Source organism: Papio anubis, unplaced genomic scaffold, assembly GCF_008728515.1.
Source record: "Papio anubis isolate 15944 unplaced genomic scaffold, Panubis1.0 scaffold430, whole genome shotgun sequence".
Taxonomy (NCBI): Eukaryota; Metazoa; Chordata; class Mammalia; order Primates; family Cercopithecidae; genus Papio; species Papio anubis.
Genome location: NW_022164476.1, coordinates 2,785 through 73,485, shown reverse-complemented (window position 1 = coordinate 73,485; position 70,701 = coordinate 2,785). Strand labels below are relative to the sequence as shown.

The following is a 70,701-nucleotide window of genomic DNA, read 5'->3' as shown; positions in this document are numbered from 1 at the left end:
GAAGACCAGAAACAGGTTATTGGCAGGGCAGAGAGCAAAGGGAATGCTTAGGATGACAGCAAAGACAAGTCCCAGGGCAACTGTGGGGGAGCAGGTGGAGAGAACAAGCAATCCAGAGTAGATGAGGAGGTCGGAAAACTCCAGTACATTTATCTTCAAGGAAAACAAAACAAAAAGCCACATAAATTATCTAATAGGTTTGACCATATAGAAATTATATATTGACTTTGTTTTACAGAGCTGTTGGAGGGTGTGGAAGGACTTAGTCAAGTATTCATAAGAAAATTAGAAGCAATTGTGAACTGGAAAAATAAAAAAATTTGTGCAAAAAAGGAAATATAATTAAAATAGACTACTTGGCTTAATGTTGATTAATATTTACAGAGTCATATAATAAAAAAACTCCCTGCATATCATGAATGAAGTAATTACATACCTTTGTCAAAATTTATTGCACCGTTCCCTTAATATGAGTGCATTTTATTAATTGTAAACTATACCTCAATACCTCTAGCCAAAGGCTGCCTGCTCTGTTGGACAAGACTTTTTTTTTTCTTTCTTCTTTCTTTCTTTTTTTTTTTTTTAAAGAAATGGAGTCTCGCTCTGTTGTGCCCAGGCTGGAGGGCAGTGGCGCGACCTCAGCTCACCGCAAACTCTGTCTCCTGGGTTCAAGCGATTCTCCTGCCTCAGCCTCCAAGTAGCTGGGATTACAGGTGCCCACCACCACGCTCGGCTAATTTATTGTATTTTTAGTAGAGATGGGGTTTCACCATATTGGCCAGGCTGGTCTCCAACTCCCGACCTCAGGTGATCCGCCCGCTTCGACCTCCCAATGTGCTGGGATTACAGGCATGAGCCACTACACCTGGCCCTTTTTTTTTTTTTTTTTTTAAGGCTGCTTGCAAATTGGTATCAAAAAGTTTAAAAATAATTATATCTTTAGACCTAGCAATTCCACGTCTAGGATTCTGTCCTAAGAAAACAAGCCATATGGGCAAATTCAGCTTGTAGGTACAGCAAAACTCCACCTCTGCTCTCTTAAGACTCCTGATTGGGCTAGAGAATTAAAATGACATAAAACAGATTAACAGGAGAAAGCATCCAAATTTTGTGTGTGTGTGTGTGTGTGTGTGTGTGTGTGTGTGTGTGTGTGTGTGCTGTTTCTTTTCTTTTTTCTTTTTCCTTTTTTTTTTTTTTTTTGTACAGAGTCTTACTCTGTCACCCAGGCTGGAGTGCAGTGGCTCGATTTTGGCTCACTGCAACCTCTGCCTCCTGGGTTCAAGCGATTCTCCTGCCTTAGCCTCCCAAGTAGCTGGGATCACAGGTGCACGCTGCCATGCCTGGCTAATTTTTGTATTTTCAGTAAAGACAGGATTTCACCATGTTTACCAGGCTGGTCTTGAACTCCCGATCTGAGGTGATCTGCCTGCCTGGGCCTCCCAAAGTTCTGGGATTACAGGTACGAGCCACCGTGCCTGGCACAAATATATTTAATGCAAGTTTTAGGTGGCACACAAGAAAAGAAACAGTTCGAGTCAGTTCCTTATATACTAAATTGGACAAAGAGTGGTAAGTTATGATGAAGCAACTAAATTATGTGGGAGGACTTAAAAGGTAAGAGTTATTTTAACAAGTTCTGTACAGAATTCTCTTGGTCTTGACTTCTTGTCCCTAAAAATAAGGATGCTGCTTCTTTCACATGGGAATTTCATTTTTTGCGTTTAAGAAACAGCACAAGGCCGGGCTTATGCCTGTAATCTCAGCACTATGGGAGGCCGATGTGGGCAGATGACTTGAGCCCAGGTGTTCAAGACCAGCCTAGGCAACATGGCAAGATCCTGTCTCTACAAAAAACACAAATATTAGCTGGGTGTGGTGGCACATGCCTGTAGTCCCAGCTACTTGGGAGGCTGAGGTGGGAGGATCGCTTGAGTCCAGAAGGTTGAGGCTGCAGTGAGCTGTGATAGTGCCACTGCACTCCAGCCTGGGCAAAAGAGTAAGACCCTATCTCAAAAAAAAAAAAAAAAAAAAAAAGAAAGAAAAGAAAAGAAAGGAAAAGAAACAGCACAAAGGTTAGAGTGATCTTTTTGCACCTGCTGTTTTTCTTTTTTTCTTTTTTTGAGTCAGGGTCTCACTCTGTTGCTCAGGCTGGAGTGAAGTGGCACCATCATGGCTCACTGTAGCCTCAACCTCCTGAGCTCAAGTGATACTCTCACTTCAGCATCCCTGTTATTTTTCAAATGCCTTTAACTTAAATGGTATGCCAGAATGGCTTGGGTTTTTGTTTGTGTGGTTTTTTTTTTTTTTGAGCCAGTGTCTTGTTCTGTCATCCAAGCTGGAGTGCAGTGGTGTGATCATGACTCACTACCGCCTCGACCTCCCAGGCTCAAGCTATCCTCCCACCTCAGCCTCCCAAGTAGCTGGGACCACAGTTACGCACCACCACACCTGGGTACTTTTTTATTGTTTACTTCGTGTAGATACAGTGTTTTGTTATTTGCCCAGGCTGGTTTCGAACTCCTAGCCTCAAGTGATCCTCCCACCTTGGCTTCCCAAAGTATTGGGATTACAGGTGTAAGCCACTGGACCTGGCCTCTTTGAGTTTTTAAAGTTTTGAGTTTTTTTAGAATTGGGGTCTCACTGTGTTGCCCAGGCTGGTCTCAAATTCCTAGGCTCAAGCAATCCTTCCCCCTTAGATCCTCTCACCTCAGCCTCCTGAGTAGCTGGGACTATAGGTGTGTGCCCAGAAAAAACACTGACACAACCACTGATATACGTATCAGTATATACAGGCGATGGCTCACACCTGTAATCTCAACACTTTGGGAGGCTGAAGCAGGAGGATTGCTTAAGCTCAGAAGTTCGAGACCAGCCTGGGCAAGATGGTGAGACCCTGTCTTTAAAAAAAGTAAAATAAGAAAACTTAGGCATCCTGGTACATACCTGTCTTCCCAACTACTCAGGAGGCTGAAGTGGGAGGATTGATTGATCCCAGGAGCTTGAGGCTGCAGTTAGCAGTGATCACACCACTGCACTCCAGCCTGGATGACAGAGTGAGACCCTTTCCTAGAACACAAAAATCATATCCTTTTTGTTAAAAAAAAACCTTCTGAATCTCTCATTTTTATATCTTATACATTTGGAAGAGTTGGAATAATTTCTATATAATGCTACTGTCTCAGATAACAGACAGATTCTAAGTTTTTCTGTAAGGTCAGTACCCTTTAGTCTCTAGCTAATTATCAACTCCAAGAACAAATTCCAAAGTCAATGACCCTGAATTTCATTTGAGAAAAACAGGAAGGCACTACAAACTATGAACGTTGTTATTATAATAGCAACTGTATAGTGCTTTCTAATTTTTAGACCACTTTCACATACTCTGTTTCGTATTACCTCAGGTTTATAAATTAAACCTATTTTTGAAAATATGAGTATTATAGCCTAAAAAGTTGTTAACAATCAAAAAGACTAGATTATCCAAGCAGAGGTGCCTAACTAGCATTAGGGGACATCCTCATCAGCATGGCAATTTCAAAGTCCTGGTTTGTAACACCTGACTCATGTGTTCATTCAACAAATATTCATTAAGGACCTAATCCTAGTGTCAGGCTGCCTAGATTAGGAAACCTGTTAGGTCTTCAGTGAAAAATTATATTCTATATGAAGGAGAAATGTAGAGGACATAAGGCTTCAAATAAAATACAATCTATAAATTATTGTTAAGTGAAAGGCCCTGTTAAAACCCAGGCAGGAACAGGATTCTGAATAATTTTTCCTTTCTTTTTTGTGTGGATGGTTTTCTGGCTCCCCACTGAAGGAGTTACAAGATTAGTAAACATACTATTGTTCAGGAAAGAAAAATATATGTGGGGTGTGTGTGTGTGTTTGATGTATTAATAGTTCTAGAGGACAGACTAAGAGCTGGTACTCCCTAAAGATCTTTTCTCTTTCTTGCCCTTCCTTCCTTCCTTCCTTCCTTCCTTCCTTCCTTCCTTCCTTCCTTCCTTCCTTCCTTCCTTCCCTCCCTCCCTCCCTCCTTCCCTTCCTTCCTTCCCTATTTCCTTCTCTCTCTCACTCTCTCTTTCTTTCTTTCTTCTTTTTTTTTTTTTTTTTTTTGTTTTGGAGATGGAGTCTTGCTCTGTGGCCCGGGCTGGAGTGCAATGTTGTAATCTCGGCTCACTGCAGCCTCTGCCCCTGGGTTCAAGCGATCCTCATGCTTCAACCCCCCAGTAGCTGGGACTAGAGGTGTGCGCCACCACACTTAGCTTTTTTTTATAGTTTTTTGTAGTTTTAGTAGAGACCGGGGTCTCACCATGTTGCCCAGGGTGGTCTGGAACTCCTGTGTTCAGGCAATCCACTCACCTCCGCCTCCCAAAGTGATGGGATTACAGCTGTGAGCCATCATGTCCGGCATTTTCTTTTACTCTGGAGGTTGTGTCCAAGAAGAGTACTGCTAATGGTGAAACTAAGCCAAAGCAACAAATTGGCAACTGGATGACCTGAGGGAGAGGCCAGTGAAGGACCCTGGATCACATAGTATGGGTTCCCAAGGACTTCTTCCTTTGGGAGACCTGGAGACGGGCGAAGGGGATCCAGATGCTTTTCTTTTCCTCCACTGGTTGTCTGGGGAAGGAAATGTGGAAATGGAGGGGGCTTTAGGGGTACCCAAGTTTGGCTTTAAGCAAGTTGTGAGGTAGGCAGTTTCCTCCTTGGATCTTCTACCCCTTTAGCAATGATTCCACTCCTTTTCTATTTCTTTCTACCCCCAAATCTGCCCTCCAACACAGAAGGGTGCTTCTCTTTTGGCATTCCTTCTGCTCCTTGTGGCATCTTTGTGCCTTTGAATTTCACCCTGAACTTGTAAACGGGCCAGCATCCTCTGTGGTTTCTGGGCTGCTTACTGGGTAGTGCTGACAAACATCCTAAGAAATTTACATGTCCTTTAAATCTTCTCCCTAGGACCAGATTTCTGGGTTTCTGATAAATATTCATCAACATAAGAGTGAATTTTGATAGCAACCTTCGTGGGGTCAACATCTCAACCTGGTGTAGTAAGAAGAAATTTACTTTGGACTTGCACAGAGCTGGACTCCAGCCTTAACTCCTCTATGGGGAAGCTCTACGACCTTTCTATTAGTTTCCTCATCTATACAATGTGGATGATAAAACCTATCTTGCATGATTGTCACTGAGATATCTGACAAAGTGCCACATACTACCTCCTAGCTCAATCTGTGTTAGTTTCCTTTTCTTTTGTAGGGTTATTATGAGCATCGTGTGACAAATTAAATGTGAAAGAGCTCTGTAACCTACAAATCTCTTTCTACATGTTGGATTTTGCTAATGAAAAATAATACATTAATAATCTAATAATAAGGGTGGAAGGAGGCAGAGGATCAGAAAAAATATGGGTACTAGGCTTAATACCTGGGTGATGAAATAATCTATACAACAAACCCCCATGACACAAATTTACCTACATAACAAATCTTCACATGTACCCCTGAACCTAAAAGTTAAAAACAAAAGCACAAATAGGTAAGAGGAACAGCTAGATATTTTGGAGGAGATCTGTTTTCTTTGGGGAAGAGTCTTACTCTGTTGTCCAGACTGGAGCCGTAGTACCATGATAACTCACTGCGATCTTGAACTCCTGGCCTCAAGCAATCCACCTCATTCTCTTGAATAGTCAGGACTACATGCTTCTGCCACCATGCAGCTAATTTTTAAAATATTTTCTAGAGACAGGGTCTCACTATGTTGCCCAGGCTGGTCTTGAACTCCTGGCCTCAAGCAATCCTCCTGCCTCAGTGTCCCAAAGTATTGAGATTATAGGTGTGAGTCCTGTGCCTGGATAGAGGTTTGCCATTCTTACAATCTAGGAATTAATTCAATAGACATCACGACCACATTTCCAAAGCAAACATCAGGAATTACGATGTCACAAGTCAAAATGCATTGGTTGGGGACAGAATCTTTTAAATAGAAATTGTCCCATAAAATTTGAGACGTATAGTTTCTGTACCTAAATGAACATTTATTGATCTTGGAAATCTATAGTGCTGCTCATCACCAACTCCTGATACGTTTCAATTCTGTTTGCAATGGACAATAATAAAATAATATGTGAGTGTGGCCTCAGGTATTCTGAATTTGGACACTGCTGTTTCCATCCGAGGACCAAGACCTACACATCTCAGTGGCATTGAAAAAGTTAACAAACTGGTATAGAATGCCAGAAAATTTGATCAGAATACTTTATATATACTCTAAACCTGAAAACCACACTCCCTAATATTCTGCTGGTGTGCTGGTCGGTAAAGGAAAAAACATTGAGAAAGACAGCAGCCCCTAGAAGAGAAACAATCCTAAAAGAAATGTCCAAATTGCCAATTACTTTCTGTTTGTCAAAGTCTCTACTGGAGGTGCTTGGAAGTTTGGTGAGAAGAATGAACCTTTGTGCAAGATCCCTCAGCTGACAGACCTGTGAGAGCCTCCGGGTGGCTGCTTTGTCTTACAGAAGTCATTCTGTTTCCTGACACCTTTTCCTGTGGCCTTTGCTCTTCGTATTCTGTATGTTAGGCTTCTGTTTCTATCAATATTTGTCATTAATAGCATTTTACATTGCTCCTTCAGAATTTGAGACAGGATCTCACTCTGTTGCCCAGGCCTGGGTGCAGTGGCACTGGACCATCACAGACGCTTTGGGTAACTCTTAACAGTGGAGGGTAAGTCTGTCCCCTTCTTAATCAATATGGAGGCTACCCACTCCACATTACCTTCTTTTCAAGGGCCTGTTTCCCTTGTCTCCATAACTGTTGTAAGTATTGACTGCCAGGCTTCTAAACCTCTTAAAACTCCCCCACTCTGGTGCCAACTTGGACAACATTCTTTTATGCACTCCTTTTTAGTTATCCCCACCTGTCCAGCTCCCTTATTAGGTCAAGACATTTTAACTAAATTATCTGCTTCCCTGACTATTCATAGGCTACAGCCACACCTCATTGCCGCCTTTTCCCCCAGTTCAAAGCCTCCTTCACATCCTCCCCTCGTGTCCCCCCACCTTAACCCACAAGTATAGGATACCTCGACTCCCTCCTTAGTGACTGATCATGCGCCCCTTACCATCTCATTAAAACCTAATCACCCTTACCCGACTCCACACCAATATCCCATCCCACAGCACGCTTTAAAAGGATTAAAGCCTGTTATCACTCGCCTGCTACAGCATGGCCTTTTAAAGCCTGTAAATGCCCCTTACAATTCCCCCATTTTACCTGTCATAAAACCAGACAAGGCTTACAGGTTAGTTCAAGATCTGCGCCTTATCAACGAAATTGTTTTGCCTGTCCACCCTGTAGTGCCCAACCCATATCCTCTCCTATCTTCAATACCTCCCTCCACAACCCATTATTCTGTTCTGGAACTCATACATAACATTCTTTACTATACCTTTACACCCTTCATCCCAGCCTCTCTTTGCTTTCACTTGGACTGACCCTGACACCCATCAGGCTCAGCAAATTACCTGGGCTGTACTGCTGCAAGGCTTCACGGACAGCCCCCATTACTTCAGTCAAGCCCAAATTTCTTCCTCATCTGTTACCTATCCTGGCATAATTCTCATAAATACACACTTACTCTCTCTGCTGATCATGTTCGGTTAATCTCCCAAACCCAAAACCCTTTTATAAAACAACTCCTTCTTTCCTTCCTAGGCATGGTTAGTGCGGACAAAATTCTTACACAAGAGCCAGGACCGCGTCCTGTAGACTTTCTGTCCAAACAACTTGACCTTACTGTTTTAGCCTAGCCCTCATGTCTGCGTGCAGTGCCTGCCACTGCTTTAATACTTTTAGAGGCCCTAAAAATCACAAACTATGCTCAACTCACTCTCTTCAGTTCTCTTAACTTCCAAAATCTATTTTCTTCCCCCCACCATCGCTCTAGGCAACGCTTACTCCGATAAGGTGGCTAGAAAAGCAGCCAGTGTTCCAACTTCTATCCCTCATGGCAGTTTTCCTCCTTCACATCAGTCACTCTCACCTACTCCCCCACTGAAACTTCCACCTATCAATCTCTTCCCACACAAGGCAAATGGTTCTTAGACCAAGGAAAAGATCTCCTTCCAGCCTCACAGGCCCATTCTATTCTGTCATCATTTCATAACCTCTTCCATCTAAGTTACAAGCCGCTAGCCTGTCTCTTAGAACCTCTCATTTCCTTTCCATCCTAGAAATCTGTTCTCAAGAAAATCACTTCTCAGTGTTCCATCTGCTATTCTACTACCCCTCAGGGATTGTTCGGGCCCCCTCCCTTTCCTACACATCAAGCTCGGGGATTTGTCCCTGTCCAGGACTGGCAAATTGACTTTACTCACATGCCCTGAGTCAGAAAACTAAAATATCTCTTAGTCTAGGTAGACACTTTCACTTTTGTAGAGGCCTTTCCCACAGGGCCTGAGAAGGCCACCGCAGTCATTTCTTCCCTTCTGTCAGACATAATTCCTCAGTTTGGCCTTCACACCTCTCTATACAGTCTGATAACGGACCAGCCTTTAATAGTCAAATCACCCAAGCAGTTTCTCAGGCTCTTAGTATTCAGTGAAACTTTATATCCTTTACCATCCTCAATCTTCAGGAAAGGCAGAATGGACTAATGGTCTTTTAAAAACACACCTCACCAAGCTCAGTCACCAACATAAAAAGGACTAGACAATACTTTTACCACTTTCCCTTCTCAGAATTCAGGCCTGTCCTCAGAATGCTACAGGTTCCAGCCCATTTGAGTTCCTAGGTGGACACTCCTTTTCATTAGGTCCCATCTCATTCCAGACACCAGACCAAGTTGGACTGCACCCCAAAACACTTGTCATCCCTACTATCTTCTGGCTAGTCATACTCCTATTCACCGTTCTCAACTACTCATAAATGCCCTGCTCTTGTTTACACTGCTAGTTTACACTGTTTCTCCAAGCCATCACAGCTGATATCTCCTGGTGCTATCCCAAACCGCCACTCTCAATTCCCTCTTAAAGTAAATAATCTTTGCTGGCAAGGCTATTCTGAGCCTCCTTAGGCACTCTCTAATTAAATGTCCTAGGTCCTCCCAATTCTTAGTCCTTTAATACCTGTTTTCTCTCTTTCTCTTATTCAGACTTTGTGTCTTCTGTTTAGTTTTTCAATTCATACAAAACCATATCCAGGCCATCACCAATCATTCTATACGACAAGTGCTGCTTCTAACAACCCCACAATATTGTCTCTTACCACAAGCTCTCCCTTCAGCTTAATCTCTCCCACTCTAGGTTCCCATGCCACCCCTAATCCCGCTTGAAGCAGCCCTAAGAAACATCACCCATTCCCTCTCCATATGACCCCCCGAAAATTTTCGCCACCCCAACACTTCACTATTTTGTTTTATTTTTCTTATTAATATAAGAAGGCAGGAACGTCAGGCCTCTGAGTCCAAGCCAAGCCATCACATCCCCTGTGACTTGCACATATACGCGCAGATAGCCTGAAGTAACTGAAGAATCACAAAACAGGTGAAAATGCCCTGCTTCGCCTTAACTGATGACATTCCACCACAGAAAAAGTGAAAATGGCCGGTCCTTGCCTTAAGTGATGACATTACCTTGTGAAAGTCCTTTTCCTGGCTCATCCTGGCTCAAAAAGCTCCCCCACTGAGCACCTTGTGATTCCCACTCCTGCCCGCCACAGAACAACCCCCCTTTGACTGTAATTTTCCTTTACCTACCAAAATCCTATAAAACGGCCCCACCCTTATCTCCCTTCACTGACTCTCTTTTGGGACTCAGCCCGCCTGCACCCCGGTGATTAAAAAGCTTTATTGCTCACACAAAGCCTGTTTAACGGTCTCTTCACACAGACACACACGCATGACACTCCTGACCTCAGGTGATCCGCCCGCCTCGGCCTCCCTAAGTGCTGGGATTACAGGCGTGAGCCACCGCGCCTGGCCCAATTTGTATTATTTTTATTTTTATTTTTGTAGACACAGGGTCTCTCTTATGTTGCCCTCAAACTCCTGGGCTCAAGCGACCCTCCAGCCTTGGTGAGAGCCACAGCGCCCAGTCTCTCTAAGAATTTAAAAAGCAGTTTCAGATCACAATATCATCTATCTCGTTCACAGTCCCCTTGCTTTTTACTGTAACCCTTTAAAAAGCATTATACAGATAAAGAAACGGTGGTTTAACAGTGAAGTAACCACCAAAAACTCTCGGCCTGCCAATCCTCTGCCTTCTTCAGGCGATAGGATTAAGAATGGGATCCTAGGATGCTTACATGCAATGATGAACCCGAAAACGCTTGCAAAGTGCTTCACAAATATTGATCACGAAGAAGGAAGTCCTCTTCCCGCCTGGAGACTGTGTGGGGTAAGGCGAGGTGGTGGGTGGGAATCTGGTGTCCTGCTCCACCCTCCTGACGAGGGGAGGGCCTAACCTGGACCGCGGAGGAATCGAGTGACTGCCTCAAAAATCTAGAACCGATCCCCGTGACCCCGCCCCTCCCGCTGCTTCTCAGTCTCTGCGCCGGAGACGCGCCCGCCCCTCATGTTTCTCCGAGCAGGCCTGGCCGCGCTTTCTCCGCTTGTTCGCAGTCTTCAGCCCTCTCCTGTCGCCGCCATGAGTACTGGCACGTTCGTCGTGTCGCAGCCGCTCAATTACCGCGGCGGGGCCCGCGTGGAGCCGGCTGACGCCTCCGGCACGGAGAAAGCTTTCGAGCCGGCAACCGGTAACTGCACCGAGCCGGGGAGGCTGGGGCGCCGCGGGGCCGGGTGCGCGGATTTCCCGGCCAGCCCCCGTTTCCTGTGTTCTGCAGGGTCGACTTGAGCACAGACAGTGACAGTGGAGAGTCTAAGTTTGTGTGTGTAGGCAGCTAGCGATTCTGGGGCAACGCGAGTGCCTCTGGGCGGGGATGGGAAGGGAGGAAAAGGAAAAGCTGATGGGAGGATCGTGAGGAGTTTTACCGGGGCCAGAACAGAGTTCGCAAAGTCCTGGTGTGGGAAGTCGTACGTCTGTTAACTTCCTTTTTTTTTTTTTTTTTTTTTTGAGACAGAGTTTCACTCTGTTGCCCAAGCTGAAGTGCAGAGGCACGATCTCAGCTCACTGCGCCCTCGACCTTCCGGACTCAAGTGCTTCTCCCGCCTCAGCCTCCCTGGTAGCTGGGATTATAGGCTCCCAACCATGTCCGACTAATTTTTGTATTCTTAGTAGAGACGGGGTTTCAGCATGTTACTCAGGCTGGTCTCCAACTCCTGAGCGTAAGTGATCCTCCCGCTTCGGCCTCCCAAAGTGCTGGGATTGCAGGCGTGAGCCACCGTGCCCAGCCAGCTGTTCCCCTTTTAAAACTAGGACTGATGTATTATTATCTTCAAATGTGTGCATAGGAGAGGAATTCTAAAAGAACGGGGTTGTGGGGAAGATAATTATTTGTGCTGGGAATGAAGGAGCGCTCACAGATAGTTTCTAATGACTACGAATGAGGACTTTGTCACCACATTCTAATATTAAAATATTTCTGCACATTAATCAGAATTGGGAAAGGAAAAAACCCCACCTTTATTCAGTACTTTCTTCCCCAGCTTTATGGGAGTGTAATTAACAAATAAAAATAGTATATATTTAAGTGTAAAACATGATGTAATGTATGTATACCTTACAAAATGATTACCACAGTCAATCTAATTACCCATTGCTTCTACATAGTTACAGATTTTTTTGGATAGTGAAATATTTAAGATCTATTCTTTTAGCAAATTTCAAGTATACGATGCAGTATTGGTAACCATAGTCACCATGGTCTACATGAACTCTCCACAATTTATTCATCTTGCTGAAATAAAACTTTTTAATCCAGTGGATACTGTGTGCTAAGCACTGTGCTAGGCACTGGATTTACTCTGGGAACTCTGAAGGTCACAGAGATAAGGAAGAAGAGGCTTTTTGTTTTGGTTTTGTGTTGTGTTTATTTTGCTGGGTTTTAGGGAATATATGTGGGGAGAAAAATGTAAATATTTTGTGTAAAATGTAGCCAGAGCAATAAAACTGATTTGCAGGGCACTGGAGAATTTAGTATTTGACCATCCACACTAAACCACAGAGCAGTGACTTGGCAGACCCAGAAGGTGTTACCGCATCTCTTCTTTATGTAGGAGGAAACAGCTTCTCTACCCCGACCTCATCTTGATACAGAAGAAAGAAAAATTGCTCTTTGTTGTTTTAATTGCCTACAGTGTGTGTGACCCTCAGCCACTGCCTTTACCAGCTGGCTGTTCAAGTTTGTAACAGAAATTGCAGATTTGTGAAGTCTCCCTGGAAAGAGTCCCAGGAGTTCTTGTGAAGAGGATTTGCTGAGTTGAAAAGCTTAAAGAATGCTTGTTGGTAGAGGCAGTACAGTCCTTGGGACATCGGTCTAGAAAAACTGATTGTTTCATAATTTGCACCAGAATAGGGAGAGGGAATAAAGGTGGAATAAGAAAAGGAAATACTGGATTTTTTGAGAAAAAATATGTTCTTTAGGAATGCCTTATCCTGATATTACTGCTTATTAACTATATTTATCAAGTATCAGTAGTATGATATAACCTACATAGAATATAGACGAGGGATTTACAGTCAGAGTTTATAACCCAGTAGACCGATTACTTTTGACTTTCATTTTACGAGACCTCTGAGGTTCTGAGATAATGTTTAGGAGTGTTGCAAAACTTAATAGAAGTTAATGTTAGTAAACTCAACTGTAAAATAGTAGAGAGCAGGGGTTCTTAAACCTAAATCCATGATGAGTTTAGGGCAGGGGACATGACATTCCTGTAATTCTGTTATATGTTTAAGTACATTTTTTCTGGAGAGAAGTCTGCAACTTTTATCAGACTCCTAAAACATGTCAGTGACTGCAAAGTATCATTAAGAACTGCTAGGCTGGGTGTGGTGGCTTACGCCTGTAATCCCAGCACTTTGGGAGGCAGAGGTAGGTGAATCACTTGAGGTCAGGAGTACAAGACCAGCCTGACCAACATGATGAAACCCCGTCTCTACTAAAAATACAGAAATTAGCTGAATGTGGTGGTACATGCCTGTAATCCCATGTAATCCCAGCTACTGGGAAAGCTGAGGCAGGAGAATTGCTGGAACCTGGGAGGGGAAAGTTGCAGTGAGCCAAGATCGCGCCATTGCATTCCAGCCTGGGCGACAAGAGCGAGTCTCTGTCTTAGAAACAAACAAACAAAAAAACCAAAAAAACCCCTGCTAGTATAGAGATGGTCACTAAATCAAACCATACTTAAGAAGGGACGGTAGCTCACGCCTGTAATTCCGGCACTTTGGGAGGCCCAGGCGGGCGGATCATGAAGTCAGGAAATCGAGACCATCCTGGTCAACATGATGAAACCCGATCTCTACTAAAACATACAAAAAATTAGCCGGGCATAGTGGCGTGCACTGGTAGTCCCAGCTATTCAGGAGGCTGAGGCAGGGGCATCGCTTGAGTTAAGGAGGTGGAGATTGCAGTGAACCGAGACTGCGCGCCACTGCACTCTGGCCTGGGCGACAGAGCAAGACTTCATCTCAAACAAACAAAAAACAAGAAGGGAATACTACTAAGAGAATATTGATAGATAATTTTTTTTTTTAAATTTTTTTTTGAGACGGAGTGTCGCTCTGTCTCCCAGGCTGGAGTGCAGTGGCCGGATCTCAGCTCACTGCAAGCTCCGCCTCCTGAGTTTACGCCATTCTCCTGCCTCAGCCTCCCGAGTAGCCGGGACTACAGGCGCCCACCACCTAGCCCAGCTAGTTTTTTGTATTTTTTTAGTAGAGACGGGGTGTCACTGTGTTAGCCAGGATGGTCTTGATCTCCTGACCTCGTGATCCGCCCGTCTCGGCCTCCCAAAAGTGCTGGGATTACAGGCTTGAGCCACCGCGCCCGGCCTATAGATAATATTTTATTTAAATATGTGGCAACAATTCGAGATAAAACTGATGTTTCCCCTCTTCATAGGCCGAGTGATAGCGACTTTCACATGTTCGGGAGAAAAGGAAGTAAATTTGGCTGTTCAAAATGCAAAAGCTGCTTTTAAAATATGGAGTAAAAAATCTGGCATGGAGCGTTGCCGAATCCTTTTGGAGGCTGCCAGGATAATAAGGGTATGTTTCAATTTATTCCCTTCCAGAAAACTCAGCCATTGCTCTGAGGGTTCTTTGTGCTGTTTGCAGTTTGACTTTGATGCAACATTAGGCCATAACGTGATGTTTTTGTTTTTTGTTTTGTTTTGTTTTGTTTTTTTGAGACGGAGTCTCGCTCTGTCGCTCAGGCTGGAGTGCAGTGGCCGGATCTCAGTTTACTGCAAGCTCCGCCTCCCGGGTTCACGCCATTCTCCTGCCTCAGCCTCCCGAGTAGCTGGGACTACAGGCGCCCGCCACCCCGCCCAGCTAGTTTTTTGTATTTTTTTAGTAGAGACGGGGTGTCACCATGTTAGCCAGGATGATCTCGATCTCCTGACCTCGTGATCCGCCCGTCTCGGCCTCCCAAAGTGCTGGGATTACAGGCTTGGCCACCGCGCCCGGCCCATAACGTTTTTATAAAATGGAAAAACATTTCCACATGCTCACCTTAGTATATAAAACAAGTTTTTGTTCAATGCTTCCCATCTGGATCTTGGCTCTTGGACATCTCCTTTGGCAGGTTTTCATGTTTGTAAAGCTTTGTGTTGAATTGTAATGCACTCTTTATAGCTCATCTTCCTTTTCTTTTTTCTTTTTTCTTATTATTTTTTGAGACGGAGTCTTGCTCTGTCGCCCAGGCTGGAGTGCAGTGGAGTGATCTCAGCTCACTGCAACCTTCGCCTCCCGGGCTCAAGCAGTTCTCCTGCCTCAGCCTCCCAAGTAGCTGGGACTACAGGTAGGTGCCACCACGCCCGGCTAATTTTTGTATTTTTAGTAGAGATGGATTTCACCATGTTGGCCAGGCTGGTCTTGAACTCCTGACCTCAAGTGATCCATCCATGTTGGCCTCACAAAGTTCTGGGATTACAGGCGTGAGCCACCATGCCCAGCCTTCCTTTTCTTTTTAAACCATGTTGTTTACTTATTTCTTTTTTATTCTTTGTTTTGATGACTCTCAAGTCTACCTTTCTTTTTCAGATTTGTTTTCAGATAGGGTTTTAAGTATTGTTACTTTAATTGGGAAGATTTGTAGATGTTCTCTTTGAAAAAAGAAAGTTAAACTTTTTTTTTTTAACATCATAAATACATACAGTTTTTGTCAACTAAAAAATAATTGTAAAAACAAGTATTAAATGCTCATCTCAAAATATAAAAAGCCTGCAATGCAAAGGGTTTCTGTGGTGTAGTAGTTACTATGCTGGCCTAACACATAGAAGGTCCTCTATTTGAAACCCAGTGGAAACAAAAGGTTTCTTTTGTCTCCCAGAATCTGACCAGGCCTCTTCTTCCTGGGAGTCCAGAGCTGCAAGGAACAAGTGATAATCCTGCTTCTTTTTTTTTCTTTTCTTTTTTTTTAATACTTTAAGTTCTAGGGTACATGTACACAATGTGCAGGTTTGATAAATAGGTATACAGGTACCATGTTGGTTTGCTACACCCATCATCTCATCATTTACATTAGGTATTTCTCCTAATGCTATCCCTCCTCCAGCCCCCCACACCCCAGCAGGCCCCAGCGTATGATGTTCCCCACCCTGTGTCCAAGTGATCTTATTGTTCAATTCCCACCTATGAATGAGAACAGGCAGTGTTTGGTTTTTTGTCCTTGTGATAGTTTGCTCAGAATGATGGTTTCCAGCTTCATCCATGTCCCTGCAAAGGACATGAACTCATCCTTCTTTATGGCTGCATAGTATTCCATGCTGTATATGTGCCACATTTGCTTAATCCAGTCTATCATTGATGGACATTTAGGTTGGTTCCAAGTCTTTGCTATTGTGAATAGTGCCTCAATAAACATACGTGTGCCTGTCGTTTTTTATTTAAGTTCTAAAGGACATGTGTGCAACATGCAGGTTTGTTACATATGTATACATGTGCCATGTTTGTGTGCTGCACCCATTAACTCATCATTTTTATTAAGTATTTTTCCTATTGCTATCCCTCCCCCATCCCCAAACCCCACAACAGGCCCCAGTGTGTGATGTTCCACACCCTGTGTCCGTGTGTTCTCACTTTTCAATTCCCACCTATGGATGAGAACATACAGTGTTTGGTTTTCTGTCCTTGTGATAGTTTGCTCAGAATGATGGTTTCCAGTTTCATCAGTGTCCCTACAAAGGACATGAACTCATCCATTTTTATGACTGCATAGTATTCCATGGTGTTTATGTGCCACATTTTGTTAATCTAGTCTGTCACTGATGGACATTTGGGTTGGTTCCAAGTCTTTGCTATTGTGAATAGTGCCACAGTAAACATACGTGTGCATGTGTCTTTATAGTAGCGTGATTTATAATCCTTTGGGTATATACCCAGTAATGGGATCGCTGGGTCAAATGGTATTTCTAGTTCTAGATCTTTAAAGAATTGCCACACTGTTTTCCACAATGGTTGAACTAGTTTACAATCCCACCAACAGTGTAGAAGTATTCCTATTTCTCCACATCCTCTCTAGCACCTGTTGTTTCCTGACTTTTTAATGATTGCCATTTTAACTGGTGTGAGATGGTATCTCATTGTGGTTTTGATTTGCATTTCTCTGATGGCGAGTGATGATGAGTATTTTTTCATGTGTCTGTTGGCTGCATAAATGTCTTCTTTTGAGAAGTGTCTGTTCATATCCTTTGCCCACTTTTCAATGGGGTTGTTTGATTTTTTCTTGTAAATTTGTTTAAGTTCTTTGTAGATTCTGGATATTAACCCTTTGTCAGATGGGTAGATTGCAAAAATTTTCTCCCATTCTGTAGGTTGCCTGTTCACTGTTCACTCTGATGGTAGTTTCCTTTGCTGTGCAGAAGCTCTTTAGTTTAATTAGATCCCTTTTGTCTATTTTGGCTTTTGTTGCCATTGCTTTTGGTGTTTTTGTCGTGAAGTCCTTGCCCATGCCTATGTCCTGAATAGTATTGCCTAGGTTTTCTTCTAGGGTTTTTATGGTTTTAGGTCTAACATTTAAGTCTTTAATCCATCTTGAATTAATTTTTGTATAAGGTGTAAGGAAGGGATCCAGTTTCAGCTTTCTACATATGGCTAGCCAGTTTTCCCAGCACCATTTATTAAATAGGGAATCCTTTCCCCATTTCTTGTTTTTGTCAGGTTTGTCAAAGATCAGATGGTTGTAGTTGTGTGGTATTATTTCTGAGGCCTCTGTTCTGTTCCATTGATCTGTATCTCTGTTTTGGTACCAGTGCCATGCTGTTTTGGTTAGTGTAGCTTTTTAGTATATTTTGAAGTCAGGTAGTGTGATGCCTCCAGCTTTGTTCTTTTTGCTTAGGATTGTCTTGGCAATGCAGGCTCTTTTATGGTTCCATATGAACTTTAAAGTAGTTTTTTCCAATTCTATGAAGAAAATCATTGGTAGCTTGATGGGGATGGCATTGAATCTATAAATTACCTTGGGCAGTATGGCTGTTTTCACGATATAGATTCTTCCTATCCATGAACATGGAATGTTCTTCCATTTGTTTTTGTTTTTTTTTTTGAGACGGAGTCTTGCTCTGTGCCCCGGGCTGGAGTGCAGTGGCGCGATCTCGGCTCACTGCAAGCTCCGCCCCCCCGGGTTCACGCCATTCTCCTGCCTCAGCCTCCCAAGTAGCTGGGACTACAGGCGCCCGCCACCTCGCCTGGCTAATTTTCTTGTATTTTTAGTAGAGACGGGGTTTCACCGTGTTAGCCAGGATGGTCTCGATCTCCTGACCTCGTGATCCGCCCGTCTCGGCCTCCCAAAGTGCTGGGATTACAGGCTTGAGCCACCGCGCCCGGCCTGTTCTTCCATTTGTTTGTGTGCTCTTTTATTTCGTTGAGCAGTAGTGTGTAGTTCTCCTTGAAGAGGTCCTTCACATCCCTTGTAAGTTGGATTCCTAGGTATTTTATTCTCTTTGTAGCAATTGTGAATGGGAGTTTACTCATGATTTGGCTCTCTGTCTGTTATTGGTGTATAAGAATGCTTGTGATTTTTGCACATTGATTTTGTATACTGAGACTTTGCTGAAGTTGCTTATCAGCTTAAGGAGATTCTGGGCTGAGACAATGGGGTTTTCTAAATATGCGATCATGTCATCTGCAAACAGGGACAATTTGACTTCCTCTTAATTGAATACCCATTAGTTTTTTCTCCTGCCTGATTGCCCTGGCCACAACTTCCAACACTATGTTGAATAGGAGTGGTGAGAGAGGGCATCCCTGTCTTGTGCCAGTTTTCAAAGGGAATGCTTCCAGTTTTTGCCCATTCAGTATGATATTGGCTGTGGGTTTGTCATAAATAGCTCTTATTATTTTGAGATACGTTCCATCAATACCTAGTTTATTGAGAGTTTTTATGATGAAGCACTGTTGAATTTTGTCGAAGGCCTTTTCTGCATCTGTTGAGATAATCATGTGGTTTTTGTCTTTGGTTCTGTTTATATGATGGATTACGTTTATTGATATGTGTATGTTGAACCAGTCTTGCATCCCAGAGATGAAGCCAACTTGATCGTAGTGGATAAGCTTTCTGATGTGCTGCTGGATTCGGTTTGCCAGTATTTTATTGAGGATTTTTGCATTGATGTTCATCAGGGATATTGGTCTAAAAATCTCTTTTTTTTTTTGTTATGTCTCTGCCAGGCTTTGGTATCAGGATGATGCTGGCCTCATAAAATGAGTTAGGGGGGATTCCCTCTTTTTCTAATGATTGGAATAGTTTCAGAAGGAATAGTACCAGCTCATCTCTGTACCTCTGGTAGAATTTGGCTGTGAATCTATCTGGTCCTGGACTTTTTTGGTTGGTAGGCTATTAATTATTGCTTCAATTTTAGAGTCTGTTATTGGTCTATTCAGGGATTCAACTTCTTCCTGGTTTAGTCTTGGGAGAGTGTACGTGTCCAGGAATTTATCCATTTCTTCTAGATTTTCTAGTTTATTTGCATAGAGGTGTTTATAGTATTCTCTGATGGTAGTTTGTATTTCTGTGAGATTGGTGGTGATATCCCCTTTATCATTTTTTATTGCTTCTATTTGATTCTTCTCTCTTTTATTCTTTATTAGTCTTGCTGGTAGTCTATCAATTTTGTTGATCTTTTCAAAAAACCAGCTCCTGGATTCATTGATTTTTTTGAAGGGTTTTTTTTGTGTCTCTATCTCCTTCAGTTCTGCTCTGATCTTAGTTATTTCTTGCCTTCTGCTAGCTTTTGAATGTGTTTGTTCTTGCTTCTCTAGTTCTTTTAATTGTGATGTTAGGGTGTCGATTTTAGATCTTTCCTGCTTTCTCTTGTGGGCATTTAGTGCTATAAGTTTCCCTCTACACACTGCTTTCAATGTGTCCCAGAGTTTCTGGTGTGTTGTGACTTTGTTTTCGTTGGTTTCAAAGAACATCTTTATTTCTGCCTTCATTTCGTTATTTATCCAGTAGTCATTCAGGAGCAGGTGGTTCAGTTTCCATGTCGTTGTGTGGTTTTGAGTGAGTTTCTTAATCCTGAGTTCTAATTTGATTGCACTGTGGTCTGAGAGACAGTTCATTACAATTTCTGTTCTTTTATATTTGCTGAAGAGTGCTTTACTTCCAACTATGTGGTCAGTTTTGGAGTAAGTGCAATGTAGTGCTGAGAAGAATGTATATTCTGTTGATTCGGGGTGGAGAGTTCTATAGATGTCTATTAGGTCCACTTGATGCAGAGCTGAGTTCAAGTCCTGAATATCCTTGTTAACATTCAGTCTCGTTGATCTAATGTTGACAGTGGGGTGTTAAAGTCTCCCATTATTATTGTGTGGGAGTCTAGGTCTCTTTGTAAGTTTCTAAGGACTTGCTTTATGAATCTGGGTGCTTCTGTATTGGGTGCATATACATTTAGGATAGTTAGCTCTTCTTGTTGCATTGATCCCTTTACCATTATGTAATGGCCTTCTTTGTTTTGATCTTTGTTGGTTTTTTTTTTTTTTTTTTTTTTGAGGCGGAGTCTCGCTCTGTCGCCCAGGCTGGAGTGCGGTGGCCAGATCTCGGCTCACTGCAAGCTCCGCCTCCCGGATTTACGCCATTCTCCTGCCTCAGCCTCCTGAGTAGCTGGGACTACAGGCGCCCGCCACCTCGCCCGGCTAGTTTTTTGTATTTTTTAGTAGAGACGGGGTTTCACTGTGTTAGCCAGGATGGTCTCGATCTCCTGACCTCGTGATCCGCCCATCTCAGCCTCCCAAAGTGCTGGGATTACAGGCTTGAGCCACCGCGCCCGGCCTGATCTTTGTTGGTTTAAAGTCTGTTTTATCAGAGACTAGGATTGCAACCCCTGATTTTTTTGTTGTTGTTGTTTTCCATTTGCTTGGTAGTTCTTCCTCCATCCCTTTATTTTGAGGCTATGTGTGTCTCTGCACATGAGATGGGTCTCCTGAATATAGCACACTGAGAGGTCTTGACTCTTTATCCAGTTTGCCAGTCTGTGTCTTTTAATTGGGGCATTTAACCTATTTACATTTAAGATTAATATTGTTATGTGTGAATGTGATCCTGTATGATGTTAGCTGGTTATTTTGCTCGTTAGTTGATGCGGTTTCTTCCTAGCATCGATGGTCTTTACCATTTGGCATGTTTTTGCAGTGACTGGTACCGGTTGTTCCTTTCCATGTTTAGTGCTTACTTCAGGAGCTCTTGTAAGGTAGGCCTGGTGGTGACAAAATCTCTCAGCATTTGCTTGTCTGTAAACAATTTTATTTATCCTTCAGTTAAGAAGCTTAGTTTGACTGGATATGAAATTGTGGATGAAAATTCTTTTTTTTTAAGAATGTTGAATATTGGCCCCCACTCTCTTCTGGCTTGTAGAGTTTCTGCTGAGAGATCCACTGTTAGTCTGATGGGTTTCCCTTTGTGGGTAGCCCAACCTTTCTCTCTGGCTGCCCTTAACATTTTTTCCTTCATTTCAACCTTGGTGAATCTGAAAATTATGTGTCTTGGGGTTGCTCTTCTCAAGGAGTATCTTTGTGGTGTTCTCTGTAATTCCTGAATTAGAATGTTGGCCTGCCATGCTAGGTTGGAGAAGTTCTCCTGGATAATATCCTGAAGAGTGTTTTCTGACTTGGTTCCGTTCTCCCCATAACTTTCAGGTACACCAATCAAACGCAGATTTGGTCTTTTCACATAGTCCCGTATTTCTTGGAGGCTTTGTTCGTTTCTTTTTACTCTTTTTTTCTCTAAACTTCTCTTCTTGCTTCATTTCATTCATTTGCTCTTCAGTCACTGATACCCTTTCTTCCAGTTGGTCGAATCGGCTACTGAAGCTCGTGCATGCATCACATAGTTCTCATGCCATGATTTTGAGCTCCATCAGGTCATTTAAGGTCTTCTCTACACTGTTGATTATAGTGAGCCATTTGTCTAATCTTTTTTCAAGGTTTTTAGCTTCTTTGCAATGGGTTCGAACATCCTTCTTTAGCTCAGAGAAATTTATTACTAATCTTCTGAAGCCTACTTCTGTCACTTGTCAAAGTCATTCTCTGTCCAGCTTTGTTCTGTTGCTGGCGAGGAGCTGCAATCCTTTGGAGAAGAGGCACTTGGATTTTTAGAATTTTCAGCTTTTCTGTTCTTGTTTTTCCCCATCTTTGTGGTTTTACCTACCTTTGGTTTTTGATGATGGTGACTTACAGATCGGGTTTTGGTGTGGATGTCCTTTTTGTTGATGTTGATGCTATTCCTTTCTGTTTGTTTGTTTTCCTTCTAATAGTTGGGACCCTCAGCTGCAGGTCTGTTTGGAGTTTGCTGGAGGTCCACTCCAGACCCTGTTTAACTGGGTATCACCAGTGGAGGCTGCAGAACAGCAAATACTGCAGAACAGCAAATGTTGCTTCCTGATCCTTCCTCTGGAAGCTTTGTCCCAGAAGGGCACCCGCCTATACAAGGTGTCAGTCGGCCCCTACTGGGAGGTGTCTCCCAGTTTGGCTACTTGGGGGCCAGGGACCCACTTGAGGAGGCAGTCTGTCCGTTCTCAGTCTCAGACTCCATGCTGGGAGAACCACTACTCTCTTCGAAGCTGTCAGACAGGGACTTTTAAGTCTGCAGAAGTTTATGCTGCCTTTTGTTCAGGTATGCCCTGCCCCCAGAGGTGCAGTCTGCAGAGGCAGGCAGGCCTCCTTGAGCTGCGGTGGGCTCCACCCAGTTCCAGTTTCCCAGATGCTTTGTTTACCTAGTCAAGCCTCAGCAATGGCAGACGCCCCTCCCCCAGCTTCACCGCCACCTCGCAGTTCCATCTTGGACTGCTGTGCTAGCAATGAGCAAGGCTCCGTGGGCATGGGACCCACCAAGCCAGGTGTCTGGTATAATCTCTTGGTGTGCTGTTTGCTAAGACTGTTGGAAAAGCGCAGTATTAGGGCAGGAGTGTTCTGATTTTCCAGGTACCATCTGTCACAGCTTCCCTTGGCTAGGAAAGGGAATTCCCGGACCCCTTGTGCTTCCTGGATGAGGCGATGCCCTGCCCTGCTTTGGCTACCCTCCGTGGGCTGCACCCACTGTCCAACCGGTCCCAATGAGATGAACCTGATACCTCAGTTGGAAATGCAGAAATCACCCGTCTTCTGCATCGATCCTGCTGGGAGCTGCAGTTTGGAGCTGTTCGTATTCGGCCATCTTGGTTCTGGACCCCGATAGTTAAAACTTTTTATAGTCTTAAAGATCAGAAGTACCAGATGCTCATTATGGAAAGAAAACTCAGAAGAAAATGCATCAAAATAAGAATCATGGATATCTGAGTGGTTGGTCTGTGGTGAGTTTTCATTGTAAGTATGTTAAGTCAGAAACTGTGAAGGGTCTGAGAGTTCCCCTACTTTCAAGAGTATGTGTGTATATGTGTATATATTACATACATATACATATAAAACACATATAATACATGTATACATAATTATAAACATATAAGTTATGTTATACACATAATTGTATATAATTTATATAATATGTATAATCTATTTGTAAATTATACAATTATGTATAATATGTGTATATTATATACATATATATATTCTGGCAAGAGACATGAGGCTTTTTGGATCACAGAAAAGGATAGTTTATTACAGCAAAATGCAGCAGCCATAGCAATACCTTAGCACTAGTTTCTTTTTTCTTCTTTCTTTCTGTTTTTTTTTTTTTTTGATGGAGTCTTACTCTGTCACCCAGGCTGGAGTGCAATGGCACAATCTTGGCTTACTGCAACCTCTGCCTCCTGGGTTCAAGCAATTCTCTTGCCTCAGACTCCTGAATAGCTGGGATTATAGGCACATGCCACCATACTCGGCTATTTTTTGTATTTTTAGTAGAGACAGGGTTTCCCCATGTTGGCCAGGCACATCTCGAACTCCTGACCTTAGGTGATCCTCCCACCTTGGCCTTCCAAAGTGCTGAGATTACAGGCATGGAGCCACTGTGCCCAACCTAGTTTTGTTTTCAAAGCCAGTCACCATGGTGGGAGAGGGGATGGGATGAGAACCAGGTGAGATCCCTGTGCATGCAGGAAGTTACACCAAAGGAGAAGAACTAAACTTCTGAGATTCATTTAAATAGAGGCTACTGGCACATCTGCCCGTCCTCTTCTCTGGGGAGAGAGTGAGAAAGATTGAGATTACTTATTAAGCAAATCTCTAGGGTTGAGAGGGAGGGTATCGCTAAGTTTATTATCCTGGAGTATAAGCAGATGTTTCCAGGAACAGGAAGTAAAGAGGTTTACAATTCCAAAATTCTCCAGATTTCTCTATCTTTAGGGAGATACTGTCTCTGCCTTTCAAGGCCTTTGCTATTTAATCAACTTGTCAGTGTCCTTCGCTCGGAAAGCCCTGACCATGAAGAAATATCGAAATATTCATATAGAATTTTCTTCCAATGAAGTATTTTCCCGTTATTAAAAATTTATTTTTAATTCAATAAACCAAAGATAACTCAAAGCAGATAATTTATTATTTTCATTTGTCCATTTTTTTTTTTCCTGTGAATGAGCAGTATTGTAGGACTGTTAAGAATTGGCTCCTTTATTGTTAAGAAATGACTTTTATTGATCCTGGGTAATATCTAATAATATTTTTTGCTCTGAAATCTGTTGTCTGTTACTAATTTTCATTTCTTTTTACTTTACCCTCCCCTTTGCATTTCCTTTGATACCTGTGTGGTGTTTTATTAATCAAAAACATACCTTTCTTTAAAGCTCTTGTCTGATGATCATGCTCTGGACCTGCCTTCACCCCAGTTTGTTCCATAACTGAATAGATGCCACTCTGTGACTACACCTACAATCATATTAGCCCTCAGTTTTCTTTTAAGTGATTTTTCTAGTTAATCAAGATCTGCAGTTCTTTGCTCTTTTCTTTTTTGACAGGGTCTCGCTCTGTCACCCAGGCTGGAGTGCAGTGGCACAATCATGGCTCACTGCAGCCTCAACTTCCTGGGCTCAGGGGATCCTCTTGCCTCAGCCTCCTGTAGGTGCGCACCACCATACCTGGCAAATTTTCGTTTCTATTTTTTGTAGAGATAGAGTTACGCCATGTTTCCCAGGCTGGAATTTTTTAAAAAGTATTGCTGTAAACAATTATTTTTAAAGATATTTTAAGAATAAGGTAAAATATTTTACATTTGTCCACATACTTACCATTTCTGATGCTCATCAGTCCTTTTTGTAGACCCAGGTATCTGTCTGCTATCATTTTTTCTTCTGCTAGAAGGAATTTCTTCAGCATTTCTTTTCTGTTTTGCTTTGTTTTTTCAGACAAGGTCTCGCTCTGTCTCATCAGCTGAAGCACAGTGGTGGAATCATAGCTCACTGTAGCCTTGACCATCTGGGCTCAAACGATCCTCCCACCTCAGCTTCCTGAGGAGCTGGGACTACGGACACATGTCACCACACTTGGCTAATTTTTATATTTTTTGTAAAGAGTGGGTTTATTCATGTTGCCCAGGATGGTCTTGATCTCCTGGGCACAAGTCATCCTCCTGCCTCAGCTTCCCAAAATGCTGGGACTAAAGGTGTGCGCCACTGTGCCCAGCCTAGAATTTCTTTCTTTCTCTCTCTCTTTTTTTTTCTTTTGAGACGGAGTCTCTGTCTGTCACCCAGGCTGGAGTGCAGTGGCATGATCTCGGCTCGTTGCAACCTCCGTTTCCCGGGTTCAAGTGATTCTCCTGTCTCAGCCTCCCGAGTAGCTGGGATTACAGATGCGTGCCACCATGCCCGGCTAATTTTTGTATTTTTAGTAGAGACGGGGTTTCACCATGTTGCCTAGGCTGGTCTCGAACTGCTGACCTCCAGTGATCTGCCCACCTCAGCTTCCCAAAGTGCTGGGATTACAGGTGTGAGCCACTGCGCCCCGCCACCCTAGCATTTCTTATAGTACAGGTCTGTTGGTACTCTTTCAGATTCTGTATGTCTAAAAAAGTCTTTTTTTGGCATTAATTTTTGAATGAATTGTAGGTATATAGTTTTTTTCTTTCAGTACTTTAAAGATGTTGCTCCACTGTCTTCTCATTTGTATTGTTTCAGATGAGAAATTTACTGTCATTTTTATTTTTGTATCTTTGTAATGTACTCCCCCTACCCCTGGCTGTTTTAACATTCTTCTCCTTATCACTGGTTTTAAGCAATTTGATTATGATGTCTTTTGGTGCAATTTTCTTCTTATGTATTTTCCCTGAGGTTTATTGATCTTCTTGGATCTGTAAATTTGTTTCATTTGGAAAAAAAATTTGGCCATCATTTCTTTAGATTTTTTTTTTTCCTGCCCCCTCTTCCATCTCTTCTCCTTCAGGGCCTCCAATTACAAATATATTGTGCAGCCTGAAGCTATCCCACGTCACTGATGCTCAGTTCATTTTCCAGTTTTTGGGTGTGTTTATGGGTTTTTTCCTCCTTCTGAGCCTTCCCTCCCACCCCCTGTGTGTGCATGTTTTGTTTTCAGGTAATTTCTATTGTTGTGACTCAAGTTCATTGGTCTTGTATAGTGTTTTATCTGCTGTTAATCTCATCCAGTGTATTTTTCATCTGTAGATTGATTTAAGTCTTTTATATATGTGTTCTATGGCTCTCCTTAACATGCTTATGTTTTTCTGTGCCTTCTTGAACATACGGAGTATAGCTATCATAACTTAATGTTCTTGTCTACTAGTTCTGTTGTGTTATTTCTGAATGTGTTTTTATTGGTTAGTTTCGCTTCCTGGTTAAATGTTGCGGTTTTCTGCTTTTTGCACGCCTGGTAGTTTTTGATCACTAGACATATGATTTCTAGTGAATCACTAGTGCATATTATATTGCTGGGTGCTAGATAGTCTTGTACTTTAAAAAATATTCTTGAGCTTTGTTCTGGGGCACAGTGAAGTTACTTGGAATCAGTTTGATCCTTGGAAGGCTTGCTTTTAGATCAGCAAATTTTGCCCTGTTATTCAATACCCTTCTGACTGCTTAATTCTGTAATCTGGGTGTTAAGGAGGTTTTCTCACTGTGGCTGGTCAGAACATGAACTATACCTGGCCCTGTGGGGCTTTTTTTTTTTAACCTTTTTTTTTTAACCTTTTCTTCTTGGGTAGTTCCTTTCCCAGTCTTGGGTAGTTTTCTCACACTGGTACTCAAAGGGGAATCTGCAGATTTCTGGAGTTCTCTATCTGTGCAGCTCTTTTCCCTTCCATACTCAGCCTTGAAGAACTGTAGTCACTCAATGTTCCCTAAACTCCCAACCTGTCTTCTTAACTCCTGTGTCTGCTGGGCGCCACTTACCTTCCTCCTCCCTGCTCTGTGGCCTGAAAACTCTCTAGGCAGAAGGCTGCAGCAATTGTAGGGCTCATCTCATTGGTTCCCTCCTCCAGGGACCACTGCCTTCAGTTGCCTAATGTCTGATGTCTGAAAATGGTTCATGTATTTTATGTGATGTTTTTAGTTGTTTAAGGTGGGAGAGTGAATCTGGTCCCTGTTACTCCATTTTGGCTGGAAGCTCATTGATTCCTAGTGGAAATGAACATTTTTTTCCATATCTTCTCATTTTTACTTTGGATCCTTTGGTACTTTTACCAGATTGTACAGATCTTGTCTGTGAGACCCAGTCATTTTTCAGTTGGAGACCCCTTGTGAAGTAGCTATCATTTGGATTAAAAGGAGAAGGAGAATGTTACTTAAAATGATGACAAAACTATCTAAATAGAGAAGAGAGTGTGTGTGTAGGTTATCTGCTTGCCTCAAGTCCAGGCCCAGGTTGATTTGTCTTGTACAGCGCCACCAGAGTGTTCCTCCTACAGACGCACATTTGATCATGGTGCATCCCTGGGTAAAACTGGACATGGTCCCCCTCCTTAACATGGCCCTCAGGCCCTGTTTCTTCAGCCTTGTCTTTTCTCTTCACACACTGTAAGACCCAGCTCTCCTGCACTACTGGTCCTTCTTCCTTTACCAGGTGTATACTCTCACACCTCATGCTTTTGCAGTACTGTGACGCTGAGTTTGGTGCTGTTCCTTTGTTTTTCTTGTGTCTTGTGCTTACATGTTTAGCATTTAGCGGACTGTACTATAATTTATCTCTCCTTTCCTCCAGTTTTTTCCTTCTGAGCAAGGTGATTTTTGTACATAATTGTATTATCAAAAACATCTTAGGATGTATATAGCTATTTTACCTATTTGAGAAATGAGAAAATGCTCAGAAAGGTTAAATAGCTTGTCTTAGGTCATATAACTAGTAAATATAAGAGCTAGTCTGTTGGGCTTTAAAGCTAGACATTAAGGCCTGCTGAGGGGTTCGAAGTGAAAGGGAGAAGTGAGGGACCTACCCTTGGCTTCTATCCCTGTGGACACCTGGTCAAGTTCATATTGTAAAGCAAGGTGATATAGAAGAGGAACAGGGTTGGGAACAACACATGTATTTCCTAAGAAATACTTGTAGCAGTATGTTGTTATGGTGAACAATTTTATCTTATGGTTGTTCTTGCAATAGTAGCTGGCAGAAATTTTTGTCAGAGACATCTTTGATGATCCTTACATATTATATCAGAAGATCTCCTACTGCTCCTTAGTAGATAACTTTTTTTTTTGTAAGGATGGAGAATAATAGAATAACACAGAAAAAATTTCCCAAGGCCATCTAGTAAACTGAATTTTCTCTGAGAGTTGAAACCCCAAAACAGTCACCAAAACTGCTTTCCTATCCATTATTTTAAAAGAGAAAAAAATCTCAAGAGTAAGTTTCTATTCTCTTAGTAAATGTTCCAGGACTTAGCAGCGATAAAATCACAGATTACTTCCTTTTGGTTCACTCTTACACTGAAGTGTAAGCAGAACTGTGTTTCACTATTGCCAGTGTAATATCGCTTCCCTGTATTTGAAGTGTTTTGTACTGATTCATCACTTTATTCAACCAATTAATGCACTAGCCTCTCTAGGGCCTAGTTTCCTCTTGAATTCAAGAAACAAAGTTTAAGCTACTTATGGTTGCTTATACGTTTGGAAAGCTTTCGTGTTAATTGTACTCAAGAAACTTAAGAGTGGGGAATAATTTATGCTTGGTGTAAGAACTGATGTGTGTTGTCCTCCTAGGGTAACCTCTTTCTAGTGTCAGCATACTGGGGAACAAGTTAATTGTCAAAAGATTGTTTTGTTGAGTATAGAATCAGGAAGGGAGAAGGTAAATTGTTGGTTTAAAAGAGAGTTTAATTTAGACCAGGTTTGATTATAAACACGTTATCCTTTCTGAAGGAACATGTCTATTCAATAATTCCAATATTTATTTAAAATGTACAAACTTGCCATTTTAGAAGTAAACTCTTAAAGGGATGGACAGGACTGATACTCGTTTCCCTAGTAATGAATGTAGAATGAATGAGTCAAAGCACTTTATACCTCTGGTCTTTATAGAAATACAGCATGTCCAAATCTCACTATCCAACTGTCCTGTCTTGTATTTCATATTGGTTTTCATGTTCCTACTTTCATCTTTTCTGAGCTTTGTACTGTGGTTAGATGGTTGAGTTAGTTTCTGTTGCACTCCATTTTGCTTCTGGCCAGCCTTACTGCTTATCAGTTTTATAAAGAGAATGTTCCTTCTTGTCAGTTACTTGATTCATCTTTTATGTATGTTCTGATATTCACCCTATTATTTATTTTAAATTGGACCCATAATAGCAACTGCCTATTTCTTACATATTCAATTCTTTTATCATCTTTAGACCAAAGAAAGGCATTATTTAGCGTTCTTTTTTAGGTCTAATTTCCTAAACCTTTAAGCTCATCCCTGGACCATCTGTTGAATATCTTTATCCTTAGTAAGTTGTGGAGCCCAGAACTAGAAACAGTATTTGAAAATACTATTGATTGAATGCTAAGTATTAGAAAGTATTAGAAGAGAATATGCCGCAATTCTTTGGGTGAATTAAAGTGATGTATATTACAACCTCTTAAATGCAATTGTGTGTTAGAATATTTTGTATAATTTCCCTAAGAACTGTTTTCTCTTACCATATATGAGCAAACATATGTAGATATTTATGTACATATACGTATTACGTTCATTTTCCAAAATGAATTATTCCTCCACTTATGAGCCATCCATTTTCTCTCCATTTTCTACCCCTCACCTCTTCAATAAATATACACTTCAAATCAGAATGGGCCTGCCCTGCGACTTTCAGAGCCTCAGAGGGCATGGGTTCATTCCTGCCTGGTCTTGCCCTTGTTTTACTGACTGATCTTGAAATAAAGTTGTGGTCTTAAATCTTTGTCAATTAATTCACAAGGGAAGAACAGGGCTGCTTCTGTTCAGCTATAAGCTTTTATCTCTCTTCTAAATGTAACACTGCCATTTCTTTTCATTTAAAGTGAAAACTGTTTTTAGTTTTAAAAATTGAGCAACGTATTCTATTTAAGCATTAATTACATCAAGACATATTGGAATATGTCTTAAATCTAGTCTCCTGCTTTACCCAAAGGAACGAGAGGATGAAATTGCCACTGTGGAATGCATCAACAATGGCAAGTCCATCTTTGAGGCCCGCTTGGACATTGACACTTCCTGGCAGTGCCTGGAGTATTATGCGGGCTTGGCTGCATCCATGGCTGGTAAGTCCTCACCTGGTGTCTGTGACCAGCTGATAGTGAGGCAGAAGAGCAGGGCCTAGTGGTGAAGGGCAAAGATTTTGGAATTAAGACAGAACTGGGTGAAAGTCTTGGGTTTGTCACTTTCTACTTGAGTGGCTTGGGAATTACTTATGTTTCCTAATCTAAACTGTAGATAATAATTCCTACCTTCTTGGGTTAAGGATTAAATGAGATAGTGCATGTAAAGCACCTAGCATGATACCTGAGCTTTAGACCAAATTGCTGAAAAACCAGTGTTCACAAGAATCAGTGTCATATTTACCAGTTTTATCTATTTAGCAAACTTTTTTTTGACAGTGTATAAAGTTTTCGACAACTGATATTGGATGGTTGGTAGGGCCTAGGAAGGTTGCAGGGAGCTCACATGCTTCCCCTCCTGTTGAGTGTTCCTCTGATTTCCATTTTGTTTCATCTAAACTATCTAATAAAGGCTCAGTAAATTCTTAGAGCATTGTTAAATCAAATTGGATGAACATGTGTTTGAAGGATAGGCAGGATTCTCTATATGGAGAGAATATGTGGAGCCAGTGGAAGAATGACTGGAACAAATAGAAGAATGGAGACAAGTTGAGCCTGGTGTGTTGGGAGCAGTGGGGAGGCCGTGTTGACTAGAATACAAGTCAGACTGGTACAGATGTTGGTGAAATCTTAGGGAACACAGACCTGCATCCTGTTTTACTCCTGTTTTCCCCGTAGGTGAGCATATCCAGCTCCCAGGCGGATCCTTTGGTTATACCAGAAGAGAACCACTTGGGGTATGTGTGGGAATAGGAGCATGGAACTACCCCTTTCAGATCGCCTCTTGGAAGTCGGCTCCAGCGTTAGCCTGTGGTAAGAACGAATTATCTCTCCATTTGAGAGCCATTTGTTCATTCTCTCATTCGTTCTCTCCCCATTCTCTACCCTTCACCTCTCTATAAACATACACTTTAAATCGGAAGGGGCCTGCTCTGGGATATTCAAAGCCTCAGAGGACATGGCTGGCTCCTGCCCTGTCTTGCCCCTCAAGGAGCTTATAGTTTAGGTTGTACACAATCATGTCTAGATATTCCCAGGTTTTATTTAATTTTGTATATGAAAAGGAAGAAATTTAACTTTTTCTTATTAAATTGAATTAGATTTGTGCTACTTATAAATTCTCTTCCTTTCTGGACAAGAATTTTAATGTAGGAGTTAGCACTTAGGAGTTTGACTTCATTTACGAAGCAGAAGATAAACTTCTTTCTTCATTTGGGTCTTAAGAGAAATGATAAGCAAGGGTTTGATAAGCTCCTTATCAAAGAGGAACTCTGGTTGATTGACATAAAATAGTTTTCTTACAGTATTTAAGGAGAAGAATCTTTGAGGAAAGAAGACTAATTATATCTTAGAAAAAAACTATAATGTTAAAAAGCATTACTATTAGGACGTTATATTGAAATGCAGATTTTGTCCTGTTGCCATTGCATGTTCTTGTTTTAGCCTGTTTCTCTTTGAGAGACAGCTGTGAAAGAGGAAAAATAGGCCCAGCATTAAGTCATTAGCTTTGGGGACTTTCATCAAGTGAACCTTTCTGGTCTTCAATGTTAACTTTTATAGAATGGAGCTAATGATACCTACTTCATACTGCTGTTGGAAGTGTTAAATGAGATAATATATATGAAAAGGCCTAGATACGCAAATATGAGACTGGGCAACTGTAGGGGTTGAGATCTGTTTAATGAGAGAAACCAAGATGAAAAGGGCAAGATTTGTTTACTTGTTGATATGGTTTGGCTGTGTCCCCATCCAAATCTCAACTTGAATTGTATCTCCCAGAATTCCCATGTATTGTGGGAGGGACCCGGGGGAGGTAATTGAATCATGGGGGCTGGTCTTTCCCATGCTATTCTCGTGATAGTGAGTAAGTCTCACGAGATCTGATGGGTTTATCAGGGGTTTCCGCTTTTGCTGCTGCTTCATTTTTCTCCTGCCACCAATGTAAGAAGTGACTTTCACCTCCCACCATGATTCTGAGGCCTCCCTAGCCATGTGGAACTGTAAGTCCAGTTCAGCCTCTTTCTGTTCCCAGTTTCAGGTATGTCTTTATCAACAGCATGAAAACAAACTAATATGGTTATTAATAACATTTTTGGTCTAGGATTTGGTTGGGGAAGAGAAAACAATTGGAATCGTTCTTGAATTGTCCTCTAGTCCTGTTTTCAGGGGATCACTGGTCTTAGAAAGTCTTTTTATGTTTGTGTCTTGGGTTTATGCAGGTAATGCCATGGTCTTTAAACCTTCTCCCTTTACACCTGTTTCTGCATTGCTACTGGCTGAAATCTACACTGAGGCTGGTGTGCCTCCTGGGCTCTTCAATGTGGTGCAGGGAGGGGCTGCCACAGGCCAGTTTCTGTGTCAGCATCACGATGTGGCCAAAGTCTCCTTCACTGGAAGTGTGCCCACTGGCATGAAGGTGAGGATGAAACCAGTATTGGTCAACACACATGGCATTTGGATATGGCAAAGTTGGTCCTACCCAGAGTACATTTTGGAGGCTTCTCTTTTGATTTTACCTAGCCTGAATTGGGAATGGGAAGGAGATTTTATTAGGCAGAGGTGTGAGGTTTCTTATAAAAGTGTGAAGGGAGAAAGGGAGGACACATGGGGTGATTTGTGTTAGGCCAGGTTGGGGTGGAAATTAACAGCTCTAGCCTAAGGAGAGGATGTGTCTGAGTGGACAGGGGCCTGGGCTGCCACTTGTATTGTTTGGTGACTTAATTTCTTGTATAGAAGGAAGGATTTTTACTCAGGCTATTTCAGATTCATTATTTTGACATGAATTTGTGTTCTGAACTCTGTCAGCCTTAAACACAGTAACAATAACACAGAATAATTTCTGGCTATGACAGTCCTGTGAATTGACAGTATTTTTTATTTTTATTGTTTTGAGACAGGGTCTCACCCTATTGCCCAGGGTGGATTATAGTGGTGTAATCACAGCTCACTACAGCCTTGAACTCCTGGGCTCAGGCAGTCCTCCTGCTTCAGCCTCCTAAGAAGCTGAGACTACAGTCATGTGCCACTGCGCCTGGCTAAGTTTCTTATTTTTCTGTAGAGATAGGGTCTTGCTGTGTTGCCCAGGCTGGGACAATATTTTTTAAATGAGCTCCCTCTTCCAATGTCAGTGCAACTCTGTGGATTCTCTTCAGTTTTCTAGAATAGAAATTTTAATAGACAAAAGGCAAAGGATATTAACAAGAATAAGGCTACCGGTCACACACAGTTTAAGCTGATTTTGTAGGTTCAGGGTCTAGTTGACCTAGCATGCAATATAATTTGTGTTAAAGTTCTGAATACCTTGTTCTTGTTCTGTAAGATCATGGAGATGTCAGCTAAAGGAATCAAACCTGTTACCTTGGAACTTGGAGGCAAATCTCCACTCATCATCTTCTCAGACTGTGATATGAACAATGCTGTGAAGGGAGCGCTGATGGCCAACTTTCTCACACAAGGCCAGGTATGTACCTGTCCCTGGAAGAGGTGTAAAAGGAATCTCCACCCCCTCATCCAACAGCATGTTTTAAAGCTTTTTGTTTTGCAATACTTTCAGACTTACAGAAAAGTTGCACAAATAGTACAAATAATTCCCATGTACCTTTGAACCAGATTTCTCAAATATTAACATTTTAACACATTTACTTTATCTTCTTATCTGCCTGTACATACATAGGCATATTAAGTTTTTCTGAACCTTGAGAGTAAATTGTAGACATAAGGCCCCTAACCTCTAAATATAAAGTTCCTAAAAACAAGTGCATTCTTTTACATAAGCATGGTACACTTAGTAAAATTAAAAAATTAACATTGGTATAGTACTGCGTTACTGAATCTATAGCCCTTACTCAATCTACAGCCCTTATTCAAAATTTGCCACTTGTTTGACTAATGTCCTCATAGCAAAATAGAACAAAAATGTTTTTTTTTTTTTTTTTTTTTTTCTGGTCCACGATCCAGTCAAGGATGATGCATTGCCTTTAGTTGTCTTTAATCTCCTTTAGTTGAGAACAGTCCTTCAGTTATTCTTGTCTTTCAGGACACTGACATTTTGGGAGAACAGGCCATTCATTTTGTAGAATGTTCCTTAGTTTGGGTCTGTCTGATATTCCTGTTAGATTCATATTGTGAATTTTTGGCAAAAATACCACACACATGATGTCATATCCTACTCAGTGGTGATTTAACTTTGATCACTTGCTTTAAGGTAAGTCTTCACTGTAAAGTTACTGTTTTTTACTTTGTGGTTAATAAGAACTTGTAGGAGGTATTTTGAGGCTATCCTGTTCCTCATCAAAGTTTCATGCAGTAAATACTTCTGTCACCACTGACGATCCTTGCTGAAAACAGTTTTTATTATGGTGGTTGCAGATGGTGATTTTCCAATTCCATCATTTCTTCTATATTTGTTCACCTTCTACTGTAAGAAAGAACTTGCCCTTTACCCCTGTTTGTTTTCCATTCATTTATTTATATCAGTATGGACCCATGGATTCTTATTTCATTCTATAGGTTATAATCCAGTACTATCATTTTTATCTATTATTTTTATTTTTATTTATTTGTTTTTTGAGACAGAGTCTAGCTCTGTTGCCCAGGCTGTAGTGCACTGACATGGTCTCGGCTCACTGCAACCTCTGCCTCCCAGGTGTAAGTGATTCTCCTGCCTCGGCCTCCTGAGTAGCTGGGATTATAGGTGCCCACCACCACGCCCAGCTAATTTTTGTATTTTTAATAGAGACGGAGTTTCATTGTGTTTGCCAGGCTGGTCTCGAACTCCTGACCTCATGATCCACCCGCTTTGGCCTCCTAAAGTGCTGGGATTACAAGTGTAAGCCACTGTACCCGGCCTTTATTTTATTTTTTTATTGAGACGGAGTCTCACTCTGTCACCCAGGCTGGAGTACAGTGGTGCGATCTCGGCTCACCACAGCCTCCGCCGCCTGGGTTCAAGTGATTCTCCTGTTTCAGCCTCCCAAATAGCTGGGGCTACAGGTGTGTGCCACCACAGCCGGTTAATTTTTTTTTTTTTTTTTTGAGACAGAGTCTTGCTGTGTCACCCAGGCTGGAGTACAGTGGCGTGATCTTGGCTCACTGCAAGCTTTGTCTCCTGGGTTCATGCCATTCTCCTGCCTCAGCCTCCGGAGTAGCTGAGACTACAGGCACCCGCCACCACGCCAGGTTAATGTTTTGTGTTTTTTATAGAGACGAGGTTTTACCGTATTAGCCAGGATGGTCTGGATCTCTTGACCTCGTGATCTGCCTGCCTCGGCCTCCCAAAGTGCTGAGATTACAGGCGTGAGCCACCACGCCTGGCCTCAGCCAGCTGATTTTTTTGTATTTTTAGTAGAGACGGGATTTCGCCATATTGGCCAGTTTGGTCTTGAACTCCTGACCTCAGGTGATCTGCCCACCTTGGCCTCCCAAAGTGCTGGGATTACAGGCATGAGCTACTGTACCCAGCCTCATTATTTATTTTGATGCTAAAATAATTGCAAATGGCCAGTAGGAATCCCTTTCTGTGACTTTTTGATATGTCCTCATTATTCTTTGAATACTTCATTACTTTCTGGCATAGCAAAGTGTTCCAGACTCATCTCATACTTCCCCTGGCTGCACTCTGGAATCAGCCATTTCTCTGAAGGAGCCCTGGTTCCATTATTGTTTATCTGTTTATTATTAATTTTTGAGATAGTCCTGCTCTATTGCCCAAGCCAGAGTGCAGTGGTGCCTTCTTGGCTCACTGCAAGCTCGGCCCCCCCAGGTCAAGCAATCCTCCCACCTCAGTCTCTGATGTAGCATGCCACCACATTCAGCTAATTTTTGTGTTTTTTGTAGAGACGGGGTTTCACTGTGTTGGTCAGGCTGATCTTGAACTCCTGGGCTCGAGTGATCCACGTGCATCGGCCTCCCAAAGTGCTGGGATTGCAGGCATGTGCCACCATGCTTGGCCTGTTTTTTTATTTTTTGTAAATTATTTTATGATTATTTAGAAGGACTACCTTCAAACCAGTACAAGTATTTCATAAATAATATCTTGTTGTTTTGTAACCAGTTGAGTAATTTGTTGCAGAATAAGCCACCTCACATCTTTCAGCAAGAAAAACGCTAACTCTGAACAGTAAAGAAATTACACAGTGAGTTAGGACACAATTAAAATGTGCTTTAAATAGTTTTTTGAGGGGAGAGGACACCACACTTCTCTTTTTTTTTTTTTTTTTTTTGAGACAGAGTCTTGCTCTGTCGCCCAGGCTGGAGTGCAGTGGCGCAATCTCGGCTCACTGCAAGCTCCGCCTCCCGGGTTCACGCCATTCTCCTGCCTCAGCCTCCTGAGTAGCTGGGACTACAGGCGCCCGCCACCGCGCCCGGGTAATTTTTTGTATTTTTAGTAGAAACGGGGTTTCACCGTGGTCTCGATCTCCTGACCTTGTGATCCGCCCGCCTCGGCCTCCCAAAGTGCTGGGATTACAGGCGTGAGCCACCGCGCCCGGCGACACCACACTTCTCTACTCAATAAAGAGAAACAATTTTGTAGTCCAGAGGTCTTTTATTTTTTCACACCTATCATACCATGAATTCATAGGGAATAGGTTCCAGCAGCTCAGGCTCCTTCCCATTGGTTCTCACACAGTGTGCTTCCCTGGTGGAGTAGGCTGGTGCTTCAGCTGAACCTAGGTACCTTTTTCTTTAGCTTGCTTCTTTTTCTGATCATCTTCTTTCATGCATTTCAGAAGCTATCTTGGGTCTCAGAGTGCTTAATATGCTCAATGTGCATATTAATTATCTTGGCAAGAATTTTGCCCTTAATTTGTTTACAACAATGCCAGCAACATAGGTAACATTGTAGACTCTTCCAGTTTTGCCCTGGTAATGCTTGTGGGGCATTCCTTTTTGAATAGTACCCATCCCTTGATGTCTACAATATTGCCTTTCTTATAGATTTGCATGCATGTGGCCCAAGGAACAACTCCATGTTTTCTAAAAGGCCTAGAGAACATATACTGGGTACTTTTTCTCTTTCCCTGTGTTTTTCATTTTGGTGAATTACTGGAAGCTGGCAGTACTGACCAAAAGTGCTGGTTCCATTTAGTGGTGAATGGTATTTAGAAACCAAGATCTCAGTGCCAGGTGTGCTTATTGCTACTGTGGTATCATTGCTTCTAGGCCCTCTCAGAGTCCAGTGCTGGGAAATACATATTTGTGTATATGTCTCTGCACATATCTATTTCTGTATCTGTCTATCTACATAAAAATAAGTTCATCCAGATACTTTTAATTGCAGTCGAATACCACAGGGTTCATTTCTGCCTTCTCCCTTTCCATATTTGTATTTCTTCTCTGACAGTAAGAAATTGGACTCCCATTATCCACAATATGTTTATGTAATTGCTCATCATAGAATACACATAGTATTCTAATAATAGCAGTTTCAGATTTGTAAATCCATACCTCTGTGGAAAATAAACCTTCTAATTAGAGCTCAGAATTTTTTTACAGTTCTTTTTATATTTAGCCAGAGGGTATAGTCAAAATACTATGTTCAAAAGTTACTTGGGTCAGTTCTACCCTTCCTTCCCCCTCCTTCAGTGTGGTTATGATATTCATTTAAAATAACAGATTCTTTTGTTTGTGTTTGTATTCATTTGGGTTTTATTTTCCCCATCCTTGCTGATTTTAAAATTTTATTTTCATTAGGCGAAACACAAACATGGTTCTAAACATCAGAATTTTACAAAAACAGACACTTAGAAGTGTTACTCCTCCCCATCCTGTCTGCTCTGTTTCCAGTACCACCTCCCCACCTAGTTTTATCCATCTCCTTTGGGTAGCTAGTCTGATTTGTTTCTGGTTTTTCTTCCTGTGGTTCTTTTTGCACAAATGAATAGGTACTTGTATATTTCTTACTCTTCTTTCACACACAAAAGGTAGCACATTAGAGGTACTCTTTTGTACTTTGCTTTCTTTGCTATGTGTGTGTGTGGATGAATATATACACACACACAAAGAATACATATAGTATAGCATATGTAGAATAAATATATAGAATATTCTACATAGTCTGTACTATGTATATATTCTTTGTACAGATATAGAGAGAACACTAAAAATAATTGTGATGTAATTGTGATTTTATTTTATTATTATTTTTTTGAGATGGAGTCTCACTCTGTAGCCCAAATTGGAGTGCAGTGATGCCATCTTGGCTCACTGCAACCTTCACCCCTGGAACTCAAGCACTTCTCCTGCCTCACCCTCCCAAGTAGCTGGGACTAGAAGCGTGCCCTACCACACCCGGTTAATTTTTTTGTATTTTTAGTAGAGACAGGGTTTCACCATGTTGGCCAGGCTGGTCTTGAACTCCTGAGCTCAGGTGATCCACCTGCCTCGGCCTTCCAAAGTGCTGGGGTTACAGACATGAGCCACCTCGCCCTGTATGAGCCACCATGCCTGGCATGATTTTAAATATGTATCACAATTTATCCATTCATCTGTCAATGGGGTTATTTCCTTATCTCGGTTATTGTAAATAATGCTGCACTGAGCACGTGAGTGCAGATGTGTCTTTAAGGTACTGATTTCATTCCCTTTGGTATATACCCAGAAGAGGAATTGCTGAATCATAGGATGGTTCTATTTTTAATTTTTTTTTTTTTTGATTTGGAGTCTCACTTAGTCACCCAGGCTGCAGTACAATGGCGCGATCTCAGCTCACTGCAACTTCTGCCTCCCGGGTTCAAGTGATTTTCCTGCCTCAGCCTCCTGAGTAGCTGGGATTACAGGCATGCACTACCACGCCTGATTAATTTTGTAGTTTTAGTAGAGACGGGGTTTCTCCATGTTGGCCAGGCTGGTCTCGAACTCCTGACCTCAGGTGTTTTGCACACCTCGGCCTCCAAAGTGCTGGGATTGCAGGTGTGAGCCACTGTGCCCAGCCAAGTTTTAATTTTTTAAGGAGCCTCTATCCTGTTTTCCTTCATGGCTATACTACTAACATTCTTTTTTTTTTTTGAAAGGAAGTTTATTAATAAAGTAAAGGACTAAAGAATGGTTATTACGTAGGCAGAGCTGCCCCAAGGGCTACTGGTTGCGCCTTTTTGTGTTTTTTTTTTTATCATATGCTAAATAAGGGGTGGGTTATTCATGCCTCCTCATTTTAGACTATATAAGGTAAAATGACATTGCTATGGCATTTGTAAACTGTCATGGTGCTGATGGGTGTGTCTTTTAGCATGTTGATGTATAATTAGCAGCAAAGACAACCAGTGGTCACTCTCATCGCCATCTTGGTTTTGGTGGGTCTTAGCTGGCTTCTTTACCACAGCCTGTTTTATCAGCAAGGTCTTTATGACCTGTATCTTGTGCTGACCTCCTATCTTATCCTGTGACTTTGAATGTCTAACCTCCTGGGAATGCAGCCCAGTAGGTCTCAGCCTTATTTTACCCAGCCCCTGCTTAAGATGAAGTTGCTCTCGTTCAAACACCTCTGACATTTCCCCCTTCCCTTTTATAAAAGAACCCTTAATCCTAAGGGTTGCAGAGGGACAAAGATCCATCTTCTGTAAACTTCATGCTGAATAGGGGCGATGATATTCCTGCCTAATTATTAGGGTCTCTTGTATTCAGGGTAGAGAAGAGCTCAGTCAGAAAGTGTCAGGGTGAGGGTCGCTTATAACTCTGAGTTCCAACAAAAGGTGATATCCGAAGCTGGCCAGTCAGTGCTGCAGTCTGTTTCTTTTGGGTTGGGAGGGTCTCCTCAGTATTGTCTCTTCCATGGTTTGCCAGAAAGATGTTACTGGAAAGGGGCCCTGATCAGACCCCAAGAGAGGGTTCTTGGATCTTGTGCAAGAAAGAATTCAGGACAAGTCCATAGAGTAAAGTGAAAGTAAGTTTATTAAGAAAGTAAAGGAATAAAGAATGGCTACTCCATAGGCAGAGCAGCCTATACTAATTTATATTCTCACCAGCAGTATACCAAGATTCCCTTTTCTCCACATCCTTACCAACACTTGTTATCTTTTATCTTTTTGATAATAACCATGCTAACAAATGTGAGGTGATACCTCATTGTGATTTTGGTTTTCATTTTCCTGATGATTAGTGATGTGGAGGATCTTTCCATAAACTTCTTGGCCATTTGTATGTTTCTGGAAATATGTCTATCCAGGTCTTTTGCCCATTTGTAATCAGAGGTTTTTTCTTTTCTTTTTTTTTGCAATTAAATAGTGTGAGTTCCTTATATATTGTGATGATTTTTTTGTGTGTATGGTAAAGCATAACATAAAATTTACCAATTTAACCGTGTGTGTGTATTTTTTAAATTTTTTTATTTTTTGGAGACAGCATCTTACTCTGTTGCTCAAGCTGGAGTACAGTGACATCATCCCAGCTCACTGCAGCCTCGACCTCCCAAACCCAAGTGATATTTCCACTTCAGCCTCCTGGGTAGCTGGGACTGTAGGCATGTGGCACCATGCCTGGCTGATTTTTGTATTTTTTGTAGAGATGAGATTTTGCCATGTTGCCCATGCTGGTCTTGAACTTCTGAGCTCAAGCTATTCTCCTGCCTCAGCCTCCCAAACTGCTAGGACTACAGGCATGAGCCACCACTCCTGGCCTTTTGGAACCATTTTTAAGTGTAGAGTTCAGTGACATTTAATACGTTTACATTGTGTACAACTATCATCATTATTCATCTGTAGAACTTTTTCATCACCCCACATTGAAAACTGTGTACCTCATTAAATAATAACTGTTTCTCTTTCCCCTCAGCCTCTGGTAACCACTAGTCTAATTCCTGTCTCTATGAATTTGACTATTCTAGGTACCTCTTATAAGTGGAATTATATAATATTTATTATTTCATGTCTGGCTCGTTTCACTTAGTGTAATATCTTCAGGTTCATCCATGTTGTAGCATGTGTCAAAATTTTCTTTCCTTTTTAAGGCTAAATAATATTCCATTGTATATATGTATACACACACAGCAGACACACACATGCACACACATACATACCACATTTGGTTTATCCATTTTTTTATTTGTGGACACTTAGGTTGTTTCCACCTTTTGGCTATTGTGAAAATGTTGCTGTGAACATTGATGTACAGATATCTATAGTGGAAGTGTCTGCTTTCAGTTCTTTTGCGTGTATACCCAGAAGTGAAATAAGTGGATCACATGATAATTCAGTGTTTAATTTTTTGAGGAACCACTGTACCGTGCTCTACAATGGCAGCACCATTTTACATTTCTATAAGCAATGCGGAGAGTTTCCAATTTCTCAGTATCCTTGCCAACACATGTATTTTCTTATTTTTTTGCTTGCTTTGTTTTTGATAATAGTCATCCTAATGGGTATGAAGTGGTATCTCATTGTGCTTTTGATTTGCATTTCCCTAATGATTAGTGATGTTGACTGCATATGTAATTTTATAAGACATTGCCAAATCCCTCTTTAAAAGGAAATGTTGCATTCTTTTTTTTTTTTTTTAGTTAAGCAATTATTTTATTGCTCAAGTACATAGACAAATTTATGTAACCAGGGCACAGGCTGTAGATGATTCATATTTCCAGTTGGGAGAGAGGACTCACTTGGTCTTATAATATCGAGCCACACAGTGAATCTGGTTTTCTATCATAATCAGATGGAATTTAGCATCCTTATCCCTTCTCTTCCTCTCAAGAAGCTTACTTGTGCAGCACCATGTGAATCTCTCAGGATCCCACTGATTTGTGAAGGAGTCAGACCCTTCTTGGCCAGTTTTTAAATCTGCTCCTTCATGTTGTCAGATGTCAGCTTCAGCCAAGTGGGGACGCTGCGGTGATAGGGCAAAGCCGACTGGGACTGGCCCTTCCCGGAAGCGTACATGCAACCCATGATGGCAGCTGTCAGGCAGCAAAAGGAACATTCTTACTAACGATGCACGAGTACCTATTTCCTCATAGCCTTTCTTAACAGCATATATAGTCACAATTTTAAATTTATTTATTTTATTTATTTATTTATTTATTTTTATTTATTTATTTTTTTTTATTATTATACTTTTAAGGTCTAGGGTACATGTGCATAACGTGCAGGTTTGTTACATATGTATACTTGTGCCATGTTGGTGTGCTGCACATGGGTGCAGCACAATTTTAAATTTTTATCAGATAGATGAGAAGTGGTATCTCAGTATAGTTTTAATTTCAGTTTGTTTGTTTGTTTGTTTATTATTTTTGAGACAGAGTCTCGCTCCGTCACCCAGGCTGGAGTGCAGTGGGACGATCTCGGCTCACTGCAACCTCCATCTCCCAGATTCAAGTAGCTCTCCCACCTTAGCCTCCCAAGTAGCTGGGACTACAGGTGTGCACCACCACACCCGGCCACTTTTTTTGTATTTTTAGTAGAGACGAGGTCTTGCCATGTTGGCCAGGCTGGTCTTGAACTACTGAGCTCTAGTGATCCGCCTGCCTCAGCCTCCTAAGGTGCTGGGATTACAGGCCTGAGCCACCATGCCCAACTTAATTTCAGTTTTTACAATTATGGATGACATTGAACATCTTTTTCAAAATTCACATGTAATAAAATTCAGATTTTTGGTGTGTTATACTATGAGATATGATTTTCCATTAATTTTTAAGAGTTTTTTTAAATTAGTGATAATAACCTTTTATCTGAGATAAATGTTGCAAATAATTTTATTCCAATGTTTTAATGGTCTTGGCTTAGTTTAAGGTATTTGCCATGCATAAAATTTTTGTTTTTCTGTAGTCAAATTTAACAGTTTTTTTTCTTTAACTGTGTCTAGGTTTTGGATAATAGAAAGCCTTTTTCCACACCTAGGTTTTAGAGGAATTACCAGTATTGTCTCTCTCTCTCTTTTTTTTTTTTTTTAAAGTCGCGCTCTCTCATCCAGGCTGGAGTGCGGTGACACAGTCATGGTTCACTGTATGTATTCTTGACCTCTTGGGCTCAAGTGACCCTGCCACCTTAGCCTCCCAAGTAGCTAGGACTACAGGTGCATGTCACCACACCCGACTAATTTTTGTACTTTTTGTAGAGATGGGGTTTCGCCATGTTGCCCCAGCTGATTTTGGACTCCTGAGTGCTCAAGTGATCCGCCCACCTTGTCCTCCCAAAGTGCTGGGATTACAGGTGTGAGCCACTGCGCCCTGATTTCTTATTTTATATTTTGATTCCTGATACGTTTGGAGTTCATCTTTATGTATGATGTAAGATATGTATCTTATTTAATGTTTTCCACATTACTGATGATTTGTTCTAGCACCATTTATTTAGTCCATCTCTGTCCTAATGGTTTAGCTTTCGCCTTTATCATAGACTAGATTTCCATGAGCACTTGGATCTGTTTTTGGACTTTTCTGTTCTGTGTTCTTATAGCATTTGAACAGTGTTTATGTTCCTTTCTATAGGAGGGTCTAAATAGTGATTATTAGTGATTTCAGAGACAAATTTTTTTAACAATTAGATTTAAGACCACAATTCTTGATACAGTTTTACTCTTCAGTTCCCTTCCGTTCTTAAAATATACAGCCAGATCGAACCCTGATACAAGGAAGTAGGAGAGGTGCCGTGGGTTATATGTATCTAGTAATGGCCTTAACAAAATTTAAACAAGCAAAATAAGAACTAACTTTTACCTCAAAGGGCAGATTTTGCTTATGGAGTGGTATGTCCACAATTACGTGTGTGATCCTTCTTATTCAGTATGGAGACAATTTTTAGAAATGGAAATATCCTTTAAAAAAATGTATAGTGTCTCTTTTCAGTTTAAAGTTTTTAGATTGTGTTCCTTTTTCCTTTTCCCTTTTTTCTCCTTACACACATAGAAATTAATGTCTTGTGTTTGCCCTTTAGGTTTGCTGTAATGGCACAAGAGTATTTGTACAGAAAGAAATTCTTGATAAATTTACAGAGGAAGTGGTGAAACAGACCCAAAGGATTAAAATTGGAGATCCCCTTCTGGAAGATACAAGGATGGGTCCACTCATCAACCGACCACACCTGGAGCGAGTCCTTGGGTTTGTTAAAGTGGCAAAGGAGCAGGTAAGAAATAATTGGCAGTAGGGTGGGGTTGGGGAAGATTATACTGCTCCTAAATCACTTGCTTTGTGCCCTTTTCATGTTAATACTCATTTGACTATTAGCATCCCTGGCTGTGTTCTGCTTTGTACCTGCACTGGGAAGACTAAGTACGAGTTTGTTTGGGATACAATTAACATTTCAGGAATGCATTTTGGGGTTGTATTTTTAATGCAAAATATTTTTTTCCTTTTCGGCAGGGTGCTAAAGTGTTATGTGGTGGAGATATATATGTGCCTGAAGATCCCAAATTAAAGGATGGATATTACATGAGACCTTGTGTATTAAGTATGTCCTCTTTTTGTTTGCTTTTAGATTATTTGAATTAAATACTGAATGGACAGAGATGAATATTTATAAAATATGTACATGGTATAAAGCAAAGGCTGGCAAATTATGTGGTCCTACTACCCAAGTTTAAGAAGTAGAACTACTCCATTATCTTCGAAGCCTTCTGTGTGCCCCTCCTTTAGGGCACCCATATGTATTAGTTTATCCAGGACCACAACTATTGTTCTGGAAGCAAGGAGCTCAAAATGTGAAAGTGCCTATTTGATTTAAAAAAATGAAGTAATAAATTTAATTCCTTGAGAAAATAAAGAATGTTTTTCATGTGACCTGTAGATCATTGTGTTAGACATTGTGCATTGCTATGAAGGAATATCTAAGACTGGGTAAGTAGAAAAGATGTTTGTTTGGCTCATGGTTCTGCAGACTGTACAGGAAGCATGGCACCATCTTCTGCTCCTGGTGAGGTCTCAGGAAGCTTTCAGTCATGCTGGCAGGTGAAAGGGGAGCAGACAAGTCACATGTTGAGAGAGAGAGAGCAAGAGCGGCGCCAGGCTCTTTTAAACAGCCAGCTCTGTGTGAACTCACAGAGCGAGAATGCACTCATTACCATGGGAAGGACATCAAGCCGTTCATGAGGGATTTGCCCCTGTGACCCAAACTGGCCCCACCTCCCAACAGTGGGGATCATACTTCAGCATGAGATTCGGAGTGGAAAAGCATCCAAACTGTATCAGTCATCAATATAATAAGACCAGTTTGTCAGATAATATGCTAATCTTTTTAGAAATTACATAATTTAATAATTTATAGTACCTGCATTCAATCTTAAAAATCTAGTTTTGACAATCAAGGTGTATATGGTCGTCCTACTCCCACCCATCTACTTCCCTCCTACTTCAGAGATAACTGCTATTCTCAATGTTGTTTTATCATTCTTATGCTTTTCTCTATCATTTTATAGTGTATGTTAGTATCCCCTACAAAAATGTTGGTAGTTTTGTAGGCTTTAAACAATTATATATAGGTTGAACCATGTTGTATAATTCCTTACATCTTGTTTGGAGATAAATTAAGCTGGTTTTTGCCCCTAAGGTTGATAGTGGTGTCAGTTTTTAACTTCATATTTGATGCAGTATATAACCTTTAACCCCCCCAAAAAGAACCACTGATGTTTAAAAGCTGAAAACCTAATGTCCATCCCATGAATTAGGTTGCAGTTATTATATGCATATTTAATAAATAGGAAAAGCTTACAATACATTGTTAAATTAAAAATATTGGGGCCAGGTGCAGTGAATCACTCCTGTAATCCCAGCTCTTTGGGAGGCTGAGGCAGGAGGATCACTTGAGCCCAGGAGTTTGAGACCAGACTGGGCAATATAGTGAAACCCCATCTTCAAAAAATTAGCTGGGGGTAGTGGTGCACACTGTGGTCCCAGCTACTCAGGAGGTTTTATTTTAATGTTTGCAGCTAATTGCAGAGATGACATGACCTGTGTGAAAGAAGAAATCTTTGGGCCTGTTATGTCCATTTTATCATTTGACACTGAAGCTGAGGTTCTAGAAAGAGCCAATGATACCACTTTTGGACTAGCAGCTGGCGTCTTTACCAGGTATATGGAGTGGGACACTGAGAGCAGTTTTGAAGGAGTGGGGCTGCAGTATCTACTTAGATATGTAGTTGATGTTATTCTCTCACTTTAGTTTGCCCTCATAGGAGCCATCAGCACTTTCTGTTTGCTTCAGGTTAAGTCAGAAGACACGAAAGCAGCATTTTGTAGTTTGCTGTAAATGGCCAGAGAACCCTGCTATTGAGTTTTAAATTGAGCTCGTTTAATAAACACTTAAGATTCTGATCTGTGTAAAGCATTGGGTTAGATGTCTTTTGAAAACACACATGTCAAGGAATTTAGAAACCTGTAAGTATATAAATTGTGGGCAGTATTCTTCAAAAACATAATTTTTAATGGCATTATAGTAGTTCCTAATTGGAATGCATTATAACTTATGTAGCCATTTCTTCTGTGGTTGGATATTTAGGATATTGTTTCCAGTTTTAAATATTACAGTAATGTGATCAATATCTTTGTGCATAAACTTACCCTCTACTGTAATGTAAAATGGCGCTGCCAATTTGGAAGAGTTTAGCAGTTCCTCAAAAAGTTAAACCTAGAGTTACCATGTTACCCAGCAATTCATTACTAGATATACACCCAACAGAAATGAAAATATATGTCCACACAAAGGCCTGTACACATATGTTCACAGCATGATTATTCATAATAGCCAAAAAGTGAAAACAACCCAAATGTTATTTTCACTTTTTGTGAAAATGCTTTGGGAGTGCAATTTCTTTGAAACCAATTGCAGATTGCTTGGTTTTTTACAAACTTTGATTTGTCTTTGGCAGTAGAAGGCAGTTTGCTAAAGCTGCTTTACACTGGAATTATGCTGTTTCTTTGGTGATACATAAAGTTCCAATTTTTTTTTTTTTTTTTTTTATAACTTTGTGGTCAGGAACTTGGGAAGAAAGCCCAAGTCTCACTTGAGGACCTGATATAATTGCTTTCCTTTGAGCTTTGAAGGAAAGATTGAGGAGCTGCTCTTTTGATTTGGGGACTGAGCAGGTTAAGTGCTCTTACTTTACTTTTCCACCCTCATACAAAGTCCAGTTACAAAGGCGGGTAACTCCAATGCGCTATTCTTGTTTTCTTACCAGCTTTACTGGAATAATGCACGTACAGTACAATTCACCCACTTAAAGTGTAAAATTCAGTGGTTTTTAGTTTATTCATGGAATTGTTGTGCAACCATCACCATAGTCTATGTTTAGGACGCTTTCATCTCAAGAAGAAACCTTGTGCCTCTTAACAGTTGCTTTTCATTCCCACTCCCCACCTCCAGCCCTTGGCATCCACTAAACTGCTTTCTTTCTCCATGGATTTGCCCATTCTGAACATTTTATATAAATGGAATCATACAGTGTGTATTCTTTGGTGACTGGCTTCTTTCACTTAGCATAATGTTTTCAAGGTTCATTTGTGTTATGGCATTTATCAGTACTTTATTCCCAAATAATATTCCGTGGTATGGATATGGACCACTTTTTGTCCATCCATTCATCTGTTACAGGCATTTGGGTTGTTTTCACTTTTTGGCTATTACTAATAATCATGCTGTGAACATATGTGTACAGGCCTTTGTGTGGACATACATTTTCATTTCTGTTGGGTGTATATCTAGTAATGAATTGCTGGGTAACATGGTAACTTTAGGTTTAACTTTTTGAGGAACTGCTAAACTCTTCCAAATTGGCAGCGCCATTTTACATTCCTCCCAATGACGTATGAAGGTTCTAATTTGTCCACATCCTCACCAGCCCTTGTTATTGTCTGTCCTTCTGATTTTAGCCATCCTTGTGGGTGTGAAGTAGTATCTCATTGTGGTTTTTATTTGCATTTCTGTGGGTTTTCTTTTCACTTTCTTGATAGTCTTATTTGTAGCACAAAATTTTAAATTTTGACCAATTCCAATTCTGTTTTTTTTGTCAGTTACTTTTGGTGTCATAATCTAAGAAATCTTTCCCTGACCCACGGTCATGAAGATTTATTCCTCTGTTTTCTTCAAAGAGTTTTATAGTTCTCAGTCTGACATTTTTATGTCTGTGATGCGTTTAAGTTAATTTTTGTGTATGGTGTAAGAAAGGGCTCCACTGTTATTTTTTGCATGTAGATATCCACTTGTTTCAGCACCATTTGTTGAAAAGACTGTTTTTCCCCCATTGAATTTTGGGCACCCTTGTTGCTGTTACTTATTTTAAAGATGCCTTGTGCTTGGGATTATAAAATCCAATCCATGTCTGTTTTGCCTGGATGATCAAAGATTTTAAAACATTTTGAAGAAATGAGAATTTAGTAAGATTTGAGAACCCTAGAACTGGCAGTGTAACTTTTCCTGTTAAAGTAGTAGACTAAGAAACTTTGAATAATGCACACATTCTTTTTTTCTTCATAGGGACATCCAGCGGGCTCATAGAGTGGTAGCTGAGCTTCAGGCTGGAACGTGCTTCATTAACAACTATAATGTCAGCCCAGTGGAGTTGCCCTTTGGTGGATATAAGAAGTCAGGTGAGGAGCTGGGAGGTGTGAATGCAAACCAGGTCTCTAGAGATAGGTCGTAATGCAGACCTTACAAACCAGTATTCCTAAACCTGTCTGCAGATAAGAATCACCTGAGGAAATACAGGTTCCTGGTCCTTTCCCAGATCCACTGTGGCAGTCTCTGGGAATGGAAGTCAAGCATCTTCCCCTACCCAACACTCCCTAAATCTTTCCAGAGGGTTCTGACATATAGCCTGGCTTGTGAACTGCTGATAGATATCTCAAAAAGGTTTGTCTTGTGGGTAGAATACTCTTTCTGCACAGCCTGTGATTGCTGTAAGCATAAAATAAAATCACTCCCTTAGGGGTTCCGTATCAGGATGTCCATCATCATCCACTGTGGAGGTTTTAGATTCCGTTTAGGTAAAGTGTCTCTAAAGTAATATCTCAGTAACTTTGTTTCCTCTGTTATATCAAATTAAAATCTTTAAATTTATCATTCAGCAATCAATTATTATTGTTTTCATTACCCTCGATGGCATACGGGAGTGTGTTTCCTTAGCCACTGCTCATTCATTTCGTTTATTCTATAGTCAGACATATGTTACCACAGCATACAAATTTATAAGTCTGGTATATCAGGAGAGGGTTTGAGGCATCAGGAGTATAGCCAGAACCTTTGGAGTTTGTTGCCTGTAAATATTCATTTACATATTTCTCATGCTGTTCTTCTAGAGTGAAAATTGGTTTGGGCTTTGTTGAGGCATCATTCTAAGAGTCTGACCTCTAGTTTCTGTGGGAAATATTTACAGCCATCACAGTGTTGGCAAATGTATAAACCCTGATGAACACTGATGAGATGGTGGGTGTTAATTTAACAGTCTTATTTGTCCCTGTGGGGTACTCAGAGGAGTCGTACATACAGGCACAAGTGCAGGTGGGAACCAAGGTGCCATCTTAACAACATGTAACATATAACGTTACATGTTAAGTTTCTGATAGTCCCTCAGTGCAGGGAATTATTTGTTTGGAATCAGCAGGTTAGGCCTTTGGAGGGCCTCCTAACTTTCCCTTTCCTTTGGACCAGACCATGCTATGTCGAATGAGAGAGCGAGAAAGATGACCAGACATGCAGAGCAGCACCGGGCCTAACAGGCCTGACCAGCTGTGTGCTGAGGGGATGTGGAAAGCAACAAAACACAGAGCAAGGTCTTCCCAGGACCTTTGTGTGTGATACCATTTGAGTGGTGCTCCCTGGAAATGCACATATTTGGGACCTCAGCCTTGCCCTTAGAAGGCAGAGCCTGCCTAAGTCCAGCGCAGGGTGTACAGGCAGGGCCAAGGGTGGGATACTACCCTTTTAGCACAGTAACTTTATCCACTAGTAATTGGGCAGTGTCTTGGACTCTGAGTAATCAGAGGGACCTTCAGTGCCCCCTCCCCAACATGAGTGGGTAGGTTAAGTTAGTAGTTTGCTCCTACAGGTATATAAGAAATGGTGAATAAGCCTATTGTGTAGAGTTAAGTTTTAAATTAGCATCAGTTTTCAAGGGTGTCAGGTTGATTGTTGTAGAGATTGCCTTTAACACTTGATACAAAATCTGAGCATTTTTCAGACCTCAACCCAGAACAGTAGATACCTGAAATTAAGATTCATATTGGTAAGAAAGAAGACCTGTATATTTCCCTGTCCCCATCCCCAAAGGCCAGTGGGTCATTTTCCCCATGCCTAACTCCATTCATAGCTAATATGTGGATTGAGGACTTTATTCCAAAACACTTAGGTTCTATATTCTTCCTTAGCCCTTTGAAGATCATTGTGACTGTTCAGACTATTGTTGTGATGGCTCAACCTGACCGCTTCTCCTCCTTTCAGGATTTGGCAGAGAGAACGGCCGTGTGACAATTGAATATTATTCACAACTGAAGACTGTGTGTGTGGAGATGGGTGATGTGGAATCTGCTTTTTGAAAACCTGCAGTGAAACCTACTGACATGGCCAGGCTGTGGAATGATGCGAATTGGCCCTGTTTACAGAGGCAGTACAACTGAATGTTATTTTTAAATTCAGAATTTTGGCATTCAGGATAAGAGAATGGTTCATGTTACTCTTTCTCTGTCCATCAGCTTCGTCACTGAAAATGTGCATTAAGTGCCTTGTAGATAGTAATCAAGAAAGTTGGCATTCTCCTCAAAGTATATTTTTGTGAAATCTTTTAAGAGCCAGTAACATACTTCTAGAGAGCAGGAAACGGGACTGGGATAATACATCTTCCACACATTTGGCCCACTGACAATGTTAATTCTCTGGCGTATTTCAAAGAACTTGTTCCTGGCTGATCCAAGTGCAGTGGTATTTACAACTAATTGATCACAACCAGTTTCTAGATTTCTTTGTTCCTTCTCCATTCCCACTGCTTCACTTGACTAGTCTTGAAAAACAACAACAACAACAACAACAAAAAAAAAAAACACCTTGTTCCTTTGTAGGTTCCTGGTAGAATCAATAGAGATGATTTCAGCTCATTGACTTTCTTTTAAGCTATATCCCCTTGTCATTTCATTGAGAAAGCTGATAACCGGGATAGGGAGGGGATTAGATAATAGACGGGGTCAAATTCTGTGTGAGTGTTAACTTGCCTAGTAAGCACTTTGTCTCTGTTCACTACTGCAATAGAGGAAACCTATCTCCCTATCTTGGGTCCTTGAACTACAGCCTGCTGTCTTACACCAGCAGAGCTACCCTTTAAATGTACAAATTATTTGTACGCTAATGTAATATGGTGAAATTAAAATAAATCACACTGCTAATTCTTTTGCTTTCGTGTTTTGAAACTAAACATATCTTGAGGTTATAGGAGGACAGAGGATAGGGCTGATGTTAAAAGCACAGGGGCAGGGGGATTTGATCTTTGCAGTAAGAACAAAAGGACGGGTTTGGTTGCAGTGATGAACTTTTTATGGTCCAGGTAAGCATTCAGGCTCCGTGTGCATTCTCACCTGGATAAGCAGTGCCTGTCCCTGAAGAGTTGTCAGATCACTGTGGCTTTTCAGACTATTGCAGTCATGCCTCACTCTGCCCCCTTCTCTTCCTTTCAGGAGAAGAGTTTATAAATCATAGCTAATTTAGTAGTCAGAGATAAGGGATGCTTGTTGTCACTGGGCCTGGATCTAGTTATGTATTATGATGAGCAAGTACTGTAGTTTTAGAGCATAAGAACAACCAAATCAGCCTTTCTTGGTGTTTCTTTGCACAGAGGATACATATGTGATACTGGACAAAGCCAATAGCGTTATCTTACCCTGTGTCCGAGGGGATCCTGTGCACCTTAAGCAGTAGGAGCTGCCTGGAAGAAGATAAGTTTCTGATAGTCCCTCTAAAGCAAGCTTGTCCAGTCTGCAGCCCACGGTCCATATGCAGCCTGGGACAGCTTTGAATGCAGCCAAACACAAATTTGTAAACTTCCTTAAAACGAGATTTTTTTTTTTTGCGATTTTTTTTTTTTTCTTTTAGCTCATCGACTATCGTTAGTGTATTTTATGTGTGGCCCAAGACAATTCTTCCAGTGTGGCCCAGGGAAGCCAAATGATTAGACACCTCTGCAAGAGAAAACAGCAGGGGAAAGGGAAGCAATATTTAAGTACTCACTGTGTTCCTACTGCTACACTCCTTCTCATTTATTACTCACACTAAGCCTAAGAAAGGGATTATCCCTGATTTTCAAATGAAGAAACAGATTTGGAGACATCTTGGTCCCAGGCAAGTGTGATATTTTATGCCTCTATATAAAATTATGTATCTTTTCATCCATGGTTCCTGGCTCATAACTCCCTTGGTATGGTTTTTTGTTATAATGTTGGGGCACTTCAGGCCTCAGAAAACAGAATGTCCCTCTCTGACCTTCTGTCCTCCTTTTCACCTGCCCAAGGCAGGGCTCCAATCTTCCACCACTTTTCTGATTACGGGTCCTAACACTCCCATTTCAGAAGGGGTCCTGCCTGCTGTCCTGCAGGAAAAATTGCCACACAGAGAAGCCAGGAATCTGAAGACAGGCCTGCTGGGTTTCCCCACTCAGCCTCCTTTGTATTAGATCATACCCCTTTATCCAGTCACATTTCTACATGGTGTCCGTGTTTCAGTCATGCCTCTCTAATGAAGTCTAAGAGGCCCAAGAGGACAGGCTTCAGGGAGCTTCTGGAGAGCTGAACATGTGGGGGCTTACAGGAAGGTGAATAAGAACACGTGCAGGTGCCAGGAAGGTGGTGCACCCCAACTCCACGGGAACAGAGGCTCCTGTGCTTGGGAGCCTTCCAGACCTGGCTGTATGTATCCCTTCATTTAGTTGTTTATTTGTGTCCTTTAAAATACTTTTTTTTTTCCCAGAAACAGGGTCTCACTCCATCACCTGGGGTCTTGCTCTGTCACATCACCGAATGAAAGTACAGTGGTGTGATCATAGCTCACTGCAGCCTCGACCTTCCTGGGTTCAAGTGAACCTCCCACCTCTCAGCCTCCCCAGTAGCTGGGACTACAGGTGTGTGGCACCAGGCCTAGCTAATTTTTCTATTTTCTGTAGAGAAAGGGTTTCACCATGTTGCCCAGGCTGGTCTTGAACTCCTGGGCTCAAGTGATCGTCCAACCTTGGCCTCCCAAAGTGCTGGGATTATGGGCATGAGCCACTGCACCTGGCCTAGGATATTCTTTATAATAAACTAGTAAATGCATTTCTGAGTTCTGTGAGCCACTGTAGCAAATTAATCGAACCTCAACTTGAAGCCAGTCAGTCGAGTTCCAGAAGCTTGGACTTGCAGCTGGTTGGAGTCAGGGGCAGTCTTGGACTGAGCCCTCAACCTGTGGGATCTGATGCTATCTCCAGGTAGATAGTGAGAATTGAATTGGAGGATGCCCAGCTGGTGTCCACTGCAGAACTGATTTGCCTGCTTGGTGTGTGAACAGAAAACTCCAACATTTGGTCACAGAAGTCTTCTGTGTTGATTGTTGTATGAGAGCAGAGGAAAAACTTTGTCTTCCACATCAGCAAGTCTGGAAGTTGGCAACTTCAAGCCAGATGTGAGTCTCCAATTCCTGTGCTTTCTGCTACCCTCTCTGTTTCCTAGAACTGAACCCAGTATATGTTTCCTATGCTTGCTATAACAAATTACTGCCAACTTAGCTTAAAACAACACAAATTTATTATCTTGCAGTTCTGGAAGTCAGAAATCCCAAAATGGTTTCACGTGGCCAAAACCAAGAGGTTGTCAGGGCCACACTCCTTGAAGAGGCCGTAGGAGAGAATCCTTTTCCAGCTTCTAGAGCGGCACTTCTTGCATTCCTTGGCTCGTGTCCCCCTCCTCTTAGATGCCACCAGCTTAGCATCTTCAGAATCTCTCCCTGCCCTTGCTGCCTTCTTCCCTGTGTAGTCAAACTTCCCTTTGCCTCCCTCTTAGAAGAACACTTAAAGGACATTTAGGGCCCACGCCTATAATCGCAACAGTTTGGGAGGCCAAGGTGGGAGAATTGTTTGAGGCTAGGAGTTTGAGACCAGCCTGGGCAACATAGTAAGACCCCATCTCTACAAATAAATTTTTAAAAAAGGAGTGTGGCAGCCCAAATGTGTAGTCACAGCTACGTGGGAGGCTGAGGCAGGAGGAACACTTGAGCCCAGGAGTTTGAGTTGCAGTGAGCTGGGATCATGCCCGACTGCACTCAGCTTGGGCAACAGGGTGAGACCCTGTCTCCAAAAACAGAAATGAAGACTCTCATTTCCCTCTTCAGACCTATGAATCGGAATCTGCATTTTAACAAGATCCTCGGGTGACTCATAAGCATGAGTCTGCCAAGTACTGCTTTTAGAGCAATGGTTCTCCACTTTCACTGCACATTAGAATTGCCCAGTGAGAGCTCTGAAAATACCAAGATTCTCATTTAATTGATCTGGGCATCTGGATTTTTTTTTTTTTTTTTTTTTTTTTTGAGATGGAGTTTCACTCCTTTCGCTCTTGTTGCCCAGGCTGGAGTGCAATGGCACGATCGTGGCTCACTGCAACCTCCGCCTCCTGGATTCAAGCAATTTTCCTGTCTCAGCCTCCCGATAGCTGGGATTACAGGCATGCGCCACCACACCTGGCTAATTTTGTATTTTTAGTAGAGACGGGGTTTTTCTAAGTTGGTCAGGCTGGTCTCAAACTTCCAACCTCAGGTGATCCACCTGCCTCGGCCTCCCAAAGTGCTGAGATTACAGGCATGAGCCACCACGCCTGGCCTGGATTCTTAAAAGGCACCCAGATGAGCTTAACAGGTAGCCAAGGTTGAAAACTGCTGCTTTAAGAGCTGTGCTATCCAAGTATAGTAACCTTAGCCATATGCATCTACTTAAATCTAAAACTTCAACTCATCAGTTGCTGTAGCCACACTGAGCTCAGCCACACATGGGTAGGGGTTACACTTTATTGGACAGTGCCGACAGAATATTTCCATCATGTCAGAAGGTTCTGTTGGATAGTGCTGTTTAAGAGGAAAGGAACTGAGAGACTACTCAGTTTTTTATTAAGTTAGGAGAGCATCTTTGGAGGCGAGTGTTACTAGGGATGAAACAGAAAACTGGGCAAACTGTGGGTCCTTAGAACATAAAGAAGATAACCTGGTTGCTGACTTTTGCTGAACGAGCTACACCAGCAGGTGGCTCTCGTGCTTCCTACCACAATTTGCGTGGCTACAAGACCCCTGGTAGGCACTGTGCATGCATTACCGTTTGATCCTCACGAACTTTATATGATAAGTATTTTCATTATCTCCAACTTACAGCTGTGTAAGCTGAGGCTTAGGGAGGCTAATAAGCTTGCCCAAGGGCACACAGGCACCTGAAGGTGGGAATACTTAAGGTTCACTATGGCTCAATTAGGCATTTATAGGCTGGCATGGCTGTCTGATTTTCATCTAGCAAAACTCAGCATGTGTTTCCCTTATACACATAAATGGACTGTTTGGAATGTACACTGCCAATAGATTAGTAGTTAATGGTAGAAATACTTATGCCAAGTTTTTCCCCACAAGACAAGGGACTAGCTTGTAAGAGTTATTCTCTAAGCAGCCTTTACCAACTGGATTCTGCCAAGCCCTAGGGTTCCCTGGAAGTGCAGTGAGTGGGGAAGTAGGGCACTGAAAGGCAGAGCTCTCAGTTCTGCACTTCAACCACAGCGCCCTTTATGTACTGAGCTTCCTTACAAAACTCCATCTAAGTCCAGTGTGCAACAGCAAAATGACAAACTGGGATCACATTACAGACGCTCGACTTATGATGGGGCTACATCCTGAGAAATCCAACACACGTTGCAAATATTGTAAGCTGAAATTGCATTTAATACACCTAACCTACCGAACATCGTGGCTTAGCCTAGTGACCTTAAACATGCTCTGAACTCTTACATTAGCCAACAGTTGAGCAAAATCATCTGACACAAAGCCTCTTTTATAATGAAGTGTTGAATATCTCATATAACTTATTGGATACTGAAAGTCAAAAACAATGTATTGGTACTCAAAGTATGATTTCTACTGAATGAGTATTGCTTTTTTTTTTTTTGAGACAGTCTTGCTCTGTCACTCATGCTGGAGTGCAGTGGTGTGATCTTGGCTCACTGCACATTCTGCCTCCTGGGTTCAAGTGATTCTCCTGTCTCAGCCTCCCAAGTTGCTGAGATTACAGGCGCGCACCATCACACCTGGCTAATTTTTGTATCTTTAGTAGAGATGGGTTTTCATCATTTTGGCCAGGCTGGTCTCGAACTCCTGACCTCAGGTGATCTGCCCGCCTTGGCCTCCCAAAGAGTTGGAATTACAGGCATGAGCCATCATGCCCAGCCTGAGTCTTGCTTTTGCACCATCATAATATTAAAAAATTGTTAAGTCGAACTGTCAGAAGTTGGGGACCATCTGTAGTTTGAAAATTATACCCTGTTAAGACTTTTAAAGGTGAAAAGCCAGCTTCATCTCCAGATCTTCCCTGCCCTGCTTCACTGATGCCTGCTGTTCTTTGTGCAGTGAGAAAGGAAACCTCGGCAAGTTCTCTGACCTCTCTAAATGTGTTTCTTACGAAGCAAAAACCAAAACCGTGTCTTATTGTAAATTCTCAATTACATCATTTTTTCAAGCCAGGACCAAAAATCCCTACCATTCATCATCACCAGCATTTCATAAAGAACGTTTTAATGTAAAAAATACAAGTAAAAGCTTTATGAAAAACAGTCCTCATTTTCCTTATTTTACTCCACTGGTGAAACTTTCTCATGAACTAACACTGGAGTGTGTGCTGGTCTGGTCCAGCCTCATCAAATGCCCCAAGGGCTCCAGGTGGCCATTTGGCCAAGGCTGACCATCTTCAATGGCTGGCCATGGCATTCCATCCTTAAATGCTTCATCTTTGGAGCTTAAGCAATAAACTGCTACAATGGAAAATGCATGGATTTTAGAGTCAGGACTGGGTTCAAATACTGTCTCTCATCCTCAAAGGCTATTGAGCATTTGAAAAAGCGCTAGTGCAACTGAAGAACTGCTCTTTTATTTACATTTTATCAATTTAAATTTAGGTGGCCACATGTGGCCAATCGGGCAGCGCAGGTCTAGACACTATATTTCCTTTTAAGGTAGTTTATGGCCACATCAGTGTTTTGGAGTAACTATGTTATACTGCCAACTTGGCAGTGTTCTCTAAACCAGCTGAAATCTTCTAAGTCTTCCTCATTTGTACCTAGGCAGTCAGATCTTTATTTCTAAATGTAGAAAGTTACATTCATCTCTGTTAAGTTTCATCTTAGTCTACTGCTTTAGTTTTTAAGCAACAGAAACAATCTTTAATAGAAACTTAATTTGTATTTATTTGAGACAGGGTCTTGCTCTGTCACCCATGCTGGAGTGTAGCAGTGTGATCATAACTCACTATAGCCTTGACATCCTGGGCTCAAGTGATCCTCCCACCTTAGCCTCCCAAGTAGCTGGGACTACAGACATGTGCCATCATACCTGCCTAACTCTTGTATTTTTTTTTTTTTTTTTTTTTTTGTAGAGCTGAGGTTTTGCCATGTTGCCCAGGCTGATCTTGAACTTTTGGGCTCAAGCGTTCCTTTGGCCTCCGCCTCCTTTCAAAGTGCTGGGATTGCAGGAGTAAGCCACTGTCACAGCTGAGATTTTTTTAAAAAGATCTTTACTGTTATCCTAAGTATCTGTAGCAAGTGATAATAGCATATCCTGAGAGCTAAAATATTTTTCTTTAATTTTTCACCACTGTGGCATGACTATACATACATCACTACAATCAGACTTTTTCTCAACCTCACATACTACAGAAACATGTGCTGGAAGGATGAGGAGAGGGTGCACTGCTTGTGGCTCCTCTCTCATCTAGTAGAACTAGCTACTGATTTCAGATACAGACTCAAACGGAAATGAGTAGTAAGAGTCAGGAGTTTTAGGTATGAGGCTGACGCCAGGTAAGTTTTTATTATATTTAGAAAAAAAAAAATGTAACTGGAAATAAAGGTAAGTCATTTAAAATGAATAAGAGTTTTTAAACCCCTAAAATTCTTTAATGGCAGCATTTGGATCCACTGCCCAAGCCACTTTTAACCCAACCAAGATGCTGGAAAGCAGAGCACACGGTTGTGCCCACCAAGCCCAGGAGGGCGATGGACCCCAGGGCTCCTCGACTACGTTTGCTGGGTTCTGAAAAAGAAGAAAGAACAAGTTACCAGGAGTGCTCCAGAATTACGACGCTTTCAACATTCGCAAGTCATTCTGTCATGGCATCTGAGGTTGTACATTAGACAAACTGGCCTTAGGAGGTTAACTAACTCTTTTGCCTGAAGCTGTTGGCAAGTCAGATACCACATGCCAAGTAATGTGCCACAGTAGTATTGCCTGGATCTTAGAAAATTACGGGATAATAATTACAGCAACTTTGCTCCAGGACCTTTGGAAGGAGTTGCCTCTCTTTCAAAGAAATACAGCCAAAAATGGCTTTTCCTCCTCCTTACTCAGATTATAGCAGGTATAGTAATGATGAGGCTCTGGAGTTGAACTGCATGGATTTGATTCCTAGTTTACTAGTTTATGCTTAGTAGCTCTGTGACCTACAGCTTTAATCATGCTGAGTCCCAGTTTCCTAATTTGTAAAATGCAGTATCTATATTACAGAATTGTTGTAAGGTTAAATAACATATGCAAAGTTCTTATAGTGGTTGGCACATAGAAAATGCTCAATAAAAGTAAGTTTTGTTACAAAAGAAAAAAAAAAAGAAAACAGACCTTTTACCTAAATATCAAGTGACTTCCCCTTTTCTCGAATTCCCAAGAAGAAAAATACAGTAGCATAAGATTTTATTTTATTTTTTTGAGACAGGATCTTGCTCTGTCTCCCAGGCTGGAGTATAGTAGTGTAATCATGGCTCACAGCAGCCTGAAACTTCTGGGCTGAAGCAATCATTCCACCTCAGTCTCCCAAATAGCTGGGACTACAGGTGTGCACCACCAGATCCGGCTAATTTTTGTATTTTTTGTAGAGACAGGGTTTCACCACATTGCAGAGGCTGGTACCCAACTCCTGAGCTCAAACAATCTGCCTTCCTTGGCCTCCCAAAGTGCTGGGATTATAGGTGTAAGCCACTGTGCCTGGCCAGCATAGGATTTAAAATTTAAAATTTGTTTCCTTGGCAAATGTCAATATGTACTAACCTCCTGTGTAATAGCCATAAGCATAAAGAACTCGTCCAACAATCCAGGCCAAGCCCAGGCCGGAAGCTATACGCTAAGAAAAAAGGGCTACATTAGTATTTGCATGAAACAAACAAGCAAACCTTTATTAACATCTAGGGTTGATTACACAATATGTTAGCAAAAAGTTAGTAATTTCATGGTTTGGCTAACCACTCCCCACCCAAACTAGGTAGAATTAACTTAGTTTCAGTCAGGAAAATAAAATATCTGTGATTCTTCTATGACTGGCTTGGCTTGTGGACCTCAGAGATGAGTACTGGCCTTCTCCTAGACAGGTGGGATGGAAGGAATCCCCCCTCTTGCCCTGGGCATCTTGGGGAACTTGTGCTAGAGCAAGAGAAGGACATGTGGGCCAGGCGGTCTCAGGGCAAGCCAGAAAAGGGAACTGCCCCAAAGTCAGGACTAGGGGAAATGCCGTTTTCTCAAATGGGCCTCTGAGCATGAGACTGACTGAAGACTCAGCTGCTGTTCTATGTAAAGTCAGTCACTGGCAGGGATGGGTGCAGGTGGTTCTGCAGGCTACACTAGGGGTGTAGCTCCACTAGAAAGAGGGGGAGAGCTTCTTGTATTGTGAACCCCAGAATACATGGTCTTTGAGAGAAAAGTCTCCCTGTTCCCAATGCCCTTGAGCAGAGAGAATAAAAACTTAGATGAAAAATCCATCCCTTTGGCTGCCATGCTGGGGTGACTTCTTTGGTTAAGAAAAGCAAGGAGAGAACACAGAAGAGAGCGTGTGAGAAGGCCACCTTCCCCAGTGTCTTTCCCACTCAGCAGTGCTACTGGTAGGGAAAAGGTTACTGGTTACTGCATCGGGGTCTTTGTTTGTTTGAGTTGACTTTGGGTAACGTTAAATATCAACAGGAGGGTGAAACAAATGAAAACAAACGCCAGTCCCTCAAGTCACGATGTAGCAGCTCTAGCCTCTGCCAGGCCCTTCTTTACTATAATGTTGCCTAATGACTGGCAACCTAGGAACAATTGTTAGGTGCTTGTCCCCAGACTAGCTCTTATTTTTCAGAACGACCCACAAGGAATGGGGTCCAGGGATGTGAGCTAGGAATGGGGATGGAGTGGGGACACCAAATGAGGCCTAATCTAGAGACCTGGGCTATTCAGACCAGCTAGTCTAGTCACTTGCTAGGAATGGGGGTCTTGAGAGGCACCAGAAAGATACCCTTTCCTAAGAGACACAAGAGCAGTAGATGTTTCTTTGAAAAAAAATGCAGGCCTTCAAGGTCATGAGCAGTAGATGTGCCACTCTGGCAGCTTTTTAACAAAAGTACCAGGCATTCAGGTGTGGACCAGATGGTTAGGAAAGGCTTAGCACCAGAAGTCTGAAGGGGCACCACTCTGGTCAGGACTCAATTTCAGGAGATAATCTGGCCTCGGAAAAGGGAGCACTTCTGTCCAAGACAAGACCCAAATGACAATTAATTAGAGGCAGATACATTTGCTTTATTTAGATATGTTTAAGTGCAGACTACATCTCCAGCCCACAGGGCTATCTATACTGCAGAGGCCTGCAAGGCCCTGGTGATCTGCCTCCTCACCCCTCTGCCCTCTGTTGCTGACCCTCTCCTGGCTCCACTGGCTTCTCACTGCTCACCAAACAAACCAGACAGGTGCCTGCCTCGGGCCTTGCTTGTCTTCTGGCTGGAGGTTGGGAGACACATGCAGCACCTGCTCCCTCACCTCCTTTTACACTTGCTTAACTATCATCTCAGCAAAGCCCCCCTCCCTGACCACCCGATTCAAAATTATCCCACTCCATACCCCCTTTTCCACCTTTGCTGCTTTGTTTTCTTCTCTGCACTCACCACCTCCTAACACATGATGTCATTTACTTAGGTTTTGCTTTTTGTCTGCGACCACCCCATCCCCTACAACAAAAAGGCAAGCTCTACGAAACCAGGGGTCTTTGTCTGCTTTGATCACTGCTTTACCCCAGGTGGTGAGTGACAGTTTGCTGTGTGAATGAATTAATACAACAAATGAACTCTTATAGACATGAAACTTAGAACCAGACAGACCTGGGTTCAAATTCTAATCCTTCTACTCTGTAGCTATTTGACCTCGTGAAGTTTAAATAGTATCTGAGAGGCTTTACCTTATCTGTAAAATATGAGGAAAATCCCACCTACTTTAAAGAACTCTGTAAGAAATAATTGAATAAAATCCTTTTAAATATACGGTGCCTAGACACTGAAGATATTCATTGCATGTTTATTTCCTCCTTCTGTCCCCGATAATAGCTCAGTGAACTACATCCAAACAGATGGACACCTCCTGGAAAACTTACCGGGTGGTAAACACCTCCAACAGCTAGAAAAAATAAGAAGGGAGGATACACTTCCAACCTGGAATTGACAGAAAGAAACTTTTAAAAAGTGCCCTTTTTAAGTATGCCTGTGTAGAATTATGAATCTTTTTTTTTTTTTTTTTTTTTTAAAGAAAAGATGAAGTCTCTCTGTCGCCCAGGCTGGAGTGCAGTGGCGCAATCTTGGCTCACTGCAACCTCCGCCTCCCGGGTTCAAGTGATTCTCGTGCCTCAGCTTCCTGAGTAGCCGGGATTACAAGTGCCTGCCACCACGCCTGGCTAAGTTTTGTAGAGATGGGGTTTTGCCATGCTGGCCAAGCTGGTCTCCAACTCCTGACCTCAAGTGATCCACCCACCTCAGCCTCCCAAAGTGCTGGGATTACAGATGTGAGCCCACCTCACCCGGCCAGCACTATGAATCTTTACATCTTCCTTGCCAAGTTAGACGCTTGGGGGCAAAAATAAACACTGACTGCAGGGAGAAGACCTGGTCACTAACATCCACCCTCCTTTGCTCCGCATGGGATTAGAGGTCACTTGGAACATGCTGAGTAAAAGGACCTCACATCTAACCAATGGAAGTGGAAGGTCCTGGTGAGTCACAGTGGGTTTCCTTACAGCATTCAAAACCTCTTTACTCCCTAGGCCTGGGAGAGTCAACATCAGTTTAGATGGGTCATGCTGCAAAACTGTAGCAGGTAATGCAACCATGAAGACATTTTTTGAAAAGAATATCCAGAAATCCCACCATTCCAACCACTCTTCAGTTTGCTTAATAGTCAATGTGTTCACATACATAATTTTTGAAGACTTTTAATGAGGTGCCCATGATTATCACCGTCACTATGACTCAGCAGACACAGCGCACTAAGGGCTGAGGTGTTAGACGGAAAACACCCACTCTGCAGATGTCTTTGGTGCCCGGCAGGGCCGACACTCACGTGTTCTGGTGGGCTCGCTGAATGCAGTTGAAGATGTGCCCATTTTCAGGGTCCGTGCTGTACATGGTAGGATACTGTCACAACAAAGCACATACTGATTAGATGGTCAAGAGTAGCATTCAGTGTTGAAAGTTAAAATCAACCTTAAAAATAGTATATTCCAAAGTATCTTCTTTCACACCCTTGATAGATGACCATTCGATTTCTGCTTATTTACAGTGACAAGGGTCTCAATTCTCAGACACAGATTCAATGTTTCTATTAAATATCCAGGAATAAGAATGTATGTCTGCGCTGTAGCTGCACAAGGGAAAGAGGCAGCTTTGTGCCAAACTCTGCTTTTCATTGACGTTAAGCATCAACGGTGGATTTCAGATGCATTACAAAGATACCGTAGGGAAATAGAGCCTTCCTAAGAGTCACCAAATACCACATCCTTTTAAGATTTCCCTTAATAGAAGAACAGAAATTGAGTGTGTGAGAATCTTAATGGAAGTGTCCATTGGAAGGAAAAAAAAAAAAAAGAAACTAAATATAAAAACTTAAAAGAAGCTCTAGTAAGGGAGTTTAATTATTAAGTTGCTAAACAGAAACAGACATTTAAAATTGCTCACCAGGGACAACCTTAGTAATTATCCCTTGTACATCATCTAAAACTAAAGGAAGTATTTAATAGACCACCTTCCTATGTCTAAGTCCAGGCTAATCTCAACACCACATACCTCTTTTCTACTTGGAAAACAGGAAAATCATCTTACAACATCATTTTTAAAGTGGCACACCATGAAACAATGTTGCTATTTAACCCACTGTAGAAAATACAGTGACTCTTCCTAGCAAATAGCTCCAGCCAAAAGTGTACTATTGGAATCCCAGCATACCTGGTCTTTCTACAGAAGAGACAAAGTCAAACAAGATGGAAACTACTCCCTAGCAGGGCCCCATATTTCTTGCCTCTTTCCCACCACGAAGAAGCAGAATCGCTAATAGATCCAGTCCTGAAACTGCCACTTTTCACAACTAACTCCTTGCCTCTCCCTCCATGGCTGAAAACAAGTTCTTGGCTAAGCCTGTGGCCCCCAGACAAACCTACAAGGGTACCAGCTTGTGTTCCCACTTACCTCCACTTTGTACTTCTTGCGGGCCTTGGAAACATTGATGGCTAGGTGGGCCACCATTATAAAGCTGGCAGCACCAGTTAGAAGCACAAAACCATATTCCTTAGAGAGGACAGCCATCTTGCGTCTGTGGAAGAAAGAACATGTTGGGACAGCCCCCAGCACTGTGGCTATTTCATGGTGTGAAGCCTTAGGGAGCAGCATGCTTTATTAATGGGAAATGCATAAATAGAGACCAAAAAAAGGTGTGAGTCAATCTGATGTTTCTAAGAAGTCATCAGAGACAGTACCATATAAAATAATTTAAAAATTACTCAACTATGCAGTCTATACACAGAAAAGTATACAATCATGTATCTTTTTTTCTCTTTTGTGCCTGGGAGATTCTGATCAACATTATGAGATTTATCTACATCACTGCAGTAGTCATTGCTGTAGAAAAATATAGCCAACAAAAATCACATGATTGAAAAAATATTTAACATGGTAAAATGCTAAAGTGTACATTACATTGGGAGGGGGAGGGAGGGAGTGAGGGGAGCAGAGCTTGGTGGGAAAGAGGGATGGAGAAGGAAAGAGAGGGAGGGGAGAGAGAGAGAGGGAAGGGGAAAGGTGGAGGGGGGAGAGAGAGAGACAGAGAGAAAGCAAGCAAGAAACCAAGCATCCAAAATAGTATATGCATAAGTGATTCCAAGTTTTTTGCCTTCAGGCATGGGGGACACTGTGAGCGCAGGACCCCCGAGGCCTCCTTTCGACCCTGGGGCATGTGCAGGTGCAGCAGCAGACATCTCACACAGGTAGGGGAAGGCCCAGGCTGAGTACTTTGAAAGCAGAGCATGGCTCCTGAGCCTCTGAGGCTTTGGGCAGCTCCTAAGAACTCAGATTGCCCAACAAATCATCACTTCAAAACTAGCCCCATGTAGAGTTCTGATGGCTGCGACTGATTTTGAAATGCATTTTAAAAGGATGATGCAAATCCATACAGCAAAGTATCAGTTGTGGATTCTAGGTGTTAGCTATACGGACAGTCAATGTCCGATTCTTTCAACTTTTCTGTATGTTTGAAATGTTTCATGGTAAAATGTTTGGAGAAAAAGCTAATCCCAGCTCATTTCCCATTGTTCAGCGTTTTCAGCTAAGTTATTCTCCTGCCCCTGGAGGAAAGGAGAGAAAGAAAGAAAGGGACTGGGCAGCAAGAACAGAACTTGGCAGGTGGGAGTGAAAACAATCCCATGGTAAATTGGTGCTGCCCCTCCAACCGCTCTGAGCTCTGACCACCAGATGGAAGAAGGGCCAGAGCATGACGGGGCCCAAAGGAGCGGGGAGCATGTTTCAAGGGATCGCTCGTGGGCTGCCTATGGTGGGCAAGGCCTCCACGAGCCAGCAGCTCCGGTGTGCGTTCTGCCTTCAGCTCTACAATTTCCATCCCTGGTAACTGCCTGGCTTCAATCCCTGCTTTTAACTTAGGAGGGTTACCCTGCTCTGGAATGTATCTAATCGTCCTAACAAACCAACCAATAAGATGGTAAATCCTTATTTTCAAAAGAGGTTAAGTAATGTTTCCAAGGTGTAAAACAGACAGTGACAGACCTGGGACCCCCATTCAGATTCATTTGGTTCCAATATTCCCTTTCAGTATCACTTGAAAATTTAGAGTCAAACTGACACCGTGGTCGGAGCATCTTCCTTAAAACAGAATTTGGGGTAGGCATGCAGCTCAGTTCATTAAAAGTAAGTTTCTCTTAGCTCAGCAAAATAGGCCTAACTTCCTTTTTTTTTTTTTTTTTTTTGAGATAGAGTTTCGCTCTTGTCGCCCAGGCCGGAGTGCAGTGGCATGATCTCAACTCACTGCAAGCGCCATCTCCCGAATTCAAGTGATTCTCCTGCCTCAGCCTCCCGAATAGCTGGGATTACAGACGCGGCCACCACACCCAGCTAATTTTTGTATTTTTAGTAGAGACGGGGTTTCGCCGTGTTGGCCAGGCTATTCTCGAACTCCTGAGCTCAGATGATCCACCCACCTTGGCCTCCCAAAATGCTGGGATTACAGGCGTGAGCCACCGCACCCAGCCTAACAGGCCTAACTTCTAAAAACCCCTCCTTCCCACCATGGTTCACGATAATTCTCATCAGTTTTCCCCTTCTACAGTCTTCACTCTGAGCTGCTCTCTGAGGCAGGCCTGCTGCTCCTCCCAGGGCTGGGGGCACACACTGCAGCGGGCTGGCTCCACAGGTCAGCAGATCCTGGCCTGTCTGGGCAGCTGCACAGAGCAAGGAGTCTCTGGCTTCCCTCCAAGCTTCCTTGTCCACATTCTCTTCCCAAGTGTAGAAAGTCAGCATGAGGAGGGAGCCACAGTAGTTAGTAAAAGAAATACAGAGTGTGAATTCCGAACACCTCTTTGAAAATAAATAAAAATGACTGAACCTCCAGCCTACCCTTAAATTGAACACATTTGGGGCAAACAGGTCATTTAAAATAAAGCTGCCACCTGGGCACGGTGGATCACACCTGTAATCCCAACAATTTGGGAGGCCAAGGTGGAAGGAACACTTGAGGCCAGGAGTTTGAGACCAGCCTGGGCCACACAGGGAGACTCTCATGTCTACTCAGGAGGCTGAGGTGGGAGGATCGCCCGAGCCCAGGAGGCTGAGGTTAGCTATGATTGCATCACTGCATTGAAGCATGGGGCAATAGAGCAAGACCCTGCCTTAAAAGAAAAGGTGCCTCTGTCAGAAGCAATAAAATTTAAGGACAATAAAATTAAGCATATTTGCTTTAGGTCAAAGTTTGCAAATCAACAGAGTCAACTTTCAGACTCTAATCTTTGGACAGGATGCTGGGCTCCCTGGCTACGTGCAGGGCTACCTTGTGTCAGTCCAGCACTTTTCAGCTCACTTTTACTCTTCACAAAAATCCTGTTTGCTCCACTTTATAGAAAAGGAAATAGAGGCTCATTAAATGAGGGCAGAGCTAAGACCAGAGCAGGTTTTAGAATTCTCCCCCAAAACACTCCAGCTAGCCCAGGCAACACATTCAAATTTGGTGGCTTAGTCACTGACTTCTATTTTTCTTAATTTTAAGAGGTTAAGGTAGGTAAGTGGCAAGATAGAGAAGTGTCTCTTGCATAGATGTCTCTGTCACAGCAAAGCAACTGCTCTACAATCTACAGTTAGAATCTACAATTAGAAATCAATATTTACTACTGAGCCCCTCTTTTAAAGTATAAATGCAATCTGTGAGGTTAAACCTGATGGGCCTTTGCACCCTAGTGAAAGTTACTCTCCTCAGACCTTGTTAAGGTATGTATGGCGTATGAATCTGGATGAGGACAAGCAGAGCCGGGAACAATGAGGACCTTGGAAAGGCAATGAATTCACAGTAAGGGTACCCAGCTACAGCAATGGTTTGCAGAGGATGCATACTCAGTCACAGGGACAGTGTAAGTGCCTGGGGCAGCAGCGTGCCTGTTCTCCCTGAGGGTCCCCCCGCACGAGCCACAGACACATCTGCATAGGTGCAGGAGCAATGCCTGCAAAGCTGCCTGCGTGAAGGGCAGCAGCGGCCCTCCCTGACACTGCCTTGCACTCCTACCAAGTGAGGTGTCCTGCTTTATACGCCATAACAACCTTCACTTAAAACAGAGCAGGACCATGTTTGTCTGCATCTTCCATGCCAAGCACAGTGTGCACGCTCATAGATACTTACGGAATAAATGATTTGAGCTGCAACTCCAGGTGTCTTTCAGAATGACCACCACCACACGCCCCCTCCCCTGAACACACACCTGAGATCATCTCTATCATCTGGCACAGTGTCTGGTATAAAGTACGCACCTAACCAATTTAAGTTTCCGTGTCTTCCCTCAAAAGTATCTGCTGAAACCACGGAAGAAACTGAATGTATTTAGGAAAGACTGGCTTATGACTAATCCAGAAAGAGAAATCTTAAGAAAGAGGAATTCAGAACACAGAGAAAACTCTGTCATAGTTGCTGAAAAATGGTTAAATCTTCTCTTTCAAGGAAAGAATCAGCTGAATTAAATCAACATTCAAAAAAACTATCATTTGCTAAATCATTATTTTCTGAAGATACCAAGGCGAAGAGGCAGATATTCCCATTTCTTAGAGAGTAGCTTTTGTGTGTGTGGGTGTGCACCAGGAAGGGGATGCAGCTCAGTTCACAGTGGCCACACCCTAGGCAGCCGCAGCCACACCCTGGGTTGTGCCAGCCCCAGAGGTAGCAGATTGCTTCCAGGGACAGGGTGGAAGAACTGATAGCTGGCACCCCACTAATCTCTGGCACAAGCACTCATTTGAACTGCACACCACATTTTGCTGATTATATATCTGCTTTGCGTCACCAGAAACCCTTTTATGGACCTAACAAGATAAGGTTCTTGAGAGTGGGAACTTTGCCCTTGGCTTTCTCTTCTACATAGGGCTACAGACACAGTCCAACAGTCCTTTCTGAGTTGAACTTTAATACCGGTGTAGATGACTTTGCAATTCACTTGGTTATATCGTAGCATTTGTTAATCATTATGCAGTTTCCTGGATTAGTCATAAACCAGCAGTATAAATTAGTATTTATGAACTGAAACCTTCTACCACACACAGCCATGGGTTTCAGTGATGGACTGCATATTTAACAATGGCCCCACAAGACTGTAATGGAGCTAAAAAATTCCTGTTGCTTAGTGACATCATAGCCACTGTGCCATTGTAACATCATAGTACACTGCATCATTCACATGTTTGTGGTGATGCTGGTGTAAACAAACCTACTGCGCTGCCAGTCATATAAAAGTATAGCATGTATAATTATAAGTACAGCACTTAATACTTGATAATGATCATAAATAACAGTTACTGGTTTATGTAGTTACTATACTATGCTTTTCAGCATTATCATCTATTCCTTCTACTTATTAAAAAAAAATGTTAACTGTCAAACAGGTGCAGGCAGGTCCTCCCTGAGGCATTCCAGAAGGCCTTGTGACCATAGGAGAGGACAGCTCCACACATGGCAGGTATGTCCATGTGACCTTCCACTGGGCAAGATGTGGAGGCAGAAGATGGATACTGATGATCCTGACCCTGTATAGGCCTAGGCTAATGTGTGTGTTTGTGTCTTAATTTTTAACAAAAAAGCTTAAAAAGTAACTATGAAATAAAAAGTTTTAAAAATAGAAAAAATTTCACTTCCAATTAGAAACCTACAGACAGAGGCCATCAGCTCAAAGTCAGTACAGGCGTTCTGAACTGAATGGTGTTGCTTCTTTAAAAATAAAAAAAGTATTTAAAACATAGAAAAAAAATCTTATAGAATAAGGATATGAAGAAACAATTTTTGGCCAGGCATGGTGGCTCATGCCTGTAATCCTAGCACTTTGGGAGGCCAGGGCGGGCAGATCACTTGAGGTCAGGAGTTCAAAACCAGCCTGGCCAACATGGTGAAACCCCGTCTCTACCAAAAATATAAAAAAATTAGCCAGGCAAGGTGGTGAGCGCCTGTAATCCCAGCTAGTTGGGAGGCTGAGGCAGGAGAATTGCTTGAATCCGGGAGGTGGAGGTTGCAGTGAGCCGAGACTGCACCACTGCACTCCAGCCAGGGAGACCCAGCGAGACTCTTGTCTCAAGAAAAAAACATAACAAAACAAAAAACAAAGAAACAATTTTTATGCAGTTACAATGTGTTTGTGTTTTAAGCTAAGTGTTGTCACAAAAGATTCAAAAGTTTAAAAATTATAGTAAAAAAGCTTCAGTAAGCTAAGGTTAACTTATGGAAGAAAAAAATATTAAAAAATGAAGGTAGTGTAGCCTAAGTATACAGTGTACGCAAGGTCTGCCGTAGTGTACAGAAGTGCCCTAGGCCTTCACACTCACCACTCACTCACTGACTCATCCAGAGCCACTTCCAGTCTTGCAGGCTCCATTCATGGTAAGTGCCTTCTACAGGTGTACCATTTTTTGTCTTTTATACCATATTGTTACTGGATCTTTTCGAAGTTTTTAGATATGTTTAGACAGACAAATCCATACCACTATGTTACAATCGCCTATGGTATTCAGTATAGTAACATTACAGGTTTGCAGCCTAGGAGCAATAGGCCATACTATATAGCCTGGGTGTGTAGTAGGTTATACTGTCTAGGTCTGTGTGAATACACTGTATGACATTCCCACAATGACAAAATCATCTTTCTCAGAACATATCTCCATCATGAGTGAACACATAACTGTAGTTAAAAGTACCTAGCTTTCCTCTTCTACACTGTTGGGGGAAGCATAAGATAGAACCATCTAGAGGATAGCCTGGCAATAGGTAATTTTTTTTTTTATTTTTTAAGACAGGGTCTGTGTTGCCAAGGCTGGAGTGTGGTGGTGCTATCATAGCTCACTGCAGCCTTGATCTTCTGGGCTCAGGTGATCCTCCCAACTCAGCCTCCCAAGTAGCTGGAGCTACAGGCACACATTGACATGCCCAGCTAATTTCCATATTTTTAAATTTTATTTTATTTTATTTTATTTTTATTTATTTATTTTGAGACAGTCTCGCTGTGTCGCCCAGGTTGAAGTGCAGTGGCGCAATCTCAGCTAACTGCAATCTCTGCCTCCCAGATTCAATCAGTTCTCATGCCTCATCCTCCCAAATAGTTGGGATCACAGGCACCTGCCACCACACCTGGCTAATTTTTTTATTTTTTAGTGGAGACGAAGGTTTTGCCATGTTGGCCAGGCTGGTCTCAAACTCCTGGCCTCAAGTGATACAGCTGCCTCAGCCTCTCAAAGTGCTGGGATTACAGATGTGAGCC

At 42.1% G+C, this 70,701-nt stretch overlaps 2 protein-coding genes and 1 pseudogene across 3 annotated transcripts; 1 reads left to right on the top strand and 2 right to left on the bottom strand.

Annotated features, from left to right (window-relative positions):
• The first annotated feature begins 10,218 nt into the window (after window positions 1–10,218).
• Window positions 10,219–51,554, top strand: LOC101016128 (4-trimethylaminobutyraldehyde dehydrogenase). Of its 2 annotated transcripts, XM_003893490.4 has the most exons (11): window positions 10,219–10,760; window positions 14,025–14,170; window positions 30,081–30,210; window positions 30,946–31,080; window positions 32,487–32,683; window positions 33,587–33,727; window positions 44,127–44,315; window positions 44,552–44,639; window positions 46,114–46,255; window positions 48,657–48,769; window positions 50,619–51,554. In XM_003893490.4, the coding sequence occupies exons 1-11, from the start codon at window positions 10,580–10,582 to the stop codon at window positions 50,711–50,713; spliced, it is 1,557 nt and encodes a 518-aa protein (XP_003893539.1). In that variant the 5' UTR covers window positions 10,219–10,579; the 3' UTR covers window positions 50,714–51,554. The 2 variants fall into 2 exon arrangements, with proteins under 2 accessions (XP_003893539.1, XP_021786754.1); XM_021931062.2 differs by lacking the exons at window positions 10,219–10,760; window positions 14,025–14,170 and adding an exon at window positions 22,849–22,908 and having other exon boundaries at window positions 50,619–51,180.
• On the bottom strand, window positions 41,742–42,143 carry LOC116273174 (annotated as a pseudogene).
• A 6,650-nt stretch (window positions 51,555–58,204) lies between the features above and the next one.
• LOC116273173 (microsomal glutathione S-transferase 3-like) lies at window positions 58,205–64,098 on the bottom strand. Its single transcript, XM_031662143.1, has 5 exons — window positions 63,890–64,098; window positions 62,769–62,842; window positions 61,810–61,867; window positions 59,469–59,541; window positions 58,205–58,460 (listed from the first exon to the last, which is right to left on the bottom strand). The coding sequence occupies exons 1-5, from the start codon at window positions 64,088–64,090 to the stop codon at window positions 58,324–58,326; spliced, it is 543 nt and encodes a 180-aa protein (XP_031518003.1). The 5' UTR covers window positions 64,091–64,098; the 3' UTR covers window positions 58,205–58,323.
• Between the last annotated feature and the right edge of the window lie 6,603 nt (window positions 64,099–70,701).

What these genes read in the sequence shown, in the direction of transcription:
- LOC101016128 (XM_003893490.4), top strand. Translation starts at nt 10,580, where the DNA reads ATGTTTCTCCGAGCAGGCCTGGCCGCGCTTTCTCCGCTTGTTCGCAGT. An exon ending in CTTGGCTGCATCCATGGCTG is followed by an intron (nt 30,211 to 30,945) that starts GTAAGTCCTCAC and finishes TTTTCCCCGTAG; the next exon opens with GTGAGCATATCCAGCTCCCA. An exon ending in CATGAGACCTTGTGTATTAA is followed by an intron (nt 44,640 to 46,113) that starts GTATGTCCTCTT and finishes TAATGTTTGCAG; the next exon opens with CTAATTGCAGAGATGACATG.
- LOC116273173 (XM_031662143.1), bottom strand. Translation starts at nt 64,090, where the DNA reads ATGCTGCTCCCTAAGGCTTCACACCATGAAATAGCCACAGTGCTGGGG. An exon ending in TTGGAGGTGTTTACCACCCG is followed by an intron (nt 59,542 to 61,809) that starts GTAAGTTTTCCA and finishes CTTTTTTCTTAG; the next exon opens with CGTATAGCTTCCGGCCTGGG. An exon ending in TTATGGCTATTACACAGGAG is followed by an intron (nt 58,461 to 59,468) that starts GTTAGTACATAT and finishes CTTCTTTTTCAG; the next exon opens with AACCCAGCAAACGTAGTCGA.